Genomic DNA, 57,717 nt, shown 5'->3' on the forward strand with positions numbered 1-57,717 from the left:
TCGTTGGCCTTGTAAAAATAAAGCATCAATCGAGCCAGCAAGACACCGTCGCGTGATGATACTAAGAACAAAGAAAGAAGAAAACAAGTAAGAAAAACAAACCGTGTACAGCAGAAAATATGGGGCTAACAAAAACAAACGTTCCCCCACAGCCGAAGGCTATAAAATGCATGTGGGCTAAGGGATATTGACGTGCAGACCCTGTTTATGAACAAAATATTCGGTCTCCACCTACCAGCCATGCGTAGGCCATGCATGTCAGCAACCAGCCTACTCAAAACCAACTTTGAACATGCCTGTATACGATAAGTGAAAATCACAAGTTAATCATGCTGTAATCAAAGGTGATTAATTAACTGCTATGATTTAACTCATCTCCAAGACTCCAATTCTCAAACTCTGAGCAGCACGTCTACCAATTGGTCTTGTGATAAAGGAAAATGACTTCCATAGAACTAGACACCACGGTGACGAAGCGTTGAACCCATTTCATAGAAGTCATTCTCGTAATTAAGAATGGAAATGTTATGGTTCACCCTACCAGTCTACAACTACAAAAATTTGGTAGCTGGTGTGGTAAAGACATAGATGGACACTAATAAGGCAAATTAAAGATGAAATAATATATTTGAGATTTGAGAGTGACAGAATTAAAGAAGCTTTATTTTTAAAGAAGTTAAAACGATAGAAAAACAAATATTGAAGTGATAGGACGTGAAACCTAATGAGTATATATAGTGACCCATCAACAGTTTAAAATTAGCCGAAGATAAGATTTTGGGGCTATTTTTCTGCTTTTGCGTTCTCATTTGCAGACAAATAATGGCCAATGGCTCATCAGAAGCACCCCCACCCCACGCCTGTATTTGGGTGGGCCAAGATAAAAGTTAAAGTCTGACATACCGGGCCTTGTCACGATTCAAAGGCCCATAACTGTCCTGGATACTCCAAGCTACCTAACGATTTGGATTTTTTTATCTTCAAATTTTCTTGATTTTTCTGCTTAGACGTCTCAACAACATGTGTTGAATCACTGGCCCAGTGGCCCCATCAATCGTAAATCCAACATTTGTTACGTGCAAGGCATCGTCCAAGTCGAATTTTTTTTGAAATTTTATGCGTGTACGATTGAACAAGCGTTTCTCTGAATTTTCTGTATATCAACTTGCAGTGTGTTGTTACCAACTTACCACCACACGTGAAAAAACAAATTATGGGGCATCCTAGATTGTATTGTGATGGAAATAATTTTTGCCTACTGATTTACTCTTTAAATGCAAAGACCGTGTGATTGTAATTTATTAAATACATGTATTCACATAAATTATATATGCTCATCAAATGTTATTGTATTAAACATAAGTGACAAAAATAAATAGAAACGTACAAAAAAGTGAGCGAACATCATATAGTGTGGCTGATCTGCGTCGTGCCCAATTTCAGTCCATTCCCAAATATGGCGATTGTATGGAGCAACCCAAAATTTTATCTCGACACCTTATGATTGCCTTTCGACCACCATACAAGGTTAATTACACACATTCATAGGTTGACGTGGATGAAGCCATATTAGCTAGAACGGATATGCTCATCACTCGAATTCAAATTTACTTCACTGATCGCAGTTTGGACTAGTTAAATATCGCTGGTATAAAAAACAAGGCACTGCACTGAAGTTAGGTCCAAAAGATTCCTACACAACCAAAATGCATTTCCATTCAATTTCAGATTCATCAGTTCAAGTATTGTACCTTTAATAATTCGAAAATCAGATAATTTAGATTCTTATATGTACTCTCAATCTTCAAAGTGCAAGAACGAGTTAATTATCTACAAAAAGTGATTTAGCATACCTCTGAGAATTCTTAAACAAGAAAAGAAAACGACATCAATGTTTTTGCATGAAATTAAACCTTGTAATAATTAAATTAAATTAAATTAAAAGCCTTTGGCTCCCTTTTCCTTCAATACGGCGGGCTTTTCAGCCAAAGAGAGGCAATACTTGGCGATCTCTCTGAACTTGTGCCCACTCCTCAGGTCAATGAGGGTGATGATAATATCACCCCACTTGCCAATGAAACGTGGCACCACCTGTACATCCTTGATCACCTTGTACGAGAAATCGCTCCTATCCTGACCCGTCAGTCCCGAGATTACCCTCAACCGCAGGTTGGTGAACCTGTACCTCAAAAACGAGGCCCTGAAGACCGTAGCTCAAGTCAAGGGCAGCCAGAGAAGAGTGAAGCCCAGGATAAGGTTGGCCAGGAGGTCGCCGTAGTGGGCTCCGCCGTCGAAGTATATGGTTTCCGTCGTGGGTTTCTTGGAGGTGGAGGTGGCGGTGCTGTTGCTGGGTTTGTCGGTTGGGGTGGACACGTTGAGTCTGGTGACTGGTCTGTTGGAACTGAGGGTGTTGGGATTTGTGAGGGAGTTAGGGAAGGGTAATTTAGAGGAGAGTTGTAGAGAGTGGTGGTGGTGGTGGACTAAGGAGGAAGTGGTGGTGGTGGTGGTGGTGGGGGAGAGAATGGGGGTGGAGGCCATTGGGCTTATCAGCTAGTAGTTAGAAGTTTGAGAGAGAGAAGATAGAGAAAAGGGAAGGAGGCAAATATGGATTGGGTTGTTTGGTCGTAGATGAAATTGTGTGTTTCAGATTTTTCGGGGTGCTCTAAATTTTAGTACTCATTTATAAATTATTTTTCAGTTTTTTAGTCAAAATGGTTTTGGTCTCTAAGATTGAAAATCAATAAAAATGATCTTTGAGATTGTCCACCATCCATTATTTTGGTCCTTCAGTTATGTGACCCAGAGTTCTTAGCCGAAAGTTTGGGCAATTTTTAAAGTTTCGTAACTCAATCGTTTTTTAACCAAATTCGACCCATAATATATCAAAATGAAGATAGGAAAGTGTAGAACAAGATTATACCTATTTGGAAGCCCAATGGTTGCTAGAGATGCCCGGAAAATAGCCTAAAAGATGACTGGTCGGCGGAAAAACGAAAACACGCTGGAAACTGGGTAAACTTTAAACGTTCATAACTTCTTCAATACTCAACAAATTTAAGTGATTCAAAAAAAAATCATATTTCTCAACGAGACGAATAGAATGGTCCTTTCTTGATGGCTAACTCACCGTGGTTTGGCCGAAAACGGCTTGAAAGTGGCTGTCTTGGTCTTGAGTTAGTCAGTTTTGAGCCATTTTCCGGCCAAAACACGGAGAATTAGTAGTTGTGAAAGATACCATTATCTTCGTCTCATTGAGAAGTATGATTTTTGTTTTTGAATCACTCTATTTCGTTAAGTATTAAAGAAGTTATGAACGTTTAAATTTTACCCAGTTTCCGATGAGTTTTCCAGTTTTCCCGCGGACCAGTCACCTTTCAGGCTATTTTTTGGCTATCTTCGGCAACCATTGGGCTTCCAAATAGGTATAATCTTGTTCTACACTTTCCTATCTTCATTTTGATATATTATGGGTCGAATTTTGTTAAGAAACGATTGAGTTACGAAGCTTTGAAAATTGTTCAAACTTTCGGGCAAGAGCTCTGGGACACTTAATGGAGTTTTTAACGGAATTACCAAAATAATGGATGGTGGACAATCTCATTCTCATGGACCATTTCTATTGCTTTTCATTCTCAGTGACCAAGGTGATTTGTTATGCAAATCTCATGAATCATTTTGGCTATAAAGCCTTATTTTTCTAATGATATCATTTGTTATTGTACTTATTTTACCTTATCAACCATTTAAATGATGCAAAATGAATAAATCCAAACAAAACCTTCGCTTAAGTGATCCTTTACTACAATAGTGGAAATGTGTTAAACCCTTGTATAATAGTGTGGCTTCAAACTCTATCGGTGACTAATCTAACATTTAATCTAACAAAATTCATCGTTTTACAAAAAATAAAAAATAAATAAAAATAAAAAAAATATAAAAAAACCCTCGCTTTTGTAGCCTTATTTGGGCCCGCCATAAAATTAAATGCAGTCGGACCAAACGTGCATACAAATTCGAAGACAAACGGGCAAAAGCCCAAAGTTGTATAACATCAGAGGAATAGGCTTAGGCCCAAACTTAATTTTCTTGCCTCTGTTAACACCCAAAGTTTCTATTAATTAACCTATTTATTTTAAAGAATTATTATTAGCATTCCAAAAATCTCATGTTGCACTCTCACAAGTGTTTAATTTTAATATATAAATTTTGGAGTGCAAAACAAGAATCTTTGAGTGTCAATAACAATACCCTTATTTTATTAAATTTATACTTCAACCTTGTCTCTCTTTAATTTTTCATTTTTTTATATATATTTCAAAGGGTTAGGATCAACTTCGAACTAAGATAAAAATGATTGTTCCATGTGGAATGGTAATACATAGTCCTCCCAGAAATCTAAAATATTTAAGTCGTCTTCTAAAAAAGTCACTGCAAAAATATTATGTTACCCGTTGACAGAGCTTCAAATCCAATCCATGGTAAATCTCAACATAAATAAATACACAAAGCACTTCCAAACATATTTTAAAACGCAGTAATGCATAATTATTTTTTAATTGCACATGTTTTGGCCTCAAAAATGGCAAACATGCTTTTGGGGTTCTCTTATTCTGATGATATCCTAAATCCAATATTATTAGTTTTCTGATAACAAATGCAGAGAAAATTTGAGTATTAGGCCCTGAATTTTATTCAACTTGTCATAAAAGTTCTGTCTTTTATTTGTTTTTTTAAAAACCCTTCATTTTGGACAAGAGTTATATATCAAATGTTACCCAAAACGATTATTGCTCTACAAAATAACAAGTTTAAGATATACTACTCACATATTTTTAATTAAGTCTAAAGATCTAATTAAACTAAAATTCAAGGATCAATTTTCTAATTTTCTCCAACAAATAAATGTCAATTTATTTGAGAGTATATTTATTTAGTTGAGGTGTGAATGTGAGGCCACAGGGCACGTGGCCACCTAACGAGTTTTTGTTAACAGTGAATTGTTAATTTCGCCACCTCACAATATTTGTGTGTAATGTAAGTTGGCATCTCAAATTGTCTGCAAAATGCCGAAGGTTCCAGCCATGGCGGCCAAACATTATTTATGGCTTCATCACATGATCCCATGAATTAAAAAGTTAACAAAATAAATCCAACAATATGCATAAAGGCGCAGTAATATTTTTTTCGTCAACTTAATTAATTTGATATGCAGATATGGAGAAGGTTATGCAGATTCTGTCCCATGTTAATTCGTTGATTTGTTCTTATGATTACTGGCTAGTTTTAATGATCTGGGTTAATATTTTTGGCTATTAGATCCCGTTAGTTCTGTTATGACAGTTGCTAGCAACAACTGTAAAATCTATAACATAAGAGATGCTTGTTTGAAAATAACTTTAAAATGAATAAAAACATTTTTGGCGAAAATATTTTTGAAACCAATTTTTAGTAAAAATATAGTGAATCCTAAAGAAAAAAACACTTGAAGTGCTTCCTACAAGAAGCATATAACTGTTGCTTATTGCAGAAAGCGTTTCAAGTGCTTTTGAGACCAAATAATATTTTCTCTAAAAGCGTTTTTATTCATTTTTTAAAACCAATTCCAAACGTATGATACATTAGAAATTTTGATGACAATATTGATGTGTTTGATCAAAATAACTTGTTAAACATGTGTTCTTGAGCTTTGAAGTACATTTTCTTTACGCATGCATGCATGCAACGTTGGGCTTAACGGCATGGTCGGTCACGCGAAGCTGGTTTAAAAGGGTTGTCCGACCTAAATATCGACATGCATGCAATGTTAGGGTAATGCTAATGCACTAGCTAGTAATCTTTGCCAGTCTGGTCAGTACTCACGCTAAGCTGGTTTAGAAGGATTGTCCGACGCCTGTTTTTTTTTTTTTTTTTTTTGACAGAAGCCACAGAGTGTTTCGTTACCGAGAACAATCAAGTACAATATATATTCTTCAATCTCTTGATCGAGGAGGTCAATCTTACTGTTAAAATTAATTTTAGGCATCAAGACTGTATATACGTCAAGGATATAGCTTTTGAGCTCAAAATGTCTTGGAAAACAGACAGACTTGAGGATGAGGACAAGTGAAATTGTTCCTTGTCAGTTGAAAGTAACAGTTCGAAAATGGACATGTTGGAACTTGGAACTTGGAACGTAAAGCATTACATCTTGGAAAAGAAAAAGGAGATGGAAAGTGCGGGAAGGGAGGTGTATTTTCTAAAAGCAAGTTGTAAAGGGATCCAGGCATTCCTGTGGGAGGTTAGAGTGGGCGACAGTGAGTTCACATGACACTCTTGAATCTTCTCTCTCTTTTCCCCATATAAAACTAAGGTGACAATTTGGGTCGATAGATCCCTATCTTCCCTTGTTCATGTTTTGTGTAATAATGGTCTTTCATGTCCCTACTAATTGTATATGGTAGTATGAAGAGGGATGCCTTAGCATTAGGTGCAGCGTCTTGGTCTCCTGTAACCTCCTTGCACTACCCTTTTCTAGTATTTGTAGTTGGTTGTTTGCCTCTGTGTAGGCCTTCTTGTAAAACTTTGGCATCTTTGCCCGGATAATGCTATATCCTGATTTCCAAAGAAAAAAAAAAAAAAACCAAGGTGAAAATTAAAAAATAAACATAGTGACGAAAAATTAATAAATGTGAATAGAAAGTAAAAATAAGTATGTGAGTGGCGCTTTCTTATATCTGTATCATAATTACGTTTACTCACAAATTCAAGAATATGAAAATAATAATACTTTAACTTATATTATTCATCTAAAAATTGATAAAAATAAGTATGTGAGTGGCGCTTTCTTATATCTGTATCATATAGATTTATTAGATTAGAAGTTAGATTAGGTAGTCGATGGGATTTGAATTCACGCCGTGATACAATGTCAACACTTCTCTCCATCATTATGGTAGAGGACCGCTTACGTACAATGTTAGTCGAATAATACTAATTTGTTTAGCCGATTCTATATTTATACAAAATTCGAGTCATCTAACATGTTGTATTCAAGATTTCCGTCTTTGCAAAGAGAGAGAGAGAGGCAAGTGGTGAGAGAGATGGAAGTGGTGGGGGTGTTGGTGGTGGTAGAGACAGAGCATAGTTGGGTTTTTGTCCATGACCTGCGATTGTCAGTACATGAAACTTGCCAACGTCCCCTTCACGAGTACGACCTTTTTCCAACTCTGTTTCTTCCACTCACTTCCATGATTCCATGATTTCCATCTCCTTGTCTTCATTTCCCTCTTGGAATGTGTGCTCGATACTTTCCCCCTCTCAGTACTCTCTCTCTCTCTCTCTCTCTCTCTCTCTATATATATATATATATATAATATATACACACACACACATATTCTTTTAATTCAGCTTCAAGTAGATTTTTTTTAGCAAAAACTTCAAGTAGTAGATTTTGTTCTCCACTTTGTATTGGATTTGATGATATCAGCAAACAAATCATTGTAAAAGGACTTTTCTTCATAGCACTCGTGAGCAAATTTTCATTGACAGTACAGTGGCATGATTCGAAAGTAAGAAGATTCTCTGGGACTTTTGTAACTTTGTCTGGTTAATTTTCTCTCTAAACCTATAAATGTCCAATATTCCGCCATCAAAATGTTTTCTAACTTTTCGGTAAATTTGGTAGATTGAACATTAAGAAAATAAAAAGGAATTTTGACAGAAAATTAGGGAGAAAATCGACTATATACTAAAAAAAAAAAAAAATACACAACTAAAGGAGGAGAGAAATCGCTTTTTTATTTCATGGCCCATGCTAGCTAGGAGCTGCTGCAACACTCAGTCAGTCACTAGCTACTAAAATGCAATTAAAATTCACCTGGATTTTTTTTCATCCCATAAAACTTTAATCTAATCACCAAGAACACGGAATATTTTAATTAAAAACTGATAGAAATTAACATGGTAATTTGGTTTGTTGCCTCATTGATTATTTCATTGCTTAATTAAACTGATGGTGTTCCAACCAAGGCCAAAACCCAGCAGCAGACTGATCGTCGATGCCACAGAACATGTTGGTCAAGCTTTCTTCTTTGACCATCTGATCGATCTTCTGGCATTGCATTGCTTCAGTCCTTGATGTGTTTTGGAAGAGCTGGGCTGGCCTTATTATTGAAGACGAAAAAAGGGTTGGATTTTGATGATGGTGAGACGAGGGAGGGCTGTCGATTGCCGGTGTTCTCGAAATGTCCAGTTTTATGTCGGAGTTGTTTTCGCTTCTGTTGCTGCAAGATCCCTCTGTGTCTTTGTTGAGGTTGATGGATTCTGCTGGTTCTCTGTTTTTTAATGCCATTATCTGCACCCAATAAATTTATCAGCAAAAAAAAGAAGGTCTATTTCATAGTCGGACTAATTCAAAGGTGTAATAAAAAAAAAAAACAAAAGATCTCTACTGTTAGAGTGATGATTGATTACCCTTTTAGCCCGCGAATCATGACCAATTAATCAGTGCATCAAAAAGTTGAATCCATCTTGGAAAAAGCAACTTTATGTAATCAAAGATTATTGGTTCAGGGGACCCCAAATGACCAAACAGTTATAAAGGTCCTCAATAATTATGATACAACAATTTGATAGTCAAAAAAGCAAAAATCTTTTAGATGAAGGGCAGATGATTAATTTCCGAACCATAATCAACAGAACCAGACCACAATCATATCCAAAGCTCGATTAGAGCGACAAGTCTAACTTAAACACCGAAAATAGAGATTCAGAACTGCTATAGCTAACTTGACTAAGTCGGTTTGTTGAGACATAACTTGGTTTTCTTCATTTCATGGGTACTTTTAAAGATCATTTATTCGAGTTGAACTAACCTCAGCTTGAAGTTTTTGGTTCCGAGATTGGAGAGCATCATTGTCAGCTTTGATGGCATCAAACTGCCTCTTGAGGAGATCATAATCTTTCTCCAATTGCTTTGTCTTCCACCTGGCCCTCCTGTTCTGAAACCATATAGCAATCTGTCTCGGTTGCAAACCAAGAGCCCTGGCCAGCTGCATTTTCCTCTCAGGCTCAAGCTTGTTCCCCAACTCGAAGTTCTTCTCAAGAGTCTTCACTTGCTCCATGTTCAACCTCCTCTTCTTCTCCCCTGCCTGTGACCCATCATCTGATAAGTCATCCTCCCCATGAGCTTCTTCTCCCAACTCAATCCCTGAAAATGACACCGATCGCTTTCCTAGAAACGATGCCACGCCTGCATAAACACAACAAATATTAATGTCAAGATTTCATATAGACGGATCAGCGAGACGGACCAGCGACCCACTACTACTAATGAACTTAATTAATCAAACAAAACGAATCAATGTCAAAATTTCAGAAAGAAATACCGTGGAAATCTTGAGGTGTGCAGGAAGGCATCATTGGACTGAGAGAAGTGGGAGGTTGGTGGTCATCACGGTCATGGGGGGTTTGAAGCATGAAGTTTGTAGAGAAGAAGGCCATCCCATTGGCAGTCATGGCTTGATGATTAATCAAGCTCTTGCCACCAATCTTAATGATCTAGCAGCTGCCATGTTCAGAGTGGCACAGAATCTAACTGTTGGTGAAGGAAAAGAAGGGTTTGTAGATTTATCACAGAAGGAAATGAAAAATTTTTGCTGAAATATTCAAAAGGGAATGAAATTTCTTCAAATGGAAGGGGATGCACAAATTGTTGCAGTGGATGGCTTATATACCTTATCAGTAGCTTCTAGGAATTTATGTATTTTTCTATATATAAATATATACACACACACATTTGAGGGCTAGCTGTGGGTGGGAGAGAGTGCAGGATTCTTTTATGCTTCTCTTTGTTTATAGGATGTGATTTCTCTTTTTTCTTTTTTCAATTACAAGCAATATATAGACTTTTTACATGCAATATAAAGACTTTTTGGTCTTTATGAGGGGATTGACAGAAGGTAGCGATATTTGTTAAGGATAGAGTTTGTGATACAGATATTAGTTAGCTCAGTTGATTTGGGTAATATATCCACCTTTTTCACCTAATCAATGTTTAAAATATTCACGAAATTGTTGATATTTTCGTCGAAATATCCGAAAAATCAAGGATCGATATGGAAATGGGAAGGGGGTGAAATAGAAACTTCACCGTATATCGCCAAGATTTAGGGACATCAATGAATATCGATAATATTTACTAATTCACTAGAGAAAATTTGACCGAACCCATTGCAGATTTCGAACTTTAGATTTTTTTTAAGAACTTTTCTCTAATTTCGACTAGATATGAATGAGTTGATATACCCACACCATTGCAATTTTCATAATTTTCATTAAAGACAATTGATATCGATATTTTCATAAATTTGCATATCGATATTTTAAATACTACACCTAACCGAACTTGATAAAAGAAACTAGTGTAGAATACCGCTCGTTCAAAATAAGAAGGAAGACAATTTTCTTTAAGATTAATTTTAGAAGTGGAAATGGGAGCTCTTCACTAGTTTGATTTCATTGTGAGTTAAAGGAAAAACACAGGTGGTTCAATGTCTATGCTTTTACAATGTGAAGTGGGTGACCTTGGAGAGAAAAAAAGAAAGGTCCCTCTTTTGGACTCCAAAGAAACGCACCTTGTGAAATCGTTGTAGAATTATATAAGCTAGAGAGATCATTGTTGGGATGGAACTTGGGTGTCCTATAAAAAGTGAAAGGACTTTGGGTTTGGGTTTCATTAGAAAAAGAGTAAAGTAATATGATTGATGATTTTAGTTATGTAAAGTAAAAGAAATGAAAACATGAGTTGGCTAGTGACTCTGAGAGAGAGAGAGAGAGAGAGAGAGAGAGAGAGAGGAGGCGGAGGCAGGAATGAAGGGAATGGGGTCCAAAGAGGGGGGCAGGGTTTGCTACCTAACCCACCAACAGGTATCGTGGATTAGGATGAAGCTCTTTCACATCATCCATCCATTTTATCCTTTTTTTGGGAGTAATGTTAGGAAGACTGAATTTTTTAAATTAAATTCGCAAAATAAATGATATGATTGTAGATAATTGGATTATTAATTAAACATCAATTAAAATGTTTGTTTCTTATTGGTGACACATCATTTGATTTACAATTGAATTTAAAAATTTTGATCTCCCTAATATTGTCATTCTTTTGCATACTCTCTCTCTCCTGCATGCAGCTGTGAATTCGAATGGAGAAATAGTACGTAGTGATTGTGAAAACGAATGGGTTGGAAATGCCCAGGCAAGGGTTGTTGTCATAAACCCTACTACTAAGGCTAAGAGCTGGTCCTTTTTTGTCTCTGCGTACCCATCATAATCTAGGATATTTTACCCATATATGCATGCATATACATACATACATACATACATACATACATACATACATACATATATATATATATATCTCACCGCTTGCTCCTCTCTCTTTGATCTGTTCTGCCACGCCACCTCAATTACCAAATGGCATGTTATCATCCCTCCACAGTCCACCCCTTCAATTCCAAAACTTTAATCAACATCATCACTATATTTTTAGTTTCTAATTACGCAGTAACAGTAGTATTTTATGTGATCACTGTTCAGTTCTAACTCGTACCGATCATTGAAAACTTTACCGAGATGCTAAATAGTGTGTGTGGGACTCAGCGGCAGCTAGCACGCAGCTGCATGCATGAACATTTTTGGTGTGGGACTAGATTCCTTACATAACTTTGTCAAACTTCAAGTGTACGTAAAGGGGTGAAAGGACTTGTACAAAGTTAACATTAGAAAATGCAGCTGCATTGCTCTTTCTGTGCATTAAAAAGAAACGGCAAAGAGCGTTATCAGCTGGAAAGGATAAAAGGAGAAAGGGCATTGAAAGCACTGTAGGAATCGAGATTCTCTCCAGATTTTGAAGTTTAGAGCCAGCGGATACAAAGATTCGGGCCATTTAAGAAAGAGAGAGATTTTGATTTTTAGTTTGTGTGAGGTGGTCAGTGAGATGGGCTAATAGATGACGTATGATTTAAAATGAGTGATCCGGATATCTGGGTCCGCCGACTTTGGACACAAAGATCCAAAGAGGGTCTCAATTCTCATAGTAGGGGTATTTGGAAAATTATCTTTCATTGAATTGTAATAAGATTACAAAATTGGTATTTATGCGTAACTCAACGCACAAATTTGTTGACAACTCACTGCAACAAATGCTAACTGTCCAAATAACAAACTATAACAGAACATCAAATTATTTACAAAATTGGCTCTGCCAAGTTTTATCTTTTACACTATTGTCCTTAATATGCCCCCTTAAATTGAGCTGAGGTAACCGAAGAGAGAGTTTGGTTCTAAGAAGTAGAAATCCAGGCTTAGACAAGGACTTTGTACATATATCTGCTATTTCATATCACAAGACACCACAATAGGGACGTAGTCAAAATTTCAAAGAGGACATCAGAATGGGTCACGCATTGTACTATCTCCAACTCCAAGTTAATCACATGCTAGCCCAATGGAAGTGGGTTTTATCACAACATGTTTGAATGCAATTAGAAGCGAACCCACTCAATATAAATTTTGACCGAAAAAAAAAAAACCCACTCAATATAAATTATACTTTATTACATTGTTAAATGTACTTGTGCCATATAAATTACTCCGAACAAAAAAGGTTAGCTTAGCTTGTTACCTACTTCAGTTCATCTTTTTTTTTTTTTTTTTCCCTTCCATAAAATTCTATATGATGGGAATCTAAGCTTGCATAGCATAAAAATGTAATGTAAAGAATATGGACAACACAAAAATGTATGGAGATGTCAAGAAAGAGAAGCAAGAGGGGACCCATGAAATGACTAAAGTATCCATCCATGCATGGTCGTTGTATTAATCCAAAACTAGTTAAGTTGGCCATGGTGACATGTACAAGGACACAAATTGGTATACGATTTGATGCAATTGACATTTGCCTGATCGGACGTCATTGGATTTGATTAAATATCGCTTCTTGGTTTCTTGTTAGCAACTTAGCATGCATGATATGATACACTGACACAATCACATATAACCCAACTTTTTAGCTACGTGAATCGCTAGAAACATGTAGGCATATGGCTAATCTAATAACGAAAGTTTTGTGAGGGAATTGAAGCAGGTTATCATGAGATAAAAGATTTTCTTTCTAAAGAGATTCTATTCGTGAATGTGATAGCTACCTCGTTCCAAGGCTAAAGCATACTACAAACCTCTTCGAGGACTTAAAGAGGGAGTCTAAGTCCCATTTTTTGGTTTTTACAGACCGTCTACCAAGAATGATTGCTTGTGTTATGACTCGAACCTAAAAATTGATACAACGAAGAGAACAATGCTTACTAGCTCAACAAAAAAGTTGAGTTATATTAAACTGATAAAGTTGGTTATATGTTGTTATCAGTTTAATATAACCCAACATTTCATTCATTGGTCAATTAAGAAGAAAAAAATGTACTTCTCAATTCTTTAATTAATTCTAGTAATTAACAAAAAACTAGAGATTAATACCATACATGGAGATGGGGCAGATTGTGAATTAGGCTTATTTATTTATTTCAAGTGGAATGGAGCTTCTGTAACCGAGGGGATTGAATCTTGTTTGGATTATGATAACTTAAGTTAAATCGTGTTGTGAATCGTTAATGCATAACTAATTCACATATAACGACAGCTCATTGTCATGGATGACTAAGCCTAGCACTCCTCCTATATATTGAAATATAGGATTGCTGCACAAGAAAACTCTGTTACATGAGCGTAAATACAAAAAATCTTACCCCTTTATGAGATAGGTCAGACCATCCAAGTATCACTCTGTCTGATCGAAGATTTAAAAGAGCATATATAATATAGAATATTGGTGATGATGGGACATGTGGAGGTGCCACTAGTAAACATAAAGAGTGGGTTTAATATTTGGAACTGGATCCTCTCCTAGGTTCAGGATGGAGATCCTCATAAGCAGTCTATCTGAACCGTTGAAATTTAATCCAACAGCTGAAAACAGGAGGTTCCTTTAAAAGTTATAATAATTACAGCTGTTGAATCAAGTTTGAACGGTCTGAATAGTCTGCTCATAAGGATTCCCATCCTAAACTCAGTACAAGATCCACTTCCTTAATATTTGGCAAAGACAGGAGAGCGTAGGCAGCCAAATCACATGCCTCTATTAGAATTGAGTTGTGAAATTGCAGCGGTGGTGTGCTGTGTGCCCCCAAATCCAATGGAATGGGGTGGATATCATATCCATGCATGTTCCCAAACCGCTTAATTAATTTAGAACCTTAATATTACCTATATCTATCTGTTTTTCTTTTCTTTGTTTTATTAAATTCCGTAAAGAATTAAAATAAAAAAGAAAAGAAAAAGCAGATAACAAGATCTGGGTAGCGAGATTTTTCAGTGTGCCGGATACGCAGCATAGTACATCAACTGTAACAATATAATCGATTGAAAACTTGCAAAATAAAATTTTAAAAAATTATACTATGACATTTAGTATACTAAACTGTGTTTCTGATAACATTAAAAAATTTCTCGTCTAAATAAGTATGCTTGGGAATAAAAAAATGAGCTGAAATAGCTGAATCTTCTCCTCTCCACATGCGCTCATGGCTTCAGCTGTCTTCATGTGCCCTTCTCTACCATTGCGTACGTCACTCCACTCTCTCTCTCTCTCTGTCCATGTATATGTATCTTTCTTTAGAAATTAGAAGATTTTTTCTCTTTCTTTTATTTGTTGAATTTAATTGTTATTTTTTTCTGGGATTTGCTTTTTGGTTAGAGGAGATATGCATTGATAGTGATTCCTCAACCAGTAACCACTCATGCTTCGGTTCTGCCCTTATACAATACGAGTAATGTCACGTCAATCAAATTTTTAGATTAATTTTGTAAACCGTATGATGTATGATTAAAGAAAATTAGCTTATAATCAACACTTAAATAATAATTCAATTATCAATAATCACGTTATATGATTTACAAAATTTGGTCTAAACAGTTGGTCTCTCTAGCATTATCCATATAATACATATTCGTTTATTTATTTGTTATTAGACTAATTATATTTTACATTCCTTGGATTTGAGATGATTTTCAACAAAATAAGCTATGAGATTTCAAACTTTTTCACATTACAACATCATGAAGATTAAAATTGAATCAATTTGTACATTATGTATGTTTAAACATCTAATATTTCATAGTTTTGACTAAATTGGATGATTGGTTGTCATTTTGAGACACAAAGTATCGATTCAGGAGAAGCAAATTGCGAAAGCTCCAAAATCAATATTTTGTATTGTATTAGCTCGTAAATGAGTCTCACACTTCACACGTCATAAACCTAATGAAAAAAATTAACTCCAAAACATAAATTAATACGATTCCAAAATTGAATAATACAAAAAGAAAAAATTGAAATTACGTGACCGTTTTGAGAATCACTTTTAAACCTGTACGATGGCTTTTAGTTTTTTCTGGATCCAGTGCGTGAGGTGGGGACAGTGATTCATCTGACCCGTCCATTTTCCTGGACCCATGATCTGAATTTGGAAAACTGAGACTGGTAATCTGATGCTGATGTCAGAATTTAATTGGAGTGGGAAAAAAGAAGCAAATTTATCCACCGATTATAATTTCTTTTTTTTTGTATTTTTAAAATAGACCGGCCGCCAACCGATTTTGAGACGTTTCCAGACAGAATACGAAGAGATTTTTCATTGTGCTGAGAACCGACCTGGTACGCTAAGGGTAAATTGGTTAGAAATTCGAAAACAAAAAATTTCAAATGTTTCCAGCATACTAAAAAATTTCCTTAGAACATGGACTCCGCATGTAATTAATTGCAATTAATACAACTAATCAACTCTTAATTAGGGGAAACATTTGGGTGAATCGGTTCGAAACACAAGTAAATAAAGCAGACATTGACAAATTAAGATACAGAAAACTTTTTTTCTCAGACAACTTTTTATGAGTAAAATGTTAGTCAAGCAGTACAATCTAGCGAATCTCTAGCATGAGACTTGAAGAGGACATAAAGGATGATTAGACTAATACAAACCGACCACTTAACCTCCATCAACATCATATAAACTCATTATTTTCCTTCTCTTGATTGTATATTATCATCTACATTAATCTAACTAACGTTTACTTCCATCAAATTTGGGTACCGGCGACGGGAAAGTAGTGGTAGCCACCGGCCATATTAAGATCAGGCTAGCCGGAACCCGGCCACAACATAAAAAGTCTTATGAAATTATATACACAATTGTAAAATGTTAACCGGATGAGGAAGAAGTGAACAATTTTCTTAGAGCGGCATTAGCATTATATGCATGTATGTATATCCTTTTCATGTAACTGACAATGTACACTCTACATACGAAGTGAGGCAAAAAAAAAAAAGAATGAATTTATGGAATGGGTGTTGGTAAGTGTGATACGTACGCATATTCTAGAGCCAGAGCCAGAGCCAGAGCAATCCCTCGGATAGCAAATGCTCCGGTATGGTTGAATCATATAACGGGTGGTCATCATCTGATGAGTTGCTTCTGTCATTAGCCGACCAGGTGAACTGCTTTTGTGATTACCCAAAATGAAAACCGGTTGACTTGAAGGAACTCGAAAGATTTGGTAGTCTGCGAGCTGCGATAATGCCGCCAGCAAGGGCAGCGAAGGAGGCCAAAACAAAGGCAGGTATATTTCCTCCCCCAAATAAAGCATCCCATGGCCCCGCACCAAGAGACACAATCATCTGCGCAATTTAACAAGAAACATGAAATCAGCACTACCAAACTTGAAGAAAAAAAGAAGTTATGAACTGTGTCTGTAAATCTGGAGGAACCGGAACAAGAAACAGGTTTATCCAAATGCAGATATCATGACCCAGGTTATAATGAATAAAGGGATTTTGAGAAACACAGAGAACCAAGTTACACGGCCACACTATTAGACCTGATCATAGGCTTGACCTTGGTCCAACTTCCAGTTCATTTTTTGTTGGGTTCAGGCTGGGATCGTTTAGAATTTGGCACTCTCCCCAAACATGACCCACGATCAGATCAAAATTTTGCAAGCGAAATAACAAACTTTGTTATGAGATTTTACCGGTGAGAAAGTAAAAGGGGGTTGGAGAGAAGGAGAACGTATATAAGCATGTATACCAAGCAAAGTAACAGTGAAGTGTATCACCAAAACAAGAAAAAAGATCCAACAGACAACAACTTGCAGCATTGCATGATTGAGCTAAACAAGTGATAAAACAGGACTACAACCTAACTACCTGTGGAATAACAATTGCAAGATTCAAAACTCCAATAGCCAGTCCTGCACAATAGTAAAAACACGTGAGAATTTAAATCACCAAGTTCAGCAATGACACAGAGAAAGAAGTTGCTAGATTCAAAGAAAAAAACACACAAACCTTGGCCACCACCGGCATCGGCAGTCAACTCGGCTGTAACGGAAAAGGGAACGCTGTAGGTAATCTGCAACACACAACATACTCAGTTCTTTGCGTACTTCGGGGCAGCTATTGCAGTAAATGGACATTTAATACAGGTACACTAATACTCACAGCAAGTGGGAAGCCAAGAAGAGCAAAAACAATCAGGGAAGCAATCCTGATATTTTCATTCCCCCCAATTACATGTTCAATCCCTTTAGAATACTCTGTAACAGATATTAAACTTATGATAGCGGTGCCTGCCATGCAGGCAAACACAATAAAATTGCTCATTGCCCACACTAGTCTTGCACCCATCCGCTGGCACATTGGCTCAATTAGGAAAGAACTGATGCCAAGAACAACCTACACCCCAGAAAAAGAGAAGCTTAAATTAAAGGTTCCTCAAGAACATTTAAATTACGTATGACAACTTTTGGAAGTCAAGTACCGGTTCTCAATTTTGAGTTCTTACTGAATTCAATAATAAACCGAATGCACCTTCTCTGACACCCTGATCATAAGCTTGTATTTTGGCTGAGTTCCCTTTCGGATCCCCATGATATACTTCCCTACCCATCCAATCCGTATCAAAAAGAAAGAATGGAAACCAGGATAACTGCATGTAAGAATTGAAACAAAGATGAGTTCAAAACAGAACCTCGTAATGGCAACAAACACTCTAGAAATTTTAATGATACCAAATATGAACAAACAGAAATCAGCAAAAATGCTATTAATAAGGGCGAAATGGAAAAGTTCATGCAAAATAACAGTGTCACGTACCCATGTAAGAGCCATAACAATTAGCACTGAATGCATTGCTGGTGGTAAATGCCTTAAACTGGTCAACAGATTGACTAACACTGCTCCAGGTCCGTCATTAAAACCACCATTCTTATCTTCCTCAACTTTTGAGATGGCCTCCTTCAGATTCATATCCCTTTCATAGTCAATTCTGCTTCCATTTGCATCATCGATAACTTGCTTATCACGCTTCAACTTAGAAAGCTCAAGACCATTTTGTTGGGGATCATCCAATAAAGGAGCAGAATCTGATAAAGGGTTCGGTTGATACGTAGTGAGCGGAACCTCCTCAGCAAAATACATTGTAACAAGTGTACACAAAGTGAGAAAGATCTGCACAAATAACATGCTTATTATCTAGAGTTGTAAAGAGTGCAATACACTAAACATACCCTCAGCACCAATTGCAACACTGAAGTTCTTATTTGAAAGTGAAATGAACTAATGAACAACTCTATGCCTTCAAAAACATGCTTAATGAAAATTTTAGAAACTTCATGAATTGATGTATATGGTTTCTTTAACCAACTATATACTGATATAAGCATATCATATCTACCTCAGTTACTAAACTCAATATACATCATATTAACAAGACCAGCCAAAGTTTTTATTACTTGTCCCAGACATTAAAAGATATCGTAATCTGGGACCATCATATAAGAAATACACCATCTACTGAAAGAAAGATTAATACTGCGCAAATTAGCTCAGCACAACACAGAAAACTGCAAGAACCCGGTAGTTAATAGTGAATCTTCCATTCATTCTTAAGCTAATAAAAAAAGATAGAACAAATCAGGAAAGAAGTCACGAGTAGATATTACAATTCATGGATTTCAAGCTGCATTATGGAGAAAGCACATTTGCTGTTAGAATTGTCAATCACTGACCACCCAAAAAAAATTAGTATAATTTGAACAGTAGAAGATGACTTTACAAATACATGCACTTCTGTGCACGCTGATTACTCACCACTGCAATGAGAAATGCTGCTTTAAGATTTCCACAGGCTTCACAGCAAGCTCTACTCAGAAGGAAAGGAAACCATCTGCCCAGAAACAAAATTGTCAGACAAATTAACCATGCATAGAAGTGGATTCGCAAACTGTAAGTCTATATTATGTACTAAAAAGCAGAATTCAGTTAGTGCAAACTAAGTTTGATTAGGTTCGGATGGCAAAATGTTATAAAAACAGTTTAGTGTAAGGGTCATGTGCACACACATGCCAATGCACAAAAATATTCCATTACCAAAGAAATAAGAGAAACATATTTGAGAAGTTTCACCTGTGCCAATTTCCACTTGCACCAGCAGAAAATCCTAGGATGTTACCAACGGCCATCCATGAGCAAAACACAGCATTTGCAGTATTACGTTGCTCGGGGCCTAAAATATAGTTGCAAGTTGCAACCAGCATATGATGTTCAGAGAAAGTATTACATACTTTAAATTCTTATAAATAAAACAAAACAAAACATAAACATAAATGTGACTAGTTCCATAACAGCTTGGGGAGAAAGTCACCTGCTAGATCAGCCAGAAGAGCACGAGCTGGTCCCTACAAAAATTACAAGTTACACTTTATGCTGAGACATAAAAACCATTCTACTAGTAGTGTGATTTTTATTTTTCATTGGGAAACTACAGTGTAATCCGTTATACATTGTGATCGAATCACACATTGATAGTATTAGAAGCCTTACCTGCACTGTATTGTTGGCAAGATCCAGCAACCAAAATCCAATAATAAAGACAAAGGCTGCCCTTGTCCGGGTACCTTTGAATGTGCTGCATTTCCTCAAATGAATTAGCTAACAGTTAATGGGTTTTTGTAATATAAAAAACAATCACCAAAAGGCAACAAAAACCTGCAATGCTCCTTTGTATCTCCTAATAAGTATCCAACGTCTGCAGAAAACCCAATTAACACCACCTAAATTACAAGACTTAGTTTAGCAAATAATAAAAAAGGCATACCCCAATTACATTAAGAAATAATGGTAAAGTACGAAAATTCTCCGCACTTACAGAAACTGAAATCATGAGAGATCCTGCAAGAATGAAAGGGCGTCTTCTTCCCAATTTTAAAGAGCATTTGTCACTCCAAATACCAACACAAGGTTGAACCTGAAGAAAATAAAAGTTGATATAACTGAAGGAAAGAAAATGTTTAAACAATATCCAGATAGCTTCAACCCTAACCCTCACAAAATATTCCAATAGCCAAAATAATCATGAAGGCGCATGCACCAATAGTAGGCAAGATTAAAATCGCCCCATTAGGAGATATGTTTGCGCCCCATCAAATAGACCAACACGATTATAAAGGTTACGACATATATGTTACAGTCAGAATTGTTGAAAACTAGCTGCCATCACTTACCACAAGGCCTGTAATAGGGCCACAAAGCCAAATAAATGAAGAAAATGCATGCCCTATTCCGAGAGTCTGCAACAAAACGTCAATCAGTGGCTAGTTAGCCAAATATGCTTTAAATAAACAAAAAATTAGCACAAACATTTGCAGTAGCAATACAAGAGAACAAGAAACAATATGCATTGAGAAGATAAATAAAGATACATTCTGTTTGCACACTAACAGTAAGGATACATTCATATTCCGCGTACACTACGTTATGTCAACACTCTTCACACTAACAGTAACCATGCGTTTGTATTAGGCATACACTACATCATTCTCTTCATTTTCTACATTGAGCCGTCCCAAAGTTCATTAGCGAAATCCGTAGGATGAGGGCGGGAAAGCTCAAAATGTGAAGATGTGGAGTTACAACGTGAGTTTAGTTGAACATTTTCTGCCACTACAGAATGCACCAATCAAGATTATGAACATTTCATGTTCATGTATCACAGGGCTTACAGATTATCTATTTAATTATCAAAATATACTTGAAATTAAAAAAGCATAACATTACTTGTAATTTTTCTCAAGAATTCAAAACTATATAGCAAATTAGGACAACAATGCAGAAAATTTGATTTTTAACATGCATCTGGTCCAAAATCTAACCTGTATGTAAGGAGTTAAAAGCGAAAGCTGCAACGCCCAACCGAATTGCACACCGGCGGCGACCGTGCAGCTGAGAACGAGAGTCAAAAGAGTATTGTGTTTGTGTCCGGGCTGTCCCGGCGGCCCGCTCCCATTTGGAACCCTAGGGGAGGAAGACGTAGGCGAATTGAGGTCGATACGATGATGAGGCTCGTCCGTCGCCATCATTTCCACTTCCGCATCCCTCCTCAGGTTCCTGTACGGCACCCGGATGGACTCCGAGTCCGTCCTTCCCGCCATGGCGACTCGGTTTCACTTAGTAATAGCCGCGACTCAGAAGCTCAATTTCCCGCGCATTAATCGGAAAAACGGTGCGGATCTAGGTTTTTGCATGTAGATCGGATTTCGGCGTCAGAACTGCGAAGGATTCATTAACGCGTGTGCAGAGATTTGCAGGTGGGTCAAATTTGGGCGGGTGCGCGTGCGTGCGAAGAGTCTGATCGCATTTCGGTTGCCGATCTACCGTACACCGCAGCACCATGAGGACTCCTACTCCGGCTCCCGCTTTCGGTTTATCAGTTTTTTGGGCCCGCGCCAATTTTATAAAGCCCAGTTAATCTGACGTTGTGGGCTCATCGCGTGGTTCGGACTTAAAAATACGTAATTCTATATTTTTTTTAATGTAAAGCCCATACGTAACATTGACGAAAAGGTGACTTGGAATCTAAACCGTCGGATTCGCTTTGATCGGAAGTTGAGTCGAATTTACATGATAGCCCACACTTTTTTGTACCTTCCCATTTTGAAGTTTCTACTTTATGGAAATTCAGAGTGTATGACCTAGAAATTTCAATTTATAAACAATGCTATAGTCTCATGCCTATGGTATGTTGCGAAATAAATTTTATTTACGTAAGGATATATGTTAACTCAAGTTGGAAATCGGTGTACCTAGTGGTTCGGGGCAAATTTTATGCCCGCATTTCACATAGCATGTCATAGGTTCGATTTTTAGTGCTCGTGAATTACACGATGACAGCCAAAAGGAGGCTGAAATGCCTCTACGAGTCTTTCCGACCCCTAAAATGGTGCACTACCATGGCAAAGCCACCAGCTGGTCCCCTTAAAAATTGGAAATTGGTAATAGCATTTCCCAACAGCTTAGTTGTCTTCATACCCCTCGGCAAAATGGTTGTGCATAACGACAACACATGCATCTAGTTAAAACTAATATGCATTTTTGTTAAGCACAAATTACTGGTAGATGCTTTTTCTACTGCAAACCATATCATTAATCGTTTCTTAACCCTGATGCTCCCTCCTCTTCTTGTTCTGATGCTGTTAATGCTCGTAATCATGCTCCAACTTATCGATCTGCTTCTTCTCCTTCTCCTTCTCGTTCACTTAATCGAACAATCTTCAAACCAAAAGCCTTCTCTGCTACCAAACACCCTCCCCCGCAACTTCTCTTGCTCTACCTTCTTCCGAAGCAGCTAAATAACCTCGACGGAAGACTGCAATGCAAGAAGAGTGTAATGCCTTGCCACAAACAGGCACTTCGAATTAGAAGAAACCCTGTAATGCCCTGCGACCGACCATCCAAATTCTTCTCACTTTAGTACAACTGGTTTGTAAACCAATCGGATGTTAATAATGTTTTCTCTGATTGTTTTGTAAATATTAATTATTTTCATGTCTCCCCTGTAGTGTTCTTCTGGGTTATCATTATGTATAGCAAGTACTTATACTAACACCAAGGTATCGAAAGTACGAAATGGCTACAATATTCTGTTCTATATACAAACACAACAGGAGATACCATGTTATCAAATACCTCACTGCTTAACATTCTGATTTCCCAAATCAGCAGCAGCTTTAGCCGCTCGGTTTAGAGCATCCGACACCCAAAGAGCTCCCTTAGAAAAGTAGCTACTATTCACCACAGCGTTCGCAGCTTCTGTGGCTTTTCTTCCCGTCTCTGATATGGCTGATTTGGTGATCTCTGACACATGATACCTCTCATCCACTGACTTCACAGCTCCAACCCCTGCGTAAATCTTATCGGTTAGGCCAATTCTCTGGCTCAGTTCAGTCACCCTAGCTGTTGCACTTGCCGAAACTTGATGAGACTCATCCAATGATTTCGCCTTGGCTAATGCATCTTTTCCGAGCACAAATCCCTTGGCCAACATGGTCAAGACTGCTTCCTGGGCCACACTCACCACTTGTCCAGCACTAGGAAGATTCTGGCTTCCATGTGGAGGCTGCCAAGACATACTTATGGATTACTCTTGCAAACCTTTTTCAGTACAATAGTTTGGTGTGTGCGCGAAAATGTGCAAACGAGAAACCAAATTATTTGCGCTTTAGAAAGAAACAAAATATACATACAGTTGAATCAGTTTCCGCTTCATGCCGAGGCCTGTTCCAAAAATCAAATTCATCTTGATAGTGCCCCCAGCGTGTTATGCACACAGCTTGATCAATAATTGTGGCACCCTGAGACAATAAGATTTTAAGGGGAAAACATGAATTAACGCTCACAAATCATCGCCGAGAAAGATACTAAGAAACCGATGAACAGTTACCATCTAGGCATCAGTGAGCAACTACATATGAGCACAGACCATATAATGGGAATGCGATATAAAAAAGTTCCGGCTAGAGGCTACTATGATAACTTGGAAGCCCTTTCATCAAAGCAACAACTTATTTATTTAAGGTCACTAGTTGAGCCCTGTATCTCGAAATCTTAGGCTAAATTTGGATAGCGTCAAAGTTCCATCACTGAATTCTTTAGTATGATTATCTTTCTTTTGTCAAAGTATCTTTCTCTTGCTATGTATATAAGCACAAATTTATTGCCGAAAGCAATTTGGCAAGTTTTACACAAATGTTAAAAGGACAACTGGCAGAAATGAGCTATAAGCACCGCTATAATCATCGCTCAAGATCAGCACAAAACAATTAAGACTACATTTAACTGCATAGTGTATTAATCCAAATTTGACCATTAAACACAGGCAGCAAGCACATAAATAATCAGTTGCAACGAGTCGAAGAAATACTCACACTGAGCAAGCAAGCAGTCTCCTGAGAATACGAATCTTTGAACGTCACATAGGCAGTGCATGCACATTCACCCGATCTGAATTTTCCCCAAAATAACAGGAACAAATTTATATCCCAAAATATAAGACAGAAATTATAAGCATCATATAAAATACTGAAAACACTAGAGATTGAGCAGTAAGAAATGTCAAGAAACCTGACGATTTCTACATGGTCGATGGAACCAGAGAAGGCGAAGAAATCGTAGACATCTTTCTCTGTTGCTTTCGGAGATAGACCCGTAACTTCAACGGCGTATCCACCAGAATTCATCTTCTCCAAAAATCTTACAAATTTCATGAAATTAAACCCTATTTAGTCCAATTAATCCATATTCCAACCAGAATCTTAGAACTTAATCATCCGAATTTCCAATTTACAATTCCATCGTAGAAATTTTCACAAAATTAAAACACTAAACGGAAAAAAAATTAGGAAAAAATTAGAAATCTAAAGCGTGAAGAATTGATTGACGCACCTGAGCTCAGTAGATGTTTCAGGATCGAGTGTATCAGAGGAGGAGGAAGTTGTAGTGTTCGTAGAGACAAGGCCACCACTCTGTGAGTGCGCGGTGTTGCGTGTCGTTACTGGGCAGCGAGTCAGCAATGTTGCTCGCTTTTTGAACAAGTAACCAACTATGTGCCGGAGACCTGGCGGAACCCTTATAATTGGGCCTAACTGCCATGACTAGGCCCAATAGAGAGTACGTTGACCAGAATAAAGCCCAACCCAGGAAACTGCCAAGGCTCAAGGCCTCTGGATAGTTGGGAACACTTAATTTGGACTGGACCAAAGTGCGCAAAACGTATATCTCGACTCAAGGCCCAGTCTCCATCTGGCGTGCCTATTTGGAGGTGTACGTCCTGGTTATTTCACACATACTCTTATTAATTTTTTTAATTCAACGATTTGATGGTCGAAAATTAAGAAGGATTGTGTGAGAGGTAAATGGGTGTGTGAATAAAACCATCCCTCTAGAAACTGTCCATGTGAGACTGTCCTTTGACCCGTACATCTCGACACAAGGTTAGAATTCTAACACAGTAGCCTAAGTGCTTTGAAGATCTTGGGCCTCTTCATTCACTGCCAATTATTTTAGGTCAGATGCTCGAATTCTATCAAAAAATGCGTGAGCAATTGATGAAAAAAATGACATTGTGAGTTCAAATTTGATGTGGACGCATTTGTAGTCGGTTGAATTAATGAATTCGGTATTTCCTAATTGAGTACGGTATGTGGATCAACAGATTTTTGTTATCTTGCAAGAAATATGTTTGTCACGTTGAGAGATATGCGATGTCTTATCCATTTTTTTTTTACTATATTTGCGGGAGTAGCGGGGAGTTTGCAAATTAAAGTTGTCATCTTTCTTCTTCTAGAGTTTGAATTTTGGTACTTTAGAAACGATTAGACTTTGATTTCAATTTAATAAAAGCTATCAGGCTATCAGGCTACGTAGTACGTACACAATCAAATAGTAAATTTCTGTTTTGCGTGAGCATCTAGCTATATCTAGCTATCAGGCTATCAGCTGGTATACCATCGACCTTACAGTAATATTGAGTGTTAGACCGCCAAGCGATGCTAATTACGTTACTAATCCACGTATAATATTAAAAGTAGACGACATGAGTGATGAGTCGAACGATAATGTCATGCACTAGTGTGGGACAATCACATGGAACAATCAGACTTGTTTGTATAATTAAACTTGTATTTTACTTATTTTATGTGATTAACTAACCCTTCCACACTTGCAAATTTTGGTTTAGCTAAACTGATTAGAGCAGTGTTCCCCCCTCTTCACTATTATTTCGATCTCTCTTCCCCGTACGTGATTTAGATTAATTAGAGACTATTGCTTGTAAAACCATTCCACATTCCTTCATTTCCACCACCATTGGTGGAGGGATAATCACGTATAGAAGTAATTATTAGGTAACTCTTTCGTGCCTAACTCTTCCAATTAACTTCATAATTAAGGACGAGCATGACAATTCTTTTGGACCGACTTGTCGTAATGACCACTTTAAATATGTTTAATACAATGAACTTAATAGTTGATAATGTGAACGCACCAGAGATTGTCTGCAATATGTTCATTTGCCAAGGCATAATTGTCCTACTAATGCATGCTGATTAATTAATTAGCCAACAAATTCACGGGAATTATTTTGCTACAGCCTCGTTACCAAATTGGTATATATTTTATATTTGGGGTAAAGTCACATGTTCGATCGACATTGTATCTGCCGCAATATATATTGCCTCTAGAAGTCCACATCTAACATTTTAATATAAAAATTTGATAAGTAAGATGACTAACTATTTCGATAATTAACTAATCACGTGCATTGCTGATATATATTTAATGTTGTCTAGAGGCATAAAATTATTATATTTGTCGAAATATTCTCTTATACAGGTATGTTCTGCATATAACAAAAGGGTTCATCCTTATTTAAAAACGTATCATAAAAATATTGGCAATTTTGTATATACAAATAGTATTATCGATTGCATATATATTTTTAAATATTCATTATAAGTGTCACAATCAAATATAACAGATAATATTAAGAGATTTCAGTTTTCTCTAGATGGATATAGATTGTGAGATTTGAATTATATACGATCCAACACAAAAAGAAATAGAAGTTTTCTATGAAAAAAGGAACTAGAAATCTAAAAGTGCTTTTATGATTATAAAAGTTAATTACCTACTACAAGTCGTCGAAAGTAATAGCATAGACTTGGACTGGAGAGTACTCCATGTTACATAAATAATTAAACTTTTTTACTATTATTTGGAAGACAGAACGTTCAAAACTACTACAATAATTTAGAAAATGAGAAAATTTTAAACCCGAAACGCATAAGTAGAAATACAACACTCTATTCACTAGGATATTGGACTGCTACACATAAGTAATTAAACTACTCTCTTTCTTAATCAAAAAAGAAAAAGAAAGGAAAAAAAGAAAAAACTCTTTCTTCTGGCCTAATGAGCAAACCCTAGCTAGCTAACTAGCCAGATTTATAAGGCTCACGACAAAAAGAGATTAACAATACTAATACCGAATACGGATCATGATTAACTAGGAAGCTCCATATATATATATATATATATATATATTGTTAATACCGAATACGGATCATGATTAACTAGGAAGCTCCATATATATATATATATATATATAGATATATATATACACCATCACATAAGTAAACTCCTAATAATGGCTGCTTGGTCGTTATCCATGTCCGTCGTGGCCAAAAGCTCTGATAAGCGCTCACTTAGGTCATCCACCTCTCTGTGTAAGTTTCTAATATAATTGCAAGTCTCTTGCAAAACCTTCGACGCCGACGCCTGCCAAAATATTAATTCAAACACGTTAACTAACAAATTAATGCATAACTAATTAGTTACGTGTATAATTATCTACCTCAATTTAGACAGAAACATATATATAAATGAGAGGGTCTGGTGAGGATGGCATGGGGGAACAATTGGAGTCCCACACCTCAAGTTGTGGTTACAGAATAAATGAGATGAGTGTGACTTATCAACCTATTGAGAGTTGTCCCACATCGATGAGGAATAAAGTTTGCTATGTGTTTATGTGATCTTGGACTACTCCCCATATTGCTAATTGAATTTATGGTAGAACCCTAATTTCATCATGATATCAAAACAAGTTGTCTTCGTGTGAAGTCAAACAGTCACACACACTCCATGTCACCCTGTTGTGTTGTCCACGTGTAGGCTTGAAAATCGGCCATACGTGCGGGGGCGTGTTGAGAGTTGTCCCACATCAGTGAGAACAAGGTTTGCTATGTGCTTATGTGGTATTGGGCTACTCCCCATATTGCCAATTGGTTTTATGATGGAACCCTAATTTCATCACAACCTCTACATATTATCTAACCAAATGGAGACCACATAAAAGAATAATTTTATTCATTTTTGTAACATTATATTACAAACATGAAAGACTACAAGAGAGCTAGGAAGAACAAAATTTTATTTTAAAAAGACAAAATATTAAATATATATGTGTGTGTGCGTGCGTGTGTGTGTACCTTGTTGGAACGCCTAGGGCGAATCTCAGGAAGAAGCTGCTGTAACTTGGATACGAGATCAGTGATCTGGTCATCACTGATACTGTTGTTGTTCCTGCTCGACGACTGCCTCGACCGAGAGGATCTTCTGCTCGACATTGTCAAATATTTGGAGAGTTTGAAGTTCTGACAGAAAACTCAGAAGAAATGATAATATTAGAGTTTGAAGTTCTTCTAGAGAAAAAACCCAGAGAGACAAATGAGCGGGAGATGTATGAGCTGAGAGAGAATGAGATAATGAGGTGCTACTTAAAAGGGATTCTAGAGAGAGAAAGAGAGGAGAGACAGAGAGAGAAGAGAGAAGGAATGCCGAATGCGGGCTAAAGGGGTTGATATTAATAGGGTTTGAGCAATGAGAGTGATGGAAAGAAATAAAATTGAATTAAAAAAAAAATCGAGTTGGGTTACAAAACTCACAATGGAGAGCAACTTTTTTGATATGATACGCCGTTATTATGACATTATATGTCAATCATACAACGTTGTATAAAGAAAAATTTAAACACGTTGTTGTACAATTAGTGTAGTACGTCACAATAGTGATGTATCATGCCATAAAAATTTTCTTTGGCAAGTTGAGGAAGGGTATGGAGAAATGGAGATACGCCGACACAACTCCGTTTTTTTTCTGGTGTGCAGACTCTGTTGGAGTTCAAGCGGGTAAAAGGAATGTGCTTGTTAGCGCCCTACTCCGCGGGCCTCTCTGTGTCAGTCCCAGCTCGCAACCCATGTTATGTTATTACTTGTTTGTCATTTTAATTAGTTATTTAATTAATTTCTGTAGCTTCTAGCCTTCTACAGCATTTTTATATTTATTATTTATAATATTTTACTACTTGAGTGGGTGATGAAGGCGAAATTTTTAGTTATGACGGAAATACGAGTATTACACCACGTGTTTTTATGTAAATGATGAGAAATTTTATTTTTTAAGTTATTAACTTTTTAACACACGTATCTCACCATTTATATAATGATACGTAATGTACTACTCCGTGTGATTGTCACAATGAAAAATCTCTCGTGAGGGAGTGTCCTCACCTCCATTTTTTCTTGTTTAAAAGTTCCAAGGTGGGGTACTATTACTAACGGCTATATTTATGTGTGAGAAACTTTCCGGATCCTTAAACTTTGGTAGGAGAGATCCGAAAGGAATGTCTTCCCCATATTCTCGACCCACTAAAAAATCTTTCTTACGTGGAATGCAAGTGTATGGGTATAACATGGTTGAATGTTGACCAGACTGATTTCCAATTAAGCACTTAGGGTTGCATGTGTGGCCTCGTCTGTGTCAAAATCTGAACCGGATTCCTAGGCAACAAACTTGGCTAATTTTACTTTACTACTCATTGTAATTCTGTCATTATAGGAGTTAAGCATGCTTATTATCAATTTACGCCCTAATTAAAAAAAGAAGATAAAAGTATAGATTAAGCATGCTTCTAGCAGTTTACCCTTCAAGTTCAAGCATATCTTTTTGGGAGTCTCCCAATGAAACTTGTACTTTCTCTTATATGACATCTTGCCTTTAATTCTTCCCACTTTACTATCAAAATTTTATAATATTTTGCAGTATCATCGTAATGTTGTATATTTGAATATTATCTGATCCGATATAGTACAACAATTAGTTGACGAGTCTTACACATCACGGATTTGGATCCTCGTCAGACTCTCTTCCTAGAGATTATAAGAATTAACGACACGTACCGTTGATAAAAAAATTTATCGTACGGTCCCCAATTAAATGATGTTTATATTTTTAAAAATAAAGCATCATTGTTTTACGTGAAAAATATAAAAAAAGAAAAAATTGTGGCTCAATATTTTTTATCAACGGTTCGTGTTCGTTGATCTCTAAAATCTCCAGAGAAAGGATCCGACGAGAATCCAAATCCACACATCACGAGAGCATTCTTATTAATTGGTTGGTCTAACTGGTCTACTAAATTAGTTTTTCCTCTCTCCTTAAAATATAATGAAGTAGGATGCAAAACTTCTTCTCTTAAATTCGAAGGTGAATGGTCCTACACGCTCGGAAACCACCGCCCTTATTCTTATTAAAATAAATAAAAAAATTACATTCAACTAGGTTATAGATATGCGCTTAGTGCTCATAATAAGAGAAATATTCATGTCTAAATATGCCAAACAACAATTAAACAAAACATGATCAAAATATACATTAGGGGTCGCAAACTGCACTTAATCAGGAATTTTCTACTTTTTCAAGACCAAAAAAATTACAATGGGTTCTACCATAAAATCAATTAATAATATTAAGAGTAGTCCAATTCTTTATAAACACATGCAAAGTTCATCCTTCCTCCGATTTTGGATTTACTCTAAACACATCCTCGTATGTGTGTAACAAGTCTAATGTGAACAATACAAATCTAATGATGTGAAGCATGTGTGACATTCAGGCTTTATTCGTGGCATAACTTGCTTTGATACCATGGAGATGATTAGAGTTCTATCATCAAACTAATTAACAATATGAGAAACACATGTAAGATCTCTCGTCTCCCGATGTGGGAATTTACTGTTTTGGTTTCCTTTTCTATGGCGTGCTTCCTCGTAATTAAGTTGGTCTGTCGACGTTAGTCATTTTCTGGGGCTTGGGATCATCACTGTAAAAGCCCGATTGCGGTTTTTACTGCATCTGTCTGCAGTAGTTATTATTTTTTATTCTTTAGCTTGCACGAGAACAGAAGGTAATAATCAATCAAAGGATTACATCCAGGGAAAACCAAGGCATGCGCATGCACGTGGACAAGTTGGGAGCAGCCAAATTTAATTGACCACATACGCCTCCCGGTGGCTTCTACCCCTTTCCAGTTTTAAACAATTTTTATTTTTTGCTTATGTATTATTATTTGAAACTTTTATTAAAAGAGTTTGGGTTTAGTTAAAGAAAAACTATGCTATAATTTTATTTAATGAAAAAAATTTAAATATTAATGAAAAATCTATAAATTTTAATAAAAAAGATAAAAGAATTTAAATTTTAATGAAAATGACAAAAAATTTTTTTTTTTAAAAAAGACATAACGCGCAGGACCTGCGCGTCTATCATAGATACTGTTTATGAAACTGAACACTTATGAAATTGAACACTATTTATGAAAACGGTAGTACACTATTTATTAGTCCAGTTTTATAAATAGTGCCTAGTTATTGGTCTACTTTTATAAATAGTGCATAGTTCTTGGTCATATTTTATAAATAGTGCCTAGTTATTGGATCCAGTTTCATAAATAGTATATAGTAATGGTACGGTTTCATAAACAGTGTCTCTTTCTTGGTCTAATTTCATAAATAGTTCCCAGTTATTGGTCTACTTTCATAAATAGTGCCTAGTTCTTAGTCTTGTTTCATAAATAATGTCTAGTTCATGGTAAAAGTTCATAAATAGTGTATAGTCTAGTTTCATAAATAGTTTCATCCTATTTGTTTAGTTTTAGAAATAAAACCTAATTCTTGGTTTCATTTCACAAATAGTATCTACTTATTGGTTTTGTTTCATAAATATTGTTTACTTTTTGGTCCAGTTTCATAAGGTTTGAAACTTAGACCTTGTTTGGTCCTGTAAAAGCATTCATTGCGCCAAAAACGATAAACCCATAAGTGATCCTTCAAATCAAAACCTTGAGAAAATTATGTTCTCTATAATTATATCTAAAAAGCTGTTTTCAATTACCGAATTAAAATACTGGATATTATATAAGTGGTGGGAAATTTTTCCTTATGCCTATAACGCAAGCAATACACCACGTGTTATTATGTAAGTGGTGGGAAATTTTATTTTTATGTTATTAATTTTTTAACACAGAAATCTCACAACTTGTATAAAGACACATGGTGTACCACCCCTTGTCCCAAACACATGACTACAATTGGGAAACAACACTACGAAAATAAAACTGGGTAATGTATTTCAATTTGAAGTAAAATAAAAAATAAAAAATCTCTTAATGATAGCTAACAACGGGAGAAAAAACAGGATTGTGAAATGGGGGTGGGTGTACGCGCGCCCATGATGCAAATCAAAATTGTAGGTATAAAGGTAGTGACTTGATAAATAAAGTTGCAAAGGTACCCTTTAGTGTTTCATATTCCATTATATATAAGACAATAGGGTATATATGTATATATGTGTGTGTATAGAGAGAGTATAAATATATAGAAGCAGCCTACATTTGATAAGATGAACAAAGCAGCAGCAAAGGAGGCGCACCTGGTGCGTGTGTGATAAATTTTTTTTTTTTTTTTGCTTTCTTTCTCTTGTCCTTATCGTTATAAAATTATTAAATGATTTTTTGTTAAAATTCAAAATTTTAAAATTATTTTTATTAATTTTCTTTTATTATTATACATGGATTAAATATTCAAAGAGAAAATAAAAATTGCTCGAAAACATGAAAAATTACGAGAGAAAACACGTGGTATGCACATGCAGACCGGTCTTATTAGGGAAAAACTTCAGAAACACTGGAGTTCTCCTCTTTTTTTTGGTTAATTTGATCATATTTGTGACAACGTAGCAACTTCTTTTTTGGTGGCCCTACAAAACTCACGTGACGCTTCTATTGAAGGCTTGCTGTTGATTTAAACGTTTTATTCAAAAATAAATAAATACAAAAAACTGCGAAAGGCCGACATTTGCACTCGTGATTTCTGCAGTTGGCAAACCCATACCAAACTTAGGTTCAAAACGGTCCTAGAAACGTGAGAACGCATTATCCAATCTGAACGGGCTTGTGATAACGCATTATCCACATGATACCCAAATACGACTGTGTCATTGCTAACATAACAGCTGACTAATTTATGTGTCCACATCCTTCGAGTTGCGATCGAACCCGCATTAGTATATGTAAGTATAATTGCGTTCTGTCACCGTAATATTTGTGGCTCATGAAAAATTCTAAAGGTTGTGAATGGCATCCTATTGTTTTTTAAAATATTAGGACAATTTTGTTGTGATCGATAACCAAAAAAACTTCGTTATACCTGTTTCATATCTTTGAATCTCATCGGCCCATTTTATCGACATTGATGGTAACCCTTTTCTCTCGTTGAGCCAGCACTAGTCTGATACCAATCGATACAAGCTCACAGGTACAACCCGATCATACAAAATCGGCTTGCAAAGAACCTACACCGACATAGGCTGTTGTTCCGACGTGGGATTTTGGGTCCTAACTGTTTGTGACTTTAGCCGTTTTACTGTTGTGTCTCCAATCAACTGTAGATGGAATTGTGAGAGGAGCTTGGGACCAAACAAAATTCGAAAAAAAAAGGTTTCTTCTCCCACGTGATAGGTCGAGGGAATTAGCAACCAAAAGAAGCAAAGCGGGGCAAGAAACACAAAATTTATTACATATGGGGTTGAAGAAGATTGAGGCCGTCTGATTCACATAGACGACTTTGGTGTGTGTTGTCGTTTTAAAGCCATGTGGGCATGCTTTGTCTTCCATCACTTGAAGACATCAAGCGATCTGGAACATCATAAGACTTTCCATCTCCCCAAAAGTCAAGCCTACTTGAGTCCATTCATTGGGACACAACTCCTGGATATGGACGGAATGCAGCTCTCCTACCTAATTGGCCATGTGCTCCTTTCTTTTTCTTATGTTGGAGGACATTCTAAATTAGTCTAATTAATGATAACGGTTCGGACTTAGATGTAATGGTCCTTTCCTCAAAGAGGTTGAGGGGGTTATTCGTCACCACGGGTTTAGCTTCCTCTTTGTCTTGGATTGCGTCAACCGCTCAAGTGAAGCCAAAAGAGGAGGATTTCCTAAAAGCTCCGATCTAGTGAAAATCCGTTGAGAGAAAGAAGGAATTCGGAGAACTTGAGAATTGAAACGATTCTCGTACTAACATTCTCATAAACACATGAAACTCAAGAGTCAAAATGATTCCAATTCCTATTGCTGGTAAGTAAACACGCTCTTAATCCTATATTAATTACATGGTAAATGGATTAAGTCCGATTCGGGCTTCATCAGTAGCAGGCAGCACATGTTATGTTTCCATGAGTCCGAAAGTTTGGAACACATGGGGGAGGCTGAGAGGGTTACCATCTTCCTCCTCACTGCACAGTTTGCTTACTCTTACCAGATTCAGACATGTGACTCTCACTCACTGTGATTCCCATGTTGGTGTAGGCCATCTCATCCCCAACCTTCCTGGTCCATTAGGTTGCTCGATAAATTTCCCCATGCAACACATGACTCCTTGTCTGTAAGGCCAGTAACATGTTTTGGATTGAACCAAATCGACCGTCAACTGAATGTAACTGTGTCGCTTTCGTCTTTACGGTGAAAGTTGTGGGGAGATTCACTGAATCTACCACCATACATTTTACGGCCTAAAAGCGATAGGGTACTTCCGGTCGGTTAGGAATTTGACATGTTTCCCATTGTTAAGCGAAGCTGCGTACAAGCGTATATTCTTGTTAGTTCGGTGGTAAAAACCAAAGTAACAATTAACAAGAGTTCAATTCTCCTCCTCCACGTAAGAAAGCCTAACCATAAAACCGAATATAGGGATACAAAAGATGTATAGCATGATTAACTTGGAATACCGTCACAGACTCACAGTTACATTCTCGTTGAATGGAAGTGTTATCCATACAAGCAACAATGAAGAATAATATTACCGACAGTAAATCAAACTCCGAATTTCAGACTTTGGATTTGGTTTATAACTAAGCCACTATAAATCCATTATTTGCTTCCCCTTGCATAAGCAACGGTTTCAGCAGTTTCACAGCAAACATCAGGAATCAAATGTGTGGCCTCAACATGCATGTCAGCCATTATCAACATCCAGTATAACATCAGGTTTCGACGTTCATTTACAGAGACAATTTTAGTGTCAGAGGTATTCACAGTGGCGGATGCTCGATTGACCCCATACGTATTGTCTCCCATCCGCTTGAATGGATTTTTGAACTTTTCTCACCCTTTGTAAACTGTTTGCTTGCTATGTCATGGGAAACATTTCATTCTCTACAAAAATGACACAGGATAAGTCCATGTTTACATTGTAATGTTAAAAAACATCATGTTCGTTGTAACTTTTAGTTACCTGTCTTTCAGTTTCAAAGGCAGCTGCAGCAAGCCTCCGCTTCATAATGGACCTCATGTCTACGCAATTCTCCATCTCGGTGTCTAAAAGTAACACAATCAAGCCATAAACACAATGTCAATTCATCCAATTTAAATGTGACGATTAAAATCTCCAATGCAACAAACACTGGACCCGTCTTCATTTGGCAGACACGTATCAACAAGGAAAAAAAGTAATGAAAAAGAGAACTTCAGCAATGTGCATGGTTCAGCATTTGGTCTTAAACTTCTCAAAAAACCTACCGCTGCTCCTTAATCCAGTCACTGAAGCTAGTGTCAATACGTATAGCCAAGTTACACTATATCTGAAAATAAACAATTGTGTAACCGTACAGCTCCCACCCCTTCATTTTTCTCTCTTCTAAAATCATCATTAATTTTCTCAAGCACGGTACTAGTGAAAGCAATTTACAAAATAGTTACCTTGCACTGCATGATTATGTGGCTTAAACTTACCTACAGATATATCATTTAATGAAGCACCAGATTCCATTAAAAATTCAAGTCATATGAAACTAGTACAAGTAACGAACAAATCAAGGGTGCTTAATGCTCACCGTAGTAGTATGTTGACAGAATTGTAATGCGCTCGGTGGGCTGGAGGAACAAAAGGGAAAATAAATTAAAGAGACAATAATGGCTGCTTTATATGACAAAGGCGTAACTGAAGCATAAAAATACTACTAAACTGTAGTAAGAAGCATTGCTGCTTTACCACATACGATTAATGCAAACAGTTCAAGCATGGAGATAAAACATTTATACAGTAGAGAGTGAGAATCAAATGAATCCACACATAGCAAGACTTTTAGTTTAATTATTATACACCAACTCAACCAAATATACGTCAAGTCAAGACTTTTAGTTTCGACTCCCATCTCTAATGCATTTACACATCAGATATAATGGCAATATCTACAGATATTTTAGAAGGGTGAAAAGAAGCTATACTATTGTACCCAACATAACACATAAAAACTATAATTCTAAGTTCACAGACATTGACCAATCGATTCTTACCGAAACATAGAAACAAGCAAAAGCATAGGAATAAGCATACCATCACGAAAATCCCTTCGCGACGAGTAGGGAGTTCCTCAAGTGCTTTCAAGGTCTCATCACCTTTAGTAACTTTCCCAAATATTGCATACTGAAAAAGGATTTCTTACTTCAACACATTACCGGTGTCATGCCCGATTCAAAGAAGTCATCAAAGTATAGTCAGCTTACCTTCCCATCAAGATGAGGGGAATCTCCAAGCAGCATTGAGAAGGACGATCCGGCGCTGTTCGGATCTTCGTGCCTACACAAAATATTAATAAAAAACAACAATTACCCAGATAATAATTCATAATTAAAGACCCGAAAGGGCGAAAACTTCAAATTTCTAATCAAGTAAATCAGAAAGACTCAGACTTTACAGTACCTTCCCATAGAGAGGATGCCCCTGACATGCTTGACGTCACTGAACTCGCCGACCACCGTCTTCACCGCCTCCCTCCGCTGCTCCTCGTTCATCGGAGCCGACCTTCCGCTGGCCACGTCGGCCACTTGAGCGACGAACCCTTTCTCAACCCTAAAGATGTGGTTGGTGTTGTAGCCGCCGAGGCGGACGAGCTTGAAAATGTGCTCCACAGTCTTCGGCGCGATGGTCGGGTAGAACCCAAATTCAATGTCGCCATAGTTGGTCTGCAAGATCACGCAAATCAAAATCCAAATTCTTCCCCAGAAATTCACATTAATTTCTACTTCGTTTTCAAATCATTTTTTCACCTGAAAAACGACGCGGGCGGATCCGAGCAGCGGGTCCGGAGAAGAAGCGGCGACGAAATTAGTAAGAAACGCGGAGTGAAAGCAAAAGCAACTGATCAGCCCGATTAGTGCTGAATCGCGGTTCAACATTTTCCCACCAAATCTGCCGTCCTTCATCGCATTTCACGTCAACAACCAAAAACCACACCTTTCTTTTTTTTTTTTTTTTTTTTAATGAAAATTAATAAAAATAATTTAGGAATTTTGAGTTTTAATAATAAGGGTAAATTAAAAAGTAAAGTGAATAGTTAAAAAAAAAAAAAAAAAAAAACTTTAATGAAAAGTTCTGGTACTGTTCACCTTAGAAAAATCATATTTTTACACTAAAAAATCAATCCTAATACTATTCATTTTACCATTTAGTTTACATTTATCGTTAAAACTCAAAATTTTAAACTCTTTCCATTTGTTTTTTTTGTTTTTTTAGGTTTTTTATTTTGGTGGTATAGGGCTTTGATTATTTCCCGAGGCCCAAATTTTGTATGTCCAACTCTTGACCCAAAAATCCTACTGGAGGCCCAATGAATTTTGTAAGCAATGCAAAAGTTGTGGTTTGTGGGTCGGTTTTATAACGGAATTGTTATTAGTATTCTATAAATGATTCTACAATTTTCTTCTGTTTTTATTTACTAAGGGAGTGTACATGGTAACCTCTTTGCGGAGCTAGTTACACAAAATTGAGTTTAATTTTATATCTGAATCGAGTCGAGATAACGTTGATACATGATATGTCATCTTTTTGGGCAAAAACGACATGTTTTAATGCTTTCATATGAAGAAGAACCTTGATAACATACTTTTTAGGAAACTTAATAGTCTGACGATATGTCTGGTTAGACTATTCTTGCAAAGGCATTCAACTTTTGTTTTGAGTTTCAACCGAGCTCATGTTAGTCTCACTCGGTACGAGAAATGCCATCCAGACGTATCAAGTTTCTTTCATAATTAAACTTTTATTTATCGCGTTCTGTCACGGATTGATGGAAGAGAGTGAAGTTTTGGTTTAGGCGTTCGCACCACCACCTTTGTTGGCCTTTGTTGGTCCTTTTCGGTATTCACCGTTGTCGACGATGCTACTCTGAGTTCTTTCTTCCTGCATGCTTCCTTGATCATGTGGCGACGGTCCTTAGAGGATTATGCGGCCTCTTTCTTTACAAATTTTAGGTTTCTTGTTGGCGTGATCCATGTGCTTGCGGGGGAGATGGATTGTTGTGTGGTTTTCTGGCGATAGCGAATGCAGCTTCACGAAGCCCAGCTTTTTAGGTTTTTTCTATGGTGTTTGTTTGTATGTGTTGGGCTCCAAGGCTGGCCTTAGGGCTTCATCATCTGTGTGTTTAAGGCCCCCGTTTGTTGAGCTTAACTTGTTTTTCAGACGTTTGTTGTACTTGTTCTCGTTGGTATTGAATTTTACCCTTTGTCCAAAAAAAAAAAAAAATTGAGAATGCAACCATGACCCGCATCTTGGTTGAACAAGGCACCATACTTATTTGGGAGCTTTAACAAAAAGCTTCTAGTACTGTTCATTTTAACGAAAAGCTATATTTTTACACTAAAAAGCCAATCCTCGTACTATTTATTTTACTTTTTATTTTATCTTTATCGTTAAAACTCAAAATTTTCAATATATTTTCATTAAGTTTCTTTACTTTTTTTTTTTTTTTTGTACGTAAGAAATAGGCCCAACAAGGCCTATGACGTCGAGCCTTCTTTTTCTACGGTCAGAACCCAAAAGATTCCGTATATGTCAAATTTGTTGAAGAGCACTATACATGGGATTGAAACGTTGTCGTAGCACGCAATCATGTTCAACAAACAACCTAGCGGACAACCAAAGACTTCTCCTTTGGACACTAGGTAACGGTGAGTAGCCATCTACGAATTTTACAACGTCAAAGGGACTGAGCAATGTCTTTGATTTAGAAAAGTCTCGAGTAAAATGGTTCACGAGATATTTCACGGATCACCTAATCTTACCTAATGTGAGTGAATTGTCGTATATAGCAGTCTCATTCAAAACTCTATTATTCAATTTAGAGTATCTGTTAGATTAGACGTAAGAAATAGGCCCAACAAGTCCTATGACGTCGAGCCTTCTTTTTCTACGGTCAGAACCCAAAAGATTCCGTATATGTCAAATTTGTTGAAGAGCACTATACACGGGATTGAAACGTTGTCGTAGCACGCAATCATGTTCAACAAACACCCTAGCGGACAACCAAAGACTTCTCCTTTGGACACTAGGTAACGGTGAGTAGCCATCTACGAATTTTACAACGTCAAAGGGACTGAGCAATGCCTTTGATTTGGAAAAGTCTCGAGTAAAATGGTTCATAAGATATTTCACGGATCACCTAATCTTACCTAATGTGAGTGAATTGTCGTATATAGCAGGCTCATTCAAAACTCTATTATTCAATTTAGAGTATCTGTTAGATTAGACGTAAGAGTCGTAATAGCACCCATTTTTTCAATGGCTCATATCAATTTGGTATTTGCTTCCTAAGCATATTCCCATGTATGCCAACAAAAAAAAAAAAAAAAAAAAAAAAAAAAAAGAGAAACTTTTTCGTAAGCAATGACATTGATCGTCATTGATGCTTCTAGCTAGCTATTAGTAACTTGATTCCTCTCTTCTAATCAATAAGAAATGCATCATTTGTTTGTCAATCAAAATCAAGGAGTTCCCTCACAGAATTTGATTCCAATGGTGGCATTTTTTTCTTCTCTCTTCCAAGTTTCCAACTCAATAAGATTCACTCACTAAGATCATATCATATATCAATATTGGGATCCAATTGGGCCTGACAAGTGTCCCCCTTTAGTTTAACCCAGCCCACTTTTGATTCTACATTGTTCAATTTAAACGTTATCTACATATCTATTTTTACTTCTCACACTTCCTCATAAGTTTCAGCTATCGGATCGAATAAATTGAAGAAGATCAATGAAAAAAAATTAACAAAGACATGTGAAAGGTATAAATTATCTTTTAATTTATATGGTGGTGTTATTTACAGCTTGTGCTCAGGGGTGGATCCATTAAGAGGCAAGGAGGTCACCGACCCCTTGAAATCTGGTAAATCTCCAAGATGACTTGGTGCTGCCCTTTTGAAAGTTAAAGTTGTCCTTCATACCAACTGCTTGATAAGATGTCTCAAAGAGAAGTTGGCCTTATTGAGAGCAATGTTTTTCCCATTAATAATGAAAGCTATAATGCATCATTTTCAAAGTATAAAAACGTGTCATGGACAATTATATTGTTATTTGTTTTATAAATTGTGAATGATGGAACTATGGTTTAATTTTTAAGATTATTATATATCTAATAAATGTTTGTGAACTTTCACATGTAACCCTTCGAATGATTTTTCATGAATATACCATTGCATGTGCTTCCTTTTAAAAAAATTTCTTATGATTTTATCGCTTTTTATATGGGATTTTATAACACGCATTGATTTATTTAATACATCGAAACACAGTAGAATTGTCTATTTTATATTTAGTGAATAATCTTCTTCTTATGCTTCGTAATCATAATTTCGGGTCCAAGACACCTTGCTAACAGCCTGTTTTTTCTGTTGAAAATGATCAAATCAGTTTCTCGCATCAATCTAGTTGCATGTTCTGGAAGCATAAAAAATTTGAAAAGCATTCGCACATCCGAGGGAAATAAAAGAAATCTCGAAGACTGGATTATTCAACTCTCTCCATAGTCCATACACACTATCTGCAGCAAAGAAGAGGTCAAACAAAATCAGAGTTGTCTGCTCAACTTTCTAATACTAGTTACACAACAAACCTTTCAAAATCACAATGATGCATGCATGTTGAACGCATAGGCTTGAAAATAGCCAACTAACAATCTATCATGAGTTGCCCTAATTAATGCGTTAATTGCTATCTTATCGGAAAACTCTACTATATATGTTTGGTTCGTAGACTTGACAAATAGATTTTGTTTATCGTGTTCATGTTGTTTTTCGTGTCATATCCGTTATCTTAATGGATCATGTTGTCCTGTGTCAAATATGTTATCTTAACAAGTTTTTAACTGTAACCCGATAATGACCTAATTCATTAACGGTTTGTTTCGTGTCAGCCATTATCAACATCCAGTATAACATCAGGTTTCGACGTTCATTTACAGAGACAATTTTAGTGTCAGAGGTATTCACAGTGGCGGATGCTCGATTGACCCCAAAAATCCTACTGGAGGCCCAATGAATTTTGTAAGCAATGCAAAAGTTGTGGTTTGTGGGTCGGTTTTATAACGGAATTGTTATTAGTATTCTATAAATGATTCTACAATTTTCTTCTGTTTTTATTTACTAAGGGAGTGTACATGGTAACCTCTTTGCGGAGCTAGTTACACAAAATTGAGTTTAATTTTATATCTGAATCAAGTCGAGATAACGTTGATACATGATATGTCATCTTTTTGGGCAAAAACGACATGTTTTAATGCTTTCATATGAAGAAGAACCTTGATAACATACTTTTTAGGAAACTTAATAGTCTGACGATATGTCTGGTTAGACTATTCTTGCAAAAGCATTCAACTTTTGTTTTGAGTTTCAAACCGAGCTCATGTTAGTCTCACTCGGTACGAGAAATGCCATCCAGACGTATCAAGTTTCTTTCATAATTGAACTTTTATTTATCGCGTTCTGTCGCGGATTGATCGAAGAGAGTGAAGTTTTGGTTCAGGCGTTCGCACCACCACCTTTGTTGGCCTTTGTTGGTCCTTTTCGGTATTCACCGTTGTCGACGATGCTACTCTGAGTTCTTTCTTCCTGCATGCTTCCTTGATCATGTGGCGACGGTCCTTAGAGGATTATGCGGCCTCTTTCTTTACAAATTTTAGGTTTCTTGTTGGCGTGATCCATGTGCTTGCGGGGGAGATGGATTGGTGTATGGTTTTCTGGCGATAGCGAATGCAGCTTCACGAAGCCCAGCTTTTTAGGTTTTTTCTATGCTGTTTGTTTGTATGTGTTGGGCTCCAAGGCTGGCCTTAGGGCTTCATCATCTGTGTGTTTAAGGCCCCCGTTTGTTGAGCTTAACTTGTTTTTCGGGCGTTTGTTGTACTTGTTCTCGTTGGTATTGAATTTTACCCTTTGTCAAAAAAAAAAAAAAAAAAAAAATTGAGAATGCAACCATGACCCGCATCTTGGTTGAACAAGGCACCATACTTATTTGGGAGCTTTAACGAAAAGTTTCCGGTACTGTTCATTTTAATGAAAAACTATATTTTTACACTAAAAAACCAATCCTCGTACTATTCATTTTACTTTTTATTTTGTCTTTATCGTTAAAACTCAAAATTTTCAATCTATTTTTATTAAGTTTCTTTACTTTTTTTTTTTTTTTTTTTTTTGTACGTAAGAAATAGGCCCAACAAGGCCTATGACGTCGAGCCTTCTTTTTCTACGGTCAGAACCCAAAAGATTCCATATATGTCAAATTTGTTGAGCACGCAATCATGTTCAACAAACACCCTAGCGGACAACCAAAGACTTCTCCTTTGGACACCAGGTAATGGTGAGTAGCCATCTACGAATTTTACAACGTCAAAGGGACTGAGCAATGTCTTTGATTTGGAAAAGTCTCGAGTAAAATGGTTCAAAAGATATTTCACGGATCACCTAATCTTACCTAATATGAGTGAATTGTCGTATATAACAGTCTCATTCAAAACTTTATTATTCAATTTAGAGTATCTGTTAGATTAGACGTAAGAGTCGTAATAGCACCCATTTTTTCAATGGCTCATATCAATTTGGTATTTGCTTTCTAAGCATATTCCCATGTATGCCAAAAAAAAAAAAAAAAAAGAAAAAAAAAAAAAAAGAGAAAATTTTCGTAAGCAATGACATTGATCGTCATTGATGCTTCTAGCTAGCTATTAGTAACTTGATTCCTCTCTTCTAATCAATAAGAAATGCATCATTTGTTTGTCAATCAAAATCAAGGAGTTCCCTCACAGAATTTGATTCCACATTTACTTCCAATGGTGGCATTTTTTTCTTCTCTCTTCCAAGTTTCCAACTCAATAAGATTCACTCACTAAGATCATATCATATATCAATATTGGGATCCAATTGGGCCTGACAAGTGTCCCCCTTTAGTTTAACCCAGCCCACTTTTTGATTCTACATTGTTCAATTTAAGCGTTATCTACGTATCTAATTTCACTTCTCACACTTCCTCTTAAGTTTCGACTATCGGATCGAATAAATTGAAGAAGATCAATGAAAAAAAATTAACAAAGGTGTGTGAAAGGTAAAAATTATCTTTTAATTTACATGGTGGTGTTATTTACACCTTGTACTCAAGGACAGATCCATTAAGAGGCAAGGAGGGTCACCATACCCTTTGAAATCTGGTAAATCTCCAAGATGGCTTGGTGCTGCCCTTTTAAAAGTTAAACTTTCCCTTGATACATGCACTCCAACTACTTGATAAAATGTCTCAAAGAGAAGTTGCCCTTATTGAGAGCAATGTTTTTCCCATTAATAATGAAAGCTATAATGCATCATTTTCAAAATATAAAAACGTGTCATGGACAATTATATTATTATTTGTTTTATAAATTGTGAATGATGGAACTATGGTTTAATTTTTAAGATTATTATATATCTAAGAAATGTTTGTGAACTTTCACATGTAACCCTTCGAATGATTTTTCATGAATATACCATTGCATGTGCTTCCTTTTAAAAAAATTTCCTATGATTTTATCGCTTTTTATATGGGATTTTATAACATGCATTGATTTATTCAATACATCAAAACACAGTAAAATTGTCTATTTTATATTTAGTGAATAATCTTCTTCTTATGCTTCGTAATCATAATTTCGGGTCCAAGACACCTTGCTAACAGCCTGTTTTTTCTGTTGAAAATGATCAAATCAGTTTCTCGCATCAATCTAGTTAAGGTTTTTCAGACTGCGCCAACCATTTGCATGTTCTGGAAGCATAAAAATTTTGAAAAGCATTCGCACATCCGAGGGAAATAAAAGAAATCTCGAAGACTGGATTATTCAACTCTCTCCATAGTCCATACACACTATCTGCAGCAGAGAAGAGGTCAAACAAAATCAGAGTTGTCTGCTCAACTTTCTAATACTAGTTACACAACAAACCTTTCAAAATCACAATGATGCATGCATGTTGAACGCATAGGCTTGAAAATAGCCAACTAACAATCTATCATGAGTTGCCCTAATTAATGCGTTAATTGCTATCTTATCGGAAAACTCTACTATATATGTTAGTTCGTAGACTTGACAAATAGATTTTGTTTATCGTGTTCATGTCGTTTTTTGTGTCATATCCGTTATCTTAATGGATCATGTTGTCCTGTGTCAAATATGTTATCTTAACAAGTTTTTAACATGTAACCCGATAATGACATAATTCATTAACGGTTTGTTTCATGTCAGGTTAATGGGTCATCAAAGAAATTATCATGTCTAATGTTTATATCTGAGAAACGATATCTTATTAGGTTCTTAACGGGTGACCCACTACGACTTGACTTAATAATGGGCCACCTAATAATGACCCAAATGATTAACGTGTTGATTCGAAACCTGTTATTTTCATGTCAGGTTAATAAGTCATACATTAGATTGACAAGCCTAGTTGTATGCAACAATTATGTTAATACCTCTCTTCACGTGCCAAAAAAAATAAGGCAGATACGACTGTGCACGCAATCAAAACTATTGGTTTTTTCTCCTCATATATAGGTATAGTGTAAACTTACATTAATCAACGAAAATCAAATTTAAATCATAATGTCTACCAACAAATTTAACCCTAATAATTTTTAGGGCATCCAAACTCATACCTCATCAACTAAAACGCTAACCAGTTGACGGTCATCAGGACCATGTGATGACAATAAACTGCAGAAGATGCCCCACTTCTGCACAACGAGGTAGACACTTAATATGGATGCCATCTCACGTAAAAGTTTGGCAACTTACAACACCATTTAATCAGCCTACAAGAATAGAAAGAAACAAAGCCAACAAAATAATAACAAACAAACGAAGAAATAAAAGACAACGTGGCTCAATCTTTGATCTTGATAACGTAACCAGGTCCTCCTCATCAACTAATTCGGACTCTTGAAATTTGATCTAACGGCTACAAACAGAGGCCCGCTTTAAAAGTTATAATAACTTTAGTCGTTGGATCAAATTTCAAAGACCCAAATTGTTTGATGGGGAGGACTTGGTGGAAGAGATTCAGAGAGGATCTCTTTCCTGTAATATATTCTATAATTTCATATAGCGTGCGTATATAATAAAAAATATGTATCTTCTGTTTTTTCAACTTCGGTTTATGTGACCTTCTTGTTTTATTGTCAAGGCTTTCAACATGATCGAAGAAAAAAAAAGTGAGAAGCACTAACTCTTCAGCTTTAAACCTGCATCGAGTTTGAGTGTGGAAGATAGAATCTAGAGTGTTTTATGTGAAAATTTACTAAGCTTAATTTAATTAATTATATTTGGACATCATTTTTTTCATCATCATAAAACATCTCCCACTAGCTTTCATTGACATGGCATCATGTACGTGTTGATAAAATGCTAAAAAGAAGGTTTATCTCTCAACCCCACTTGATCATCCATCTTCTTGTATTAAATATCATTTTATGCAAAATAATGCTCCGGGGACATTACAAATAATTTTGATAAACTTAATTAGAAGACACTTACATATGATGATACCAATTACCAACCAACTAATCTTCCATCTCCATCTTATTAAATTTCTGAGATTTGATTGACAATTGCTCTTAACAACATGCAACATTCGCAACTTATTTAAAAAGGCCAAAGAATAAGGGACTTTCGTGTTAGGTAAATTTTAAAAGAGAAATGCTACGAAAATTCTCTTATAGTGGGACTTTCACGAACTCTCAGTCACCTCATAGTATAACGTTAATTCATGTGCCGACATTATAAAACATTATGTAAAAAACATAAAATGACAGAGAATCGATGAAAAGTCTCACTTCTGACTCTCTTTTCTCATTCTAAAAACTTAAGTTTCTTAGTTTCTTTTTCGTTGTTAAAAGACCCTAAGTCACTGTCATGAAGGTAGTCATTACATGCGTATTTAGCTAGGGTTTCAGAGTATTTGTTTTTCTAATCAAAGTCGGTTTGCTTTCGTTTGGCGCGTAATTCACGGGTTTCGTGTTCCCCTCTCTTTACTATTTGTGAATACGACATAAAGCTCTCTCATGCTGCATCTACAGGTGTCGTATATATCATGCGTTATTTCCATCAGAAAATAAAGATTGAGAGAGAGAAAATAAAAAGATGGGTTTTGAAGCTGACGTTTGCCTAACAAAAATGAAAAATGTATTTTCTCTTTTTCTTAAAAAAAAAACCATTTGGAAATTAATGGGAGGGAGAGAATGATGAATACGTCTGTTCTGCAAATGATCTTCTAATCTAACAACTCTATCGTTTGAAAAAAAATAAATAAAAAAATACGTCTCTTGTATTGACATTTTCTACTTTTTATTTTATTTTATTTTTATGCTTATTTGCTTTAATTACAGAGAATATGGAGAGAGCCCGACCAAACTTGTAAATCTCTAATAATTTTAATAGCATCTCCACTTTATATACACCACCTTTATATTATGTATGGACATCTTTGTGACACCATTTTTTTTTTACGTAATTTTTTATATAAGTTTTTGTGTGACTCAACCGTAATGTATTTTAACAATCTGAGCCGTCTATATTTTAAAACATCATTCATAGATCATTCTTGCAAAAAATTAGACAAATCCAATAATATGAAGATATTTATTTATAGGGAAAAAGTGAACAGATACGTTCTACAAAGAAAACTTAAACCCTTAATCCAATGGTCATATGGTTTTAGATTTTAGAAATTTTTGGTAGACATATCTTCGAGAGAAGACCCAAAATATAGGCAGTTCGAATCATTAAAATACATTACGGAATGAACCCCACAAAAACTTGTGTCGAAAGTTGTGTAAAAAAAATGTTGTCACAAATCTGCTCCCATATATGCACATATAACTTTGTACACACATACATATACACATGATTTTATGTGATGTACTGTTATGTGTATGTTTGTATACAAATCGTGTTTATACGCAGCTACATGTATATAATTTTCATTTTTGATTGAAGTAGAGTGTTTAATGGTTCGAGATCGTTAAACAAAACTAAACATGTCTTAATATTGATCATTTGAAAGGCTTATAAAAGCGTTTAACTCGTAAGCAATGAATGTCATATAAAAAATAAAAAAAAAAACTAAAAAGTAGTTGATAAATTATGCAATGTTTGCATAAATTTGGTAAAATAAATACATCAAATCATTACTACTCCCAACAAACAAATGTATACCAATTATGTGTGAAGATTTTAAACACAAACTTTCCACTTCACTTCTTTTAAGAGCGACATATAAAACCCAAACTAACATGCATGCAAAGGTATATTGTCTTGCAAACAACCACATGTCACATGGGTTAGACTCCTCCCTCCACAATTTCACTTGTTTTTCACTCCAACACATCACCACCACAAATTAGTTTCATCTAAATTGGTTCAACACATGTGCATTGAAAATTTTAAAAAATTAAAGTCAATGAGTTACGCGAGACTTGATCATCATCATTGTAATTGTTAATCTTAATTATCGTATAATTAAGTTAGAAAAATGTTAAAAAAATTCTCTCGAAATACGACTTTTTATAATTTCATTGCCGCCTTACAATTTAACGTTAAATTATATATCAACATTATAAAATAATACGTCAAAAACATGAAATGAGATAAAATATACAAAAAAACCTTTTAAAAGAATTCAGGTATCATTTCTCATTAAGTTAAGTTGGGTGCAGACTGCATACTTGGAAGTTTGGAATGTGTGACGGTTGCGATTAGTGAGTGGGTGTGATTAAACACCTTTCTCATCGTCCAATAATGCTCCACATGACCATACGTCTTTACAGAAATGACCGACACGTGGTCGGGCCGCATTGGAGAAAAGAATGCATCGGTTCATGAAAGAGGATTATTACTATTAATAAGTTATTATTATAAAATTTGCCAGTGCACGCCAGAATCTTTTTGTGGGTTGGAGCCTTGGAGGAGGGAGATAGAATAGAGAGTGGAGTTGCTTGGTTTTGAAGTTTGTTTCTTTATCGTACTGAGGAGAAATATTAAGAAAATTATGTTAAAAGTGAGATATTTGGTAGAGTATCTCTTAATTCACAGTTTAATGTTAATTATTGTGTCAATGCTATAAAATATTGAGCTAAAAACATAATGTAGTAGAGAATTTACGGAGAGTCTTAATTTTGAGAGTGTATTCTCGACATTTCTCCCTATTGGAGTAGACAATAGACATGTAATAATATTAGAGGGACCAAATTTTTAAGCTAACTTTGTAAATCAAATGATATGATTGTTGATGATTAAATTATGTTGTTTAACATGTTTTTTTCCTATTTGTGATACATTATTTGATTATTAATTAGTTTAAAATTTTGATCGATCTAGTATTACTCTTTATAATACAAATTTTCCTTGATCAATTTGGTTTATTGTAATTTTTTTTTTCTTAAGATCCTTAGACATGATGTCTGCATGTGGCCTTGTTTACACCACTTTTCTTGTGTTTATATTTAGTCCTAACCGATAAAATTTAACACAAGTCGGGTAAATGTTGTTTTCCACGTGTATGGTGATGATCGATATGTTTCAAAAATATAATACATTAATGAAAACTATATGCACTGTAACAGTTTGAGTTAAACTATAACATCATGCAATAATGTTTCGAGCGTATCAAAAAATTAATCGTCTTAGTTTATTTTAATTGCTTGATGCTGCGTAAGGCATTCACTTGGCACTGGAAATCCAGTGGCAGCAAGTCGGAGAGTGATTCTCTATAGCTTGTTCAATCTCTCGGCAACTCGCAGCCTGATAATTCCTCACTCGGTTTGGTTGCTGAGGACATTATGGCATGGTTACAAGTTACAACAACTTCCTGTTTCCATATCTATCATATTCGTCGTTCTGCCAATTGTGTGGTGTAGAAATTGGGCAAGTTAACCTTATTTTTCGATTTTGTTTAATGTTCTACGATTTCAGTATAATGTGAGATCACCACTATCATCTTGATCCTTCAATTTTCAAAAATCATAACTACAGAATATGAATTCCATGGGAAAATTAACTTAGAGAAATAACAATTAGTTCAAAGATTTTGGTTGTTAACTACCTCTTAATTCAATAAAAAAATTATAGGTCTTAATCATGGTTTTCTTATTCAAATTAAACAAAAGTCATAATTTCGTGTTAAAAATTGTGTGAAAAGTAAAAGCCGGTACAGACGGACATTCTCCCACGTGTTTAGCTTGGAGTTTTTGGATTGGCCGATATAACAAGGAACCAGCGTATATTTAGAGATATTTTTTCAGTGTGTAACACTTAATGTACCGAACTGTGTTTGTGGAGCACTTAAAAATTCTCTCACATAATTAGAGAGTAATTTAATTGGACAGTTGACGTTAAAAATTAAAATAAAAAGCATTGAGGCCTTTTTGAACATATTTTACCACCCACCAGGAGCTACCCACGTGCATACGCGACACGTGGCACATATTTCTAAATCAGTGTCTTTTCCCTCAGTAGAAGCGCGCCAAATCTATATCGAAATATTCTTTACAAGGACTGCAAGTGATTACCAAAGTTAGTAATAAGTGATAACAAAATTGTTGTGCTTGACGTTAAAATATTACAATAACGAATACACAAGCAGAGGTATTCCTCCGCACGTGCACACGAGTGTGCGTTTCAGGACTACATGATAAAAAAATGTGTATTTCCGACAAACGATAAAAAAGTTATAAATACTAATAAGTATTGTTTTCGTTGTCTATTTGTATCGAAGCTCCAAACTCTTCTAACTTCGTGGAGATAAATTATTTGTGCAAACCATGTTGGTAGACGGACAAATGTTTTCTTCAACATTTTAATTTGCATTACAAATAACATCGTGAATTATGACCAAGGAAATTTTTTATTGTGGAATTTTGGAAAGAAAGAAAAAAAAATAATAATGACACAATATCTTCGTTTTGATGGAGATGAAATTATATAGCATTTTGAACACCAGGTTAATACTAAACCCAACGGTAGAGCACAAAATTGGTGTCTCTGCTTGTTTTTTATTTGTTTGGCAGTTAGTTGGTGTATACAGGGGCGGATGGAGATTGGAACCAAGGTAGTTCCACAATAATCTAGAGTTTAGGAAGTACACATATGAAGGTCTTTCGAGGATTTTTTATATGTTTGGCATGAGTATCTTTTGTGCCTACCAAGTATTTGATTGATGTTTGCTATGCATGTCTCGACAGGTTGCGTTAATAACATTCCTCATCAGGTTACCTCAACATTTGTCGCGCAACATGATTTTGGCTAATAACAACAAACTCATTGAGTGTTCGATGAAACGCCGTGAGTAAACTGAATATTGTTTTTTTTTTGCTCATTTCAGCCTAAATTTTCTATCTAAAAACTTGTATTTAACATCAAGATCCTCAAAGTTAAAATCCTAAACCTTCCACGCTGTGTGCATCGAACTCACAATAAATATATGACAACTCGTATTCATATAACTTGAAGTTACTTAATCCTATTAGGCGCGGCTGAACAGAATGATTGTTTAGATTTTATTTATGTGCTTTATCTGGTTGTGAATGGTTTCTACCTGTTTTTTGTTGTGTACTGTGTTCATAATAATCAGATAAACGTCCAATCCAATCTTTTATCAGCCACGCAAACAAGATAATCTAAATTAATTCGTTTAATTGACACTCCATCCCCCAACCCCTCTGCCACTATTTTAATATATATGTTGAAAATACTAGTGGGTAATGAATGCCCACAGTATTGAATACCTGCCACAACATTGAAAACATTGCCAAAGGGTTGAAAACCTTGGCAGAATACTGATATGTGGAGATCATTTTGTCAAAGATGTGTGATTGGAGTTGCTCTATAAATAGAGCACTCCGTATGCTTCGAACAAAGAGCAGAAAAAAAAAAGAAAGAGAGGAAGATGAGAGAAGAGAATACATAGAGTTATCTTTGTACTCCTATTATTCCAAATTATAATGAAAACATCACTGCTGCCCGAGGACGTACTCCAGTCACACTGACTGTAGAGGAACCTCGTAAATTTTGTGTCTTATTTTATTTATTCCACTGTACACACATCGTCGATTTTACAACACGTTATCAGCACGAAAAGCTCTCATGTCAGTGGAAAGCACAACGCCATAAATCCGATGAAGCACTATCCACCTCTCACCTCCGTCATCTAAAATCTCACAGAATAAAAGGTATGTCCATTTTTCGTCTCTCCCACTGCGCCAGAAGCGCCCCACCGAATTCCGGTGAGAATTGAAATTTACGACCTGAAGTCGTCACGAGATGAGAAAACTCGTACTTAACAACTGGTTTCCAGAGATCCAGAAGAATCTCATCAGACTTGGAAACCCAGATCACGTTGTTTTCAACGAATCTTGAGAACTCCCATGAATACTTGGTTGTTTGAGATGGTGATGGCAAGAATGAATCCACACAGGCCTCCCTCTCTTGTGCCTCTGTCAACCCCACTGTCATCTATGTCTCTGTAAGGAAGTTCTTGCTTAACGATGACATGTTCCCTGGGTCATGCAAGAACAACGCCAGTCTCTTGTAGCCTTTTGGATTGAATTGAATTTGGGCAACTTCCATAACTACCCAGCTGGCCCTGCGTTTTGAGACTAGCAGAGACAGAGAAAGAAGAAAAAAAGGGATGTTGACTGCAACATAAGAAAAATATATATATATATATAAAATGATTTGAATAGTGCATGACACCATTTAGTCAAAATGATATAAATGGTTTCTGTTGGTGCATGGCACCATGCTACAGAAATAAGAAAAGTAAGTTTGAATAAGTGCTGACAAAAGAAAGAAAAACAATAAATAAAAGGAGATATGATACTTCTTGTTATTTATGTGAATTGGTGTTGGTTTAAAACCCTTTCACAAGTTCTATTTACTTTAAAGTAATTTATTTATCATGGACGGTTTTACCGCCTACTGCTTTAAGTTTTGATTTATGTGAATGGTGCTGAATTAAAGCCCCTGTCACAAGCTTTATTTACTTAAATGCAATTTATTCATTATGGCTGAAATTACCGCCTATTGCTTTAATTTATTTATTGTACTTTTTTTGTTACGATAAGTACATACTGGACCCGAAGTTCCTTGATCAGATCAGAACCTGCAGTTTCTTGATCCTCATCATATAAAAATGATTGGACCTGAAGTTCCATCAAACAAAAAGATCGGGCATGAAGTCCCTTGATTCTCAAGATTAGGACATAAAGTTCCTTGATAAGTATCTTAAGTTTGAAGTGCCGCAGTGCTTCAACTTAATTGCAATAAAAGTCATAAGAGTCTTAGTCTACAGACTATTAAATAAGGACCAGAAGTTCCTTATGTCCATACTCAAAAATGGTTTAGCAGAAGCATTTATTAAGCGGATGAAATAGATTACCCGCGCTCTGCTCACGAAAATAAAATTGCCCGTTTTTACATGGGTACATGTCATTTTACATGATGCATTATTGATTTGGTTGAGACCTGTTGACAACCATCAATACTTCTCAGTACAACTCGTGTTTGGGAACCAGCCAAACATTATATATTTACGAGTTTTTGGTTGTGTTATCTATATGCCTATTGCACTGCCACAACATACTGAAATGAAGCATCATTGCGGATTAGTCATTGATGTTAAACATCATCTATCATTCAATATTTAAAACCCTTGATTGGGGATACATTTACCGCGTGGTTTGTGGACTGTCATTTTGATAAGACAGTTTTCCTGCCGTTAGGGGGAGAAAATAACTTTGTTTCAGAAGAACGATGAGCAAATATCATTCCAGAAGAATGATGAGAAAAAACCGTTCCAGAAGAACGAAGAGAATTTGTCGTATTTTGATTCATGAAGCAATCAATATACAAAACGAAGTGAGAATAATTGAATGATGCAACGTTATGCAAATCAAATGCCAGATGCATTTAATGATGCAACGAAAGTGATAAAATCACATATACTTGCTGCAAGTGTGCCTACAAGAATTAATGTCCCTATTGGACAAAATAATATGACAGCAAATGATTTATCTGTTACACGCCTGAAGCGTGGCAGATCCTCAAACTCAAAAGGTTCAGTCATTTGAAAGAAGAAGAATATGGCACTACTGAACTATTGCATAACTGTCACATGCCAGACGCATAACAGTTGTTGCAAGGATACTTGTCCCGAAAAGGTCACTCCGCGGACATGGGAATATTGATGTCTCATGCATGAAGCATGATAGATATATGGGTTCCAATGACTCAACTCCCGGAAGTGGAGATTAAAATCCAAGCTCTATAACGCTCAAGAGGAGATTATGATCCGCATTCTCTAAATTATAACTATCCTGGAAGAGATAGTGTAATGCCCTTGAAGAGGCAATGGATATCCCAAAAGAAATGAAAAGCTTTTATGCATGCACATGTACATGAGAATATGGGATCACAAATTGATGATAACCAATGGTAATTTTGGTTCTTACAAGTAGCTACTAAATTCATCAATGAGCTGTGGTGATATTGAGTCTCGTTCTTTTTCCATCAACAAAATTATGAGCCAAAAATGGAGAAAGGCAATTCCATTACAATTTTGTAAGAACGTGGAAAAATAGACCTATATACTTGGATACAATACAAATAGCCAAAAGATGTTGAACCTAGAAGGTTACATATGGGCATTTGTAATACCATGAAATACATTCACATGATATGACACAAGGTTGTAAAGGAGTTCATATGAATGGAGAATTATATACGAAGGGTTATGAGTTGCCCACATCATATCTCCATAAGTAAATCCCTCAAATATACATGGAAGCAAATTGCTCTGTATAAATTCTAAAGGAAAATGTGTCATGAAATGTAGAAAATCCCTGAAGGATTCAAATTGCTTGAAGAAAGCCCCGGAAAGGTAAAACATGAAATATGTACTCAATACCAATAGATGGTATAAATTGCCTTAGTGAGTATTTTCATTATGGTATTGTTGCAACATACTAAAATCTCTTGCAAGAGTTGATAATATTAAATTGGGACTCCTGAAGAGTCAAGAAAGATTATAAAGTGTTGAGAAAAATATTGTCTCGAACTGCAGAATCGAGCAATATGCCAACACGAATCTTATCCACGATGTTTATGACATTAAAGAATCGTATGGATTGAAGATTATGAATTGAATACTCAAATGATTTAGACACTAAGAATAATCATTTATCTTCGCGAGGGTAAAGATAAATTGATATTTGGTCCAGAAGTACCACATCTTAGTGAAATATATGCTTTATTGTATTTAACACGATACACTGAATGAAATAAAGCTTATATATTAATATCTCCGAGAAATTACATACACATGAGTTAAAACAAATAAACAGAAGGGAACCTTCACAAAGGTGACTCATGTGAAGCCTCAGTACTCGGAAGTACCCTAGAAGGGGAAGACACCAGAAGTTGATTATTTGGAGTCTCAATACTTGGTGGAACTCCAGACAGCTAAGACAATGGATGTCTTTGGAATAAAGACTCGAACCCCTGATTGTCATTTTGAGTCCGACCTTCGGATTCCAGTAGCTGGTCGAGTTTTCTTTTCATGCTCGTAGAGTAATTATTTGCAAGCATGTGTAAAACTCTATTCTCATGCTTGAGCCCTCTAATCTCTTGTCTAAGACTTGCCACCTCAGCCATTAATGATTCAACTTGGTGAGTTCGAGCAAGTAGACGCTGGCCCATATTGGATACAGAGCCCGCACATTGAACACTGAGAGCCAATGAGTCTTCAACGGCCGCCTCATCAGACCGGTTTGAAAGGATTCTGTTGTCCTTTGGAGTGAGAAGATTCCTGGCTACCACTGTAGCAGTTATGTTATTCTTCATCACAGAGTCCCCAACCGTAAGAGGACCATTAGAAGTTGAGAAGGACGGGCGCCATATGTTATCCTGACGCTGCTCGTCTGTATCAATCCTGAGACTCAAATCTAAACAAATGTTAGATGGGCAAGCCATTTTCAGAAATGATGAAAGAAGTCAGATAAAATCTCAGAAGTGCAAGAAAGGGAAATTTCTGCAGGCAACAATTTTTGAGTTTTACTGAACAAAATTGATATCTCTATAAAAGGAGGGACAACAAGACCACTTATTCAAAAATCGAAGAGACACCGATTTTCGAATCTCAAAAGCTGGATTTCCCTGCATGACGTCTGTCAACATTTCTCAGACGCAATCTCAACTCTTGGATATCACGTGCAACTTTGTCAAAGATTTCTGATAAAGTTGAAAACGCGTGAATCTTACTGTTCTAATTACACCACAGTTGCTGACAAGAGTAAAGGCACAGCTTTACTACCTGCTATTGGAAAATCAATATATATGTCAACCTTTGTCCTCCACGGCAAGGCAGAACTGAAAAATATCTAACTCTTCCTCATCTCCGAGAATGCATCTTTCACAAAGTATCTCGAAATACTCAGTTTTCTTCCTCTCTGAGAATACCTCTACAAACAAGTCACACCAGAGCAAGAGTATCTCATATCATCAGGGACGAGAGCAAGAGTATCTCATATCATGCAATCTCCCTGTCCTTTCCTTTGTCCTTGTTCTTACCTGCCAAGACAAGGACAGAGAAAGCAATATGTCGGAACCTCCACTCAAACTTGCGCTGCCACCAAGAAGTGATGGTCCATTCAAATACAAGGTTTGCATTCCACTCCTGTATCAGATGACAAATACTACAAGAGAAGATGCCAAACCTGCATAAGGAAAATATCACTTCTGCAAGGAGAGCAAGTAAGGCAAGTGAAAATGATACATTGAAGCATGTGGAGACAAGCACAACAAACACATTTCAGTTCATCCCCGACAAAGTCTAAGATCATTTGTCACATGAAGCTCCTCATGATCCAATTTCATTCAAGATCAAGTGTAGACGGCCTTTGAAGAAATCACAAGTCCGATTCAAGATCAAGTGTCCACCATCCTTGAATCAAATTCAGCTCCAGATAAAATAGGTAAATTCAGACCTTTGGAGGAAGTCTAGCAGAAGACCCTCCAACCCAGTTCAAGAACAAGTCTGTGGAAAGTTAACAACAAGTGAAACACCTCATTCGGCAACTATCACCGCTAAAAGACTAAAGCAGCAGGATCAATGATCAGCCTAAAGAATTTGAAATCAGGGGGAGATACTCATCAAGGGGGAGCATCCAAAAATAGATCAAGATTTTAACGAGGCAACTAATGTTGATATGTGGGCATCCAAGGGGGAGTGTTGAAAATACTAGTGGGTAATGAATGCCCACAGTATTGAATACCTGCCACAACATTGAAAACATTGCCAAAGGGTTGAAAACCTTGGCAGAATACTGATATGTGGAGATCATTTTGTCAAAGATGTGTGATTGGAGTTGCTCTATAAATAGAGCACTCCGTATGCTTCGAACAAAGAGCAGAAAAAAAAAAGAAAGAGAGGAAGATGAGAGAAGAGAATACATAGAGTTATCTTTGTACTCCTATTATTCCAAATTATAATGAAAACATCACTGCTGCCCGAGGACGTACTCCAGTCACACTGACTGTAGAGGAACCTCGTAAATTTTGTGTCTTATTTTATTTATTCCACTGTACACACATCGTCGATTTTACAACAATATATTATCTTTTATTTCATTTTGTAATTTTTTTTTTTTTTTTTTTTTGAAACCTCATTTTGTAATTTAACAAATGGTAAGGGAGTCTTTCTGAAGTATGAGCTCTATGAACTTTTTATTAGTTGATGTTTTTGTCACATATTTTATAATATTATTATAAAAATTGTTGTTAAATTATAAAATGCTGGATGATTTGTGAAATATTATATTTTAAGAGAGTCCCTTGCATTTATCTACCTTATCTTATCCAAAGGGACCAGGGCCTTCCTTTTTGGAGGTTTAAATTTTATTTGATTTGACTCGAGCTTTTGCCTACTTGGAATTCTCCACCGAAAGGCAAATTAGTTTCCTTTTTTTTTTTTTTCCTTCTATTTTTAGAAAATTTTGGGGTAGT

The 57,717-nt window shown here is 36.2% G+C and overlaps 5 protein-coding genes across 6 annotated transcripts; all 5 read right to left on the bottom strand.

Annotated features, from left to right (window-relative positions):
• Positions 1-7,758: 7,758 nt before the first annotated feature.
• Positions 7,759-9,859, bottom strand: LOC103950848 (homeobox-leucine zipper protein ATHB-13). Its single transcript, XM_009362095.3, has 3 exons — positions 9,366-9,859; positions 8,853-9,229; positions 7,759-8,332 (listed from the first exon to the last, which is right to left on the bottom strand). The coding sequence occupies exons 1-3, from the start codon at positions 9,493-9,495 to the stop codon at positions 7,979-7,981; spliced, it is 861 nt and encodes a 286-aa protein (XP_009360370.2). The 5' UTR covers positions 9,496-9,859; the 3' UTR covers positions 7,759-7,978.
• A 6,391-nt stretch (positions 9,860-16,250) lies between these two features.
• LOC125467942 (sucrose transport protein SUC3-like) lies at positions 16,251-21,709 on the bottom strand. Of its 2 annotated transcripts, none has more exons than XM_048585239.1 (14): positions 21,298-21,709; positions 20,650-20,715; positions 20,295-20,393; positions 20,135-20,199; positions 19,970-20,054; positions 19,791-19,824; positions 19,553-19,652; positions 19,238-19,313; positions 18,242-18,595; positions 17,931-18,074; positions 17,588-17,821; positions 17,435-17,498; positions 17,294-17,337; positions 16,251-16,765 (listed from the first exon to the last, which is right to left on the bottom strand). In XM_048585239.1, the coding sequence occupies exons 1-14, from the start codon at positions 21,574-21,576 to the stop codon at positions 16,598-16,600; spliced, it is 1,812 nt and encodes a 603-aa protein (XP_048441196.1). In that variant the 5' UTR covers positions 21,577-21,709; the 3' UTR covers positions 16,251-16,597. The 2 variants fall into 2 exon arrangements, with proteins under 2 accessions (XP_048441196.1, XP_048441197.1); XM_048585240.1 differs by having other exon boundaries at positions 20,135-20,174; positions 21,298-21,373.
• Positions 21,710-22,973: 1,264 nt separating this feature from the next.
• On the bottom strand, positions 22,974-25,020 carry LOC125477544 (binding partner of ACD11 1-like). Its single transcript, XM_048584723.1, has 5 exons — positions 24,866-25,020; positions 24,545-24,673; positions 24,349-24,424; positions 23,668-23,775; positions 22,974-23,540 (listed from the first exon to the last, which is right to left on the bottom strand). Exons 2-5 carry the CDS (start codon positions 24,658-24,660, stop codon positions 23,112-23,114), a joined length of 729 nt encoding a protein of 242 aa, XP_048440680.1. The 5' UTR covers positions 24,661-24,673; positions 24,866-25,020; the 3' UTR covers positions 22,974-23,111.
• A 2,045-nt stretch (positions 25,021-27,065) lies between these two features.
• On the bottom strand, positions 27,066-28,823 carry LOC125477832 (transcription factor PRE6-like). The gene is made up of 2 exons (XM_048585320.1): positions 28,471-28,823; positions 27,066-27,757 (listed from the first exon to the last, which is right to left on the bottom strand). Exons 1-2 carry the CDS (start codon positions 28,606-28,608, stop codon positions 27,605-27,607), a joined length of 291 nt encoding a protein of 96 aa, XP_048441277.1. The 5' UTR covers positions 28,609-28,823; the 3' UTR covers positions 27,066-27,604.
• A 6,240-nt stretch (positions 28,824-35,063) lies between these two features.
• On the bottom strand, positions 35,064-37,595 carry LOC125477871 (peptidyl-prolyl cis-trans isomerase CYP23-like). The gene is made up of 7 exons (XM_048585387.1): positions 37,425-37,595; positions 37,078-37,340; positions 36,882-36,954; positions 36,712-36,801; positions 36,209-36,248; positions 35,611-35,693; positions 35,064-35,531 (listed from the first exon to the last, which is right to left on the bottom strand). Exons 1-7 carry the CDS (start codon positions 37,578-37,580, stop codon positions 35,511-35,513), a joined length of 726 nt encoding a protein of 241 aa, XP_048441344.1. The 5' UTR covers positions 37,581-37,595; the 3' UTR covers positions 35,064-35,510.
• Positions 37,596-57,717: the final 20,122 nt, after the last annotated feature.

The sequence above is a fragment of a genome, unplaced genomic scaffold (genome assembly GCF_019419815.1).
Source record: "Pyrus x bretschneideri cultivar Hongxiangsu unplaced genomic scaffold, Pyrus_bretschneideri_v1 Contig22, whole genome shotgun sequence".
Taxonomy (NCBI): Eukaryota; Viridiplantae; Streptophyta; class Magnoliopsida; order Rosales; family Rosaceae; genus Pyrus; species Pyrus x bretschneideri.

Excerpts from the sequence above, each read along its gene's own strand:
- LOC103950848 (XM_009362095.3), bottom strand. The coding sequence starts at position 9,495 with ATGACTGCCAATGGGATGGCCTTCTTCTCTACAAACTTCATGCTTCAA. Across the intron at positions 9,230-9,365 it reads CACACCTCAAGATTTCCACG|GCGTGGCATCGTTTCTAGGA; the intron begins GTATTTCTTTCT and ends GTGTTTATGCAG. Across the intron at positions 8,333-8,852 it reads ACCAAAAACTTCAAGCTGAG|ATAATGGCATTAAAAAACAG; the intron begins GTTAGTTCAACT and ends TATTGGGTGCAG.
- LOC125467942 (XM_048585239.1), bottom strand. The coding sequence starts at position 21,576 with ATGGCGGGAAGGACGGACTCGGAGTCCATCCGGGTGCCGTACAGGAAC. Across the intron at positions 20,200-20,294 it reads CTCTCATGATTTCAGTTTCT|GTGGTGTTAATTGGGTTTTC; the intron begins GTAAGTGCGGAG and ends CTTGTAATTTAG. Across the intron at positions 17,499-17,587 it reads TTCTTGGCTTCCCACTTGCT|ATTACCTACAGCGTTCCCTT; the intron begins GTGAGTATTAGT and ends TGTGTGTTGCAG.
- LOC125477544 (XM_048584723.1), bottom strand. The coding sequence starts at position 24,660 with ATGAATTCTGGTGGATACGCCGTTGAAGTTACGGGTCTATCTCCGAAA. Across the intron at positions 24,425-24,544 it reads GACCATGTAGAAATCGTCAG|ATCGGGTGAATGTGCATGCA; the intron begins GTTTCTTGACAT and ends GGGAAAATTCAG. Across the intron at positions 23,541-23,667 it reads AAGCGGAAACTGATTCAACT|CCTCCACATGGAAGCCAGAA; the intron begins GTATGTATATTT and ends ATGTCTTGGCAG.
- LOC125477832 (XM_048585320.1), bottom strand. The coding sequence starts at position 28,608 with ATGTCGAGCAGAAGATCCTCTCGGTCGAGGCAGTCGTCGAGCAGGAAC. Across the intron at positions 27,758-28,470 it reads GCCCTAGGCGTTCCAACAAG|GCGTCGGCGTCGAAGGTTTT; the intron begins GTACACACACAC and ends ATATTTTGGCAG.
- LOC125477871 (XM_048585387.1), bottom strand. The coding sequence starts at position 37,580 with ATGAAGGACGGCAGATTTGGTGGGAAAATGTTGAACCGCGATTCAGCA. Across the intron at positions 36,802-36,881 it reads CCCCTCATCTTGATGGGAAG|TATGCAATATTTGGGAAAGT; the intron begins GTAAGCTGACTA and ends ATCCTTTTTCAG. Across the intron at positions 35,694-36,208 it reads TCTGTCAACATACTACTACG|ACACCGAGATGGAGAATTGC; the intron begins GTGAGCATTAAG and ends TGTTACTTTTAG.